Source organism: Antennarius striatus, chromosome 5 (assembly GCF_040054535.1).
Source record: "Antennarius striatus isolate MH-2024 chromosome 5, ASM4005453v1, whole genome shotgun sequence".
Classification (NCBI taxonomy): Eukaryota; Metazoa; Chordata; class Actinopteri; order Lophiiformes; family Antennariidae; genus Antennarius; species Antennarius striatus.
In genome coordinates, this window is record NC_090780.1 from 1139006 (window position 1) to 1191294 (window position 52289).

The 52289-nt window shown below is 45.3% G+C and overlaps 4 protein-coding genes across 18 annotated transcripts in view; 1 reads left to right on the top strand and 3 right to left on the bottom strand.

The window, feature by feature from the left end:
* rnf207a (ring finger protein 207a) overlaps nucleotides 1-16916 on the top strand; it is an 18677-nt gene extending 1761 nt beyond the window's left edge. For 2 of the 6 annotated variants that reach the window (XM_068314447.1, XM_068314450.1), the window contains 16 exons: nucleotides 4821-4950; nucleotides 5253-5397; nucleotides 6356-6437; nucleotides 6523-6598; nucleotides 6717-6842; nucleotides 7511-7557; nucleotides 8585-8657; nucleotides 9069-9137; nucleotides 9243-9311; nucleotides 10644-10750; nucleotides 13111-13288; nucleotides 13403-13588; nucleotides 13844-13895; nucleotides 15240-15357; nucleotides 15935-16027; nucleotides 16443-16916. In XM_068314447.1, coding sequence (XP_068170548.1) covers nucleotides 4821-4950; nucleotides 5253-5397; nucleotides 6356-6437; nucleotides 6523-6598; nucleotides 6717-6842; nucleotides 7511-7557; nucleotides 8585-8657; nucleotides 9069-9137; nucleotides 9243-9311; nucleotides 10644-10750; nucleotides 13111-13288; nucleotides 13403-13588; nucleotides 13844-13895; nucleotides 15240-15357; nucleotides 15935-16027; nucleotides 16443-16572 — 1681 coding nt within the window. In that variant the 3' untranslated portion in view covers nucleotides 16573-16916. Of the gene's footprint in view, nucleotides 1-3436; nucleotides 3553-4785; nucleotides 4951-5252; nucleotides 5398-6355; nucleotides 6438-6522; nucleotides 6599-6716; nucleotides 6843-7510; nucleotides 7558-8584; nucleotides 8658-9068; nucleotides 9138-9242; nucleotides 9312-10643; nucleotides 10751-13110; nucleotides 13289-13402; nucleotides 13589-13843; nucleotides 13896-15239; nucleotides 15358-15934; nucleotides 16028-16442 lie in introns of those variants that run through there. The other 4 variants (XM_068314449.1, XM_068314451.1, XM_068314452.1 and 1 more) reach the window with 3 other exon arrangements.
* Nucleotides 1845-3489, bottom strand: zpr1 (ZPR1 zinc finger). Its single transcript, XM_068314453.1, has one exon. It carries the CDS (start codon nucleotides 3430-3432, stop codon nucleotides 2101-2103), a length of 1332 nt encoding a protein of 443 aa, XP_068170554.1. The 5' UTR covers nucleotides 3433-3489; the 3' UTR covers nucleotides 1845-2100.
* Nucleotides 16917-21100: 4184 nt separating the features above from the next.
* On the bottom strand, nucleotides 21101-28578 carry agtrap (angiotensin II receptor-associated protein). Its single transcript, XM_068315387.1, has 5 exons — nucleotides 28455-28578; nucleotides 27712-27746; nucleotides 27491-27599; nucleotides 25810-26014; nucleotides 21101-21773 (listed from the first exon to the last, which is right to left on the bottom strand). Exons 1-5 carry the CDS (start codon nucleotides 28479-28481, stop codon nucleotides 21655-21657), a joined length of 495 nt encoding a protein of 164 aa, XP_068171488.1. The 5' UTR covers nucleotides 28482-28578; the 3' UTR covers nucleotides 21101-21654.
* A 7244-nt stretch (nucleotides 28579-35822) lies between these two features.
* On the bottom strand, nucleotides 35823-50653 carry draxina (dorsal inhibitory axon guidance protein a). 10 transcript variants are annotated; one of them, XM_068316073.1, is made up of 8 exons: nucleotides 49781-50141; nucleotides 49556-49701; nucleotides 43399-43867; nucleotides 42747-42952; nucleotides 39487-39607; nucleotides 38847-38930; nucleotides 38243-38332; nucleotides 35823-36712 (listed from the first exon to the last, which is right to left on the bottom strand). In XM_068316073.1, exons 1-8 carry the CDS (start codon nucleotides 49890-49892, stop codon nucleotides 36600-36602), a joined length of 1341 nt encoding a protein of 446 aa, XP_068172174.1. In that variant the 5' UTR covers nucleotides 49893-50141; the 3' UTR covers nucleotides 35823-36599. The 10 variants fall into 10 exon arrangements, 9 of the variants coding, with proteins under 9 accessions (XP_068172174.1, XP_068172179.1, XP_068172182.1 ...); XM_068316078.1 differs by lacking the exons at nucleotides 49556-49701; nucleotides 49781-50141 and adding an exon at nucleotides 50293-50653; XM_068316081.1 differs by lacking the exons at nucleotides 49556-49701; nucleotides 49781-50141 and adding an exon at nucleotides 50293-50653 and having other exon boundaries at nucleotides 43399-43919.
* Between the last annotated feature and the right edge of the window lie 1636 nt (nucleotides 50654-52289).

Sequence of the window (52289 nt, forward strand, 5' to 3'; positions counted from 1 at the left end):
AGTTTTAAACAAGCCTCCACATTTTTCTGCTTCAGGGGAGATTGTTGAAAAGCTGCTTTTCTGTGATGTCACAGAAACTTTGATGGACTGAAAAACTTCATTTTTAGCTGAACCGTCTCCCACAGACTCGAGTCCCTCAGAGGGATTCATTCCTTTGTAGGTGGTTCGGTGGTTTCTGAGAGCATCGGGTTCAGGTCCTGAGTGGCTGCAGCAGCTGGGGGTGGGGGTCATCCCAGTCTCTGATTTAGACCTTGGTCAGCCAGTAAACAAAGCATACTGGTATTCAGAAGCAGTGCCAGCAGCTTTGGGTGATCAGCGGTAGTCACATGACACACCTCTATTTCTCTACATGTTGTCATTCTCAGGTCTCCATTATGAACCTTCTCCCATCAAACCACACAGATGTAGGGAAACCTCCACAGCACGGATAAAAGTTCTTAAAAATATATACTTTTGTCAATTACAGCTTGAAATTTCCATTTTCCCTGTTTGTGGATTGAGAAAAAAATGCTGGTGAGTCAGAGTCCCTCGGTTTCCCCGTTATGTTACTGCAGCTGATCACCCCGTGACTCCTGGATCTGCTCCATCACGTTGGTGTCCTTACGTCCCGCGAAGCACTGATGTATGTTAATTGTCAATGAAACAAAAAACACATTACTCAGGCAGCCAAGGGGATGAAAATGAGATGATGACTTTTATACCTTTTTAATGCCCAGAACAATATTGCAGGTTGTCCTGAGTCTGTCTGCAACAGTACACCTCTAGCAGTGGTCAACTTAGATATGAAACAAAATGCTAAATACTCTATAGTTTAATATAGAATTCATTTCTGCAACCATTATGAAAGTAGGTCAGGGTAAAATTTTGACTTCAGGGTGTCGTGGGATGTTGCAGTCTCTGACTGCCTTATCAGTAGTTTAGTTAGTAGTAGCCAAAGATCTAGAAAACAACATTTCACTAACAGGTTTTCTTCCAGATCTACATCAGTGACGTCTGTGGATGCACCAAACTGACTCTGAGTTCAAGCCCTGTGGCAGCAGTGGATTAGTCCGTTTAAAAAATATTATCAAGAGTTGGATCTAATGGGAATGTTGGTATTATTTATCCGTGTTAAACACAAAGCTCCTGTTTTTGCCTCGATCCCACAACAGTAAATAAATTACTACATATAAAGAGGTTTTGGATCCAGATCCAAATCAAGATCCAGATCCACCACCTCCTACCTTTGTCTCCACCAAGATGAGTTGACACCAGACTTTGGCACCAATCTAGAAGTGGACAATACTACACATGCATTCCTAATGAAAGGCTGAGGTGGATAGTGTGAACAGGTGGGTCCACACTCACTGAGGTCCCTCCTGGCATCAGCAGGTCAGAGCGGACGGGGGCCTCATAACGGGGGGGTCTCTGTACATCAGGATGAGATGAATCCTGACTGACCCGAGCGTCTGGTACGTCCCCCGACATACCATCATGAAGATATTTAAGTTTACTCCTCAGTATCTGACCTAGTTTTTTATTACACCAAATAAGATGGAATTACTAAACATTTGAACAACTTTTTTTTGATTTTTGTGCTTATTTTTTGTTTTAAGTGGATTTTTCAGTTGATGGTTGGGTAAAAGAATCACCGTATCACCTAAATACTGTCATCTTGTGTAAATTGTCACATTAATCAATTACAAATATGATTTAGATTATTGGAATAATAAGATCAGTCTTTGTACAATCTAAATTCTTTCTAATTAATCTGATTAGTGCAGATACTTGAAACAGCATCCCCATCATCTAACCCAACCCACTCACTATTCAGGTGTGTAAAGTGAGCAGTCTGTCACTCAGTGTGTGGTCAACTAATTTTATTATGTGATAACACAGCGCCACCTTCTGGGATGTTACAAGAATGTAATAAAACAAGGATCCATGTTAAAGGACATCAGCGTCCACGGGTTTCACTGTTCATCTGTCTGGACAACTTAGAACGCACCTATTAGTAGACATCCATGAAACCCAGATTAACTTAGATTATGTCGAAATAGAACAAAAGAATCCCAACAGAAGTCCTCGGGGTGTCCCGACCCCATCGATCAGCTGATCGGTTCACTTGTCCTCCTGGTATCCCTCCGTCTTCATGTCGTTCAGGCCCAGGTCTTCGTTCTGCTCAAAGGAGCGGGTGTACGTCTCCACGGTCATCTCCGGGTCGGGTTCTGGGGCGTACACATTCTGGAGATAGCTGTTCCCCGCTGGGTCATCCAGAACCAGGTGGACGTCCATCTCCCCAGCCATGATCCTGTCCATCTTCTGTCCGAACGCCTTGATCTTCTCCACCCGCTCTGTGTTGCTACTGTCCCCCAAGCAGAAGGGGTTCCTGGACACCGTCAGGTCCTTGATGTCCGTCAGGAGCCCCTCCACGGTGGTGAACTTCCCGCTGATCGCCGCCATTCCCAGCTCAAAGTCCAGCTCGGGGATGAGGACGGAGCAGGTCTCCGACTTGAGCACGTCCCGGGTCATGTCGGAGGGGTTGGTGACGTGCAGGGTGATCTTGGTGCCCTGCTCCTCGGTGGCGCCGCCCGACTTCACCTCATTGGTCCGGTAGCCGCAGCCATCACAGTTGGTCGCCATGATGATGACTTCCTTGAAGTGAGGGATCTGGACCAGCTTCATGTTGGTGGAGGCCGGAGCGTTGCATTCTGGGCAGTTTACCTTGAAGGTCAAGACCTCGTTCCTCATGGCCTCTATGTCCGGGGCGGCCGGTTCTTCTACGGAGTCGTCCTCGGCCCTCAACCCCAGCTGGACGTCCTGTTCCGTGGTCCTCTTGAAGCGGGTCACGGTGAGGGCCTCGTCCTTCTGGGGGGCCACCGGGTTCTCCACGAAGCTGTTCCCGGACGGATCCTCGATCACCAGCGTGAACTCCTCCTCCACGTCCTTCAGCTTCTTCAGCTTCTGGATGAACTGGTTGATCTTGTCGGCCGTCTCCGGGTCCAGGGCCCGCCGGACCGGCTGGTCCTGCTCCAGACCCGTAACCGTACGATCCAGGAGGCCCTCGATGGTGGACAGCGCCCCCTTCTGGGTGAAGGCGGGAATCTCTAAATCCAACTCGGGGATCCTGGTGGTGGCGCTGTCCGATTTCACCACCTCCCGGTTCAGGTCGTCTTTGGTTCGGACTCTGAGGGTGTAGCACACGCCCTGGTCCTGGATCCGGCCGGCGGACTGGATCTCGGTGTCGGCCCAGCCGCAGTGCGGGCAGCTGAAGGAGCTGACGATCACCTCCCGGAAGAAGGGGATCCGGGTGAGCAGCAGGCGGGTGGTCCCGTCGCGGTGACAGTTCATGCAGAGGCTGTCGATCTCATCCGGCCTCCAGTGCTCGCTGTCCGCGCTGAGGTCGGTGAAGAGGCTCTCCCCCCGCAGGCTCTGCTCCGAGATCACCGACATGTCTCCGCTTCTGGAAGCTTCTGCACAGGAACCCACGTGCTGCTTCCGCCTTCTCTTCTTCGACGGCGGAGCTGCTGCTGTGTTCACTGCCGCCCCCTAGCGGGCACTGGGATTCACACGGTTTAAAAAGTTTATGTTTACATTATATTTATATTTATGTTTATATTAAGTTTATATTATGCTATATTAGGTATTATATATATATAATATAATGAGGGTTACCTGTCTGAATACGACTGCACTACATCGTCACTTTACTACACTTATGCTTATTAACGCTTTTTTTATTCTTATATTTTATGGTGTTTCCACTTTTTTATATTTTATATCTTGAATGGTGTTGGTACTTCTCTTTGTGTGCTTACTGAGCTGTGTGTAGTGTGATGGACATCACAATTTCCCTGGCGGAACCTCCGTAAGGGATTAATAAAGTTACCTACTACTGCTATTACAATATTATATTATATTATATTATATTATATTATATTATATTATATTATATTATATTATATTATATTATATTATATTATAGTATATTATATTATATTATATTATATTATATTATACTAATATTATATTATATTACTTACATTTTCTTTCATCTAAATTCACTTTCTGTCCTTTAACATTGAGTCATGCTTCTGCCTGTGTGTTTTCTGTGTGTTTCCATATTTTTGTCAGACAGAACACAGGAAGAGACGTCTTTATTTCTTGATAGCCACATTCAAATAGCATTATGTGAGGGTTTCTATTGCTCCATTGACTTATATATGACTTTTATTTTTGTTCATCTTAAAGCCCAGAAATGTCTGGAAGGAGTTCCTTCAAATTTAATTAATCTGACTCCAACATGAACCTATTATTACCATGACTTCACTGTGACCTCACAAAGCAAACAGAAAAACAAATGAATAAAAAGAAGAAGAAAGGACATAAAATGTGTCTAAAGGGTCAAAGGTGAATGTTACCATGACATCACAGTGTTCACTCTGGTTACTATTGAACACCATAACTCAGGATCAGAACGAGAGATAGAACTGAGATATTGAAAATGTGTAGATTTTCTGTGCTGTTGGGGTGAAGATGTGTGTGCAGTAGTTTCTTCACGTTCACAGTCAGCAATTGTTTGAACAAAGTGAATCACATGATTGATCAGGGTGCCATTTGTCCCAAAAAATTTAGTACAAACTGAAACATTTGATTTTCTGTACCGGCCATGATGTGAAGTAATGAAGATGTCCTAATAGAGCACATTTTTCATTCTAAGCAAGAGATGAGACTTATTCATGATATATGAAGAAATATTGTTATAAATATATTTTGTGTCCTCTATAAACCAACCCTTCTCACCAGTTGACTGGGACTCTGTCCGGCCGTGTTGTCTGTAGATACCCGTCTGTCATAAAGGGGAACACCCTCCCACCAGAGGACCCACTCCTCAAGTTCCTGGTGAACAACAGTGCAGACGCCGAGGAGACAGTGCAGTGTGCTAACTGTGACCAGGAGAGTTCCAAACAGGTATAAATGACACCGATCCGTTGGGATTGGTCTTTAGTTTGGTCATCACAACCCTGTTACGAATGTATGAAGATGACACAGGTGTTAGAAGTAAACTTATCCTTATTTGAACATGTCAAACAGGACCCCCTCAGTTACACGTTGGATGACAAACTTTTATTTTTATGTGGCTTTTAAGACGTTTTGTTGACACAATCTTCTGTTTTGCTCAAATTGAGAGTGTGATCAAGTGTGACCTGAAGGACTGTTAATCTGGTGTTAACACGTCTACACCCCATGAGTCTGTTTCTTTTTTTGTGCAGGACGGCGGGCTGATGTTCTACTGTAACACCTGCAGCCAGCCTCTTTGCAGTGCCTGTAAGGAGGTGACCCACAAGGCCAGAATGTTCTCTCACCACGAGATCGTGTCCCTGGCCAAAGGCACCAAAGCCAAACACAAGAAGTGCCGTGAGTCACTCCTCCGTATCAGACAGGGGGGACGCAGGTCGGCCAGGAGACGTGTCCACACGGCTGAGCTCTGCTCAGAACTCTAAAAATCAATCTAAGTACAACCAGGTGGTCCTCAAGATACAAACATTCATCTGTAGATATGAACAAAGGCACCACCATATCCGACTATGGTCCTGCAGTTCCCCTTTCTGCCACAACCCCCACAGAGGCAGCACTGCTGCGTTGGTGCAGCTCCAACACTCGCCCCCCCCCTGTCGTTGTTTGTTATTATCTCTGTTAGCGTAGAGATGGTGAACATCTCTCTGATGACAACTCTGACTCTGACAAACACTAACTCCTCCCTCCTCCTCCTCTTCCTACATCCTAAAGCTAAGCTACGTGCTAAAAGCTACAGTGGATCATCAACAGCTGACTCTGATTCTTGTTGTTGATGATCTTAAAACTAGTGGAGAGTTTCTTGAAGTGTTTCTTCTTCTTCTCCTCAAGTATTAAATTATAAGCATTAAAGTTTACCGTAAAGTAATCTGGATTAAAACGATCACATGATGCTTAAAGGTAGATATTGGAACCATATGTTCATATTTTATTATGATTACATGTTTTTATTCTGATTTACTGTACAGTAACATGATATTATGAGCTTTCAACAGTTTACTAGTGATTTTAAGAGTCCAGTCTTTGTGGTGGACAGACTTTAAGTCGAGTAAAATGACGTAAACTTGATTGTTATTTTTCTGTGTATTTTTTTAAATGAACATATAATCAGAAGGACTGAACACAAACATCCTCTACCTGTTTTTTATTTCATTCTGTGTTGTTTTAATGTCATGTAATTGTTTCTGGTCCGTCTGAGGGAACAGAACTTTAGTGTTTAGAGTAGTAATGACATTTAAATGACCTCAGATGAAGATTATAGATTAAAACGCTGCATCAGACGGTGTCTCCGTCTCCACAGCGCTCCACGAGGAGCCTTACATCCTGTTCTCCACCGAGAACAAGACCATGCTCTGCATCAAGTGCTTCAGAGACATGCAAGTGTGAGTCCACGTCGCACCAGAGACTCCTTCATCCTGCTCGTCTCCGGTCCTTCACGTTCACTGACCCACTGTTGGTGTTCCACAGGGAGAGTCGAGCTCACTGCATCGACATAGAAACGGCTTACGTTCAGGGATGTGAAATGCTGGACCACGCTGTGCTGGTGAGAGGAATGGAACCCACCCCACAAAGTTCCATAGCTGTTCCTCAAGCTGTAACGACACTTTCATTAGTATATAACCTCAGCTTCATTAGTATATAGCTTCTTCTTCCTCCTCCAGGTGGTGAAGGAGCTCCAGACTTCAGCTCGAGAGGCGATCGTCCTGCTGAGAGCCATGATAGGAGAAGTGTGTCTGAACGTGGAGGAAGAACAGAATGCAATCTGTTCTCTGTTCAACAGCCTGCAGGTCAGGTGATGATAGTCTGTCTTATTCTCTAAAGTATGTTAAAACAGGTTTTTCTTCACCAAACTAATATTAGCATGTACATTAGTAATGGTAGATTAGTTTTAAATAAGGCAATTGTGGCAAATATTTGTCTTTTAAAACTTTTTTTTTTAGATTAGATTAAGATTAACAATCGATGTAACCGTGTGGTAGACAGAACATTGGGACCCAATACTCACTATTGATCGGCTTCAATGCTAATCCTTGTTGGGTGTCTGACGACCCACTTTAACTCATCAGCGTGGACGTGTGCTAAAGCCAATAACGTAATCACAGTTCTGAACCGATAACGGAGAACATAATAATTTTTATATTAGCTGGTTTTCCAGCTAAAGTCTTTTGTGTGTCGTTTTCATCTCCGTCTCATGTTTGTATTAATATCCATGTAAAGCATCCGTGTATTTAGTATTATCTCTCTGACTTCATCTTCGTCGATGACTTCTCTATGTGTGCTGTTTGGCCACTGGGTGTCTCTGTTCGCTTGTCTAAGAGAATAATCTAATCTAATGAATAATCCAGGAGTGCTGACACCTCATTGAGGCACTCACACCATCACTGCCCACAATCTTTAGGATTATTAGAGAAAATGTTGAGGAATAAATGGTGTCTCCTCTCTTGTGGTCTGACAGGAGAAACTAGCAGAGAGGAAGAAGCTCCTGCTGAAGGCAGCTCAGAGGTAAATGTCCACAGTGTCCATGTCTCTGCTGTGTTCACCAGAGTTCAGTTCTCCTCCTGACACCAGGTCACCTGGTGGATCTGGTCCCCTGACCCCGCTCCATTGTCCTCCAGTGATGAAGAACTTTCTCCTGTGTGCCACTAATTATCATCACAAACACATTTTTCTCCTGGGTTATAACAACTGAATTATAGCCGTATGCTAGCAGCTAGCAGTTACAGTTGTTGGATCTGCTCCACCAAAACAAGATGGAGAACCTTCTCAGGAACCTTCTGGATCCACAGCACCAGGTGCTGGAGAAGAACCCATTTACATAGGACCTGCACACCTTTAACACCTGTTGCATCTTTAGCACCTTTAGCACTGTTAGCACCTGTAGCACCTTTAGCACTTTTAAGACTTTTAACACCTTTAGCAGTATTAGCACCTTTAGCACTTTTAGCCCCTTTAGCGCTTTTAATAACTACAACACTTTTACCACCCTTACCACATTTAGCACCTTTAACATCTTTAGCGCTTTTACCACCTTGAACACTTGTAGTACTTTTAGCACCTTTAGTACTTTTAGTACATTTAGCACTTTTAGCACCTGTAGCACCTGTAGCACCTGTAGCACCTGTAGCACCTGTAGCACCTGTAGCACCAGCCAGCTTCCTATCCTAACAGGTTTGTGTGTGTTAGCATGCTGTTTGCTCATCTTCCTGGTGGTATTCTGGTTGAGGGGGATCATGAAGTTTTCCATCCTGCTTGTTACCGATCCATATGTGCACACTGTAAAAAGTGAAGAAATGCAAATCATTACAGTCATTTTTATTATACATGAACTCACAAATATCCATAAAATAGAATAATTACTTCCCTCCCCTCCAGCAACAGTTAAGGTCTGATTAATCACCGTCTAAGTTGTGCAACCCAGTAAAATCAGGATGAGAGCAACTCTGACAAACCAGATCGTGTGTGTGTGTGTGTGTGTGTGTGTGTGTGTGTGTGTGTGTGTGTGTGTGTGTGTGTGTGTGTGTGTTTCCAGTCAACATGAGGAGAAGGAGAAAGCTCTGAAGGACCAGCTGTCTCACCTCACCGCCCTGCTCCCAACGCTCCAGGTAAGAGACACAGGAGTCACTGCAGACACAGGAGTCACTGCAGACACAGGAGTCACTGCAGACACAGGAGTCACTGCTGACACAGGAGTCACTGCTGACACAGGAGTCACTGCAGACACAGGAGTCACTGCAGAATTTCACTGTACCCTTTGTATGATGACAAATAAAGTTTGTTAATCTTAATCTAATCCTAAATTTTACCAAAAAGAACTGAAGAAAGTTCTCCCCTTTATCTATACATTGATGTACATTCTTACCAGGACAGAATCCTGTATGGACTATCATCTCATCTGAAATCTTAATCTGACTAATCCGTCCCTTTGTTAGACTAAAGTAGTGGAGTAAAAAGTACTTTACGCAGTAAAAGTATGGTATCCTGCTAAGTGTAATCTGGTTTGGTTGTTCTTTCAGGTCCACCTCATCACCTGCTCCTCGTTCCTCAGCTCCGCCAACAAGTTTGAGTTTCTGGACATGGGCTATGTGAGTCCAGCCACAGAGTTCAGGTCAACGTTACCGTGGTAACGGCTGAGTTCAGGGGATGCTGCACCGCGTCACCGACTCACACCCGTGTTCTTGCTCACGCAGCAGCTCATGGAGCGACTGAAGAGGATCGTGAAGCTTCCTCACCGCCTGAAGCCGGTGCAGAGCAGCAGGGTGAGCAGAACGTACGACGGGCTCACCCGTTCACACCTCCAGGTTCCAGTCCCTCAGGGGTTAAACGTGGATGGATGGATGGATGGATGGATGGATGGATGGATGGATGGCAGGTTTCCACTGATCAGGGGATTCCCACCGATCGACATTCAAACTGATCAATTCTGTCAATCGTTGATGACCTTACTTTTATTGGTCATCGAACATTATCTCAGTTTTACACATTTTTTTGAAAACCACAGTTCTGTTCAGCAGATTAGAGATTGTATGAAGTGGATTTCCACCAATCAGAACACTCGTAGCGTTTCACTTCACCAATAGACAGCGGTGTGTTTTTGGTGTCGTTTCAGTAGACAAAGTTCATACTGACACAGAATTATCCTTTCAATAGCAATTAAAAAGAAATTTAGCTGCTTTGAATTGGAAAAAGTAGCATCAGCAGATGGACAAAAATAGAAATTGAACACTAATAAAATGAAATCTTAGGATAAAGGAAAGAGTTGGTTTATGCTGAGATAAATGTTGACTCAAAAATGACATTTTCAGTGATTTGAATGACTTTTTTTTTGCTGCTTGGAACAAATGAACAGGTTTTTGTGCAGCTCAGACATTTTAGGTTAATTATGGGGGTTATTGCAATTATAAAAATTTTAAGGGTTAATATCCGCTGGCAATTTGAGTAATATTCATCCCATAGTACCAACACGACTTAACAAGACAAACAAACAAACAACTGAAGGGCAAAACATCTTTCAAGGGTGAACACAATGCTGTACTCCATTGATCATGAATAGAAACACAAAATGAGTCAGAGCTCGACTCACAGCGGGGGGGATTGGAAATATTAACTTTAATATTAGTAGACTTAGCTAACAGACTTCTTCAGATTTGGATTGGATAATAAATAACGATAATAATATAATACAGATAATAAGAATAAATTATAAAAAGGAATTATAATCTTTATTATCTTTATTATAATATTTTAATGAATTGTAATTACAAAAATTAGAATTTTTTATCTATATAAAAATATCTATGTAAATTTTATAATCTTTTATGTTTTTTACAATCTTTACTATAAATTAATTCTAATAAAAGTAATAATAGTCTTGTGGAGCCAGAACTTCCCTTCCCATCAGGATGGAGGTGAGTAGATACAATCCATCCAAACAGCATGAAATACATGAACCCAATGAAGCCTGTTAGAGGATGGAACTGAACAAAGTTCAAGTTAACACACACGTTCAGCTCAATCCTTGCTTTGTTATAAACATGATTATATCCATAACAGAGTATTTACGTTGATTACTTCTTTCTTCCTTCCTTCAGATTAACACAGACTACAGGAGTGAGTTTGCTCGTTGCCTGGAGTCCTTACTGTTCCTGGACCAGCGCTGTCCCCCTGTGGTGGATGAGTGTCCCAGTGTTTCAGCCAGGTGGGGTCGTCTCCTGCATGAACACTGAATTCACAAGCTGCTTCCACTTCCTGGTTGTTGTCACTTCCTGGACGCTCCTGGAAATTAAAACCCTGAGCAGCAGATTAACGCTCGTAGAAAAGTCCAACGCAGTCAGTGAGGGGAACGGAGGCGTCACGCCTGAACTAATGGTGTACTGTCTGTAGTGTCTGAACACACCTTGTTGTCTGGGGGGGGGGGGGGGTGTCCTACTTTAGGACAGTACCAGACCATGCAGTTAGATGGATGGTGGGGTAGATGCCTCCATGTTGTGCGCTGTGGCTCTGGGTTACCTTCATGTGAAGGCCGTCTTTAAACACCTGTTGTGACGGCTCAGAGAGAACACGCCTGCTGGTTTTTGTGTTCCCACCACACACCCTGACCCATTTATTTTTGCCCCATCAGTGTCCCCTAAATGTCACAGGTCTTTAAGCCCCCTCACTCATACCAGCGTACTAAAAACTCTGCAAGACGCAACCAGGGGGGAGACTGGTGCCCCCGCTGGCACTATTTTTATCATAAATTCACAGAGCTCTCCAGGATTTATCTGAAAACTGCTTTGTTCCAGGCCGTTTATGTCACGGCATTAACACGGGTGTGAGTGGGCGGGGCAGGACATGGGGCGGCGTGTTCTAGACAGGTCCTCAGTCACATCAACACGGGTTGAGAAGTAACAGCCTGCCAGAGCCCAGGTGAAGGTACGGTTATTTTATATCAGTTCCTGTCTGTTTGTAAAGACTCATGTGTTCATGACTGACCTGCTGTGTGACGCTGCTGTCAGAAGGAATGTCTTTATAGAAGTTTGGAGTGACCCTCATCAGCACTGACTTTGTGTTTATTGCCTTTATTGATTTAATAATGGCTGATTGGTAAAGTGCTTGGTGTGAACCTGAAGATGTGTAATGAAATGGGTGGAGTCACACCTGGATACCTGTAGATGAGCCTCAGCGTAGATGGTAGCTGGAGAATGTTCACGCTGGTGCACATGTTCACCAACCCGCTCCCAGGACTGACGTCCTCCAGAGACGTCTCAGCTTTGTCTTCTTGTAGACCTTTTAATAGAGGTGTGACAGTTAAAAATAGAGTGTTCATCTGGGATTCACTGGAAAGAGCTTTGAAGAGTCCTCCCTTAAAGGGATCCTATGACGAAAAACATTTCCTCTACATACGTGTGGCCGTCTGTTACCCTACCATCTCCTAGAATCTGGAATCCTATATCGATTGTTCAGCACACAAACTGGTCCAGAAACACTCTTCAGAATCAGCTAGTTTTGTGATTTAACAACAGGAGTGATTTGCATAGCTCCGCCCCATCTGCACAAGAACATTCCCCTCTTCCCGGATCAGGGCATGTTCATCTCCAGGGTGAAGTTTAGTAAGGTAGCGGTGTGTCGTACTGTCGTCACTCAGAGCCAAACATGGCTTTGCCTACGAGTATGACTGAGTATGGTGAAGTCAGCTTGTATTTGGCTAAATAATTACCTCTGCTTTGGTCCGTCTACTCTGCGATAGCGTTGAAAGCTAGTTTCATGTTGATGCCATTACGAGGGAGCTTGGTTGTTCCCACTAACACGTCTGCAAACCTGTCCAAATGACTGGAGACATTAGCTTCATTAGCTTCTGTTAGCAATGGGAGTCGACACAATAGGGTCCGAGAGGCTGTTTGTTAGCCGAATTGTTCGTAAGTCGTTATATATAAAATTTCAATCCATAATTCCAAGAAGGACTGAGATGAGGGAGATGAGTGTTGGGGGGGGTGCGTCTGGGGCGCTGGGTGGGGAAACCAGTCGGATGTGGTGCGTGTTTGAAAGTACGATCCTACGAACGTAATGCAGCGTTTCCGAACCTTTAGACACCAATCAGCGGTTGTTCACAGCTACCAATGTTTGTAGTTGGATGTTTGTATCTCCATGAACACCTGGTTCATCCACCGTAAGCATTAGCCCATGCTATCGTTAGCCACATGCTCTCCGTGAGAGGAGCACGTAACAGACTGAGCTCGTTATTATTGGATGGCCAGCCGAGAAAAACGGCGTGTTCTCGGTAGAGATCATTTCTGACCGCTGGTGTTCAGGACCACCAGCGGTGTGAAATGGATTAAAGAGTATAAAATGAGACTTTAACAAGTGTTGTCAGACTCTGGACGGTTCAGAAAAATCTGCTGACCGTGACCAAACCTCAAGTGTTGGGAATTATCAGAAAAGCTGCTCTGCATTTAAAAAGCTGCTCTGTGTGCCCTCTGAATACAGGGTACATGTTAATAATGTGTGGTCGTGCTGGTTCTGTGGTTCTGTGGCTCCTCTACCTAATGGGACTACGATTGTCCCCCCACCTCACCCCAGGCACCAGTCCCCTGTCTCCATGTCCTGCCGCTCCCCGTCTCTCAGTGAGATGCCCCAGGGCTCTGTGTTGGGGCGGAGGCCGACTTGTCACCGTAACATCTGCACCAAGGTGCTCCTCGCCGAGGGGACGGAGACCCCGTTCACGGAGCACTGCCGGAGCTACGAGGACACCTACAGGGTGAGCGCTGCGCTCCCTGGAAACCTAAACATCTCTAGAGGGTGGATGGGCTACACCTGGCAGCTGCACCACCTTCAGAACCCTGCGGTTTTAGAGACTGTTTGTATGTTGCAGACGTTTCAGGTGGAGATTCAAAACCTGAAGGACCAGGTCCAGGAGCTGCATCGAGACCTGACCAAGCACCACTCCATCATCAACACAGATAAGATGGGAGAGATCCTGAACAGGTCTCTGCACATAGACGACCAGATCGCCTCCCAGTGTTCCACGGTGGAAACCATGAGAGTCAGGTTTGAAGAGGTTGGTCCAGAGACGCCTTTGTGGCCGGACCTTCAGGGTGTATCGTCTGCTCTGCAGAGTTCTGGAAAGAGAAATGTTTAAATTGTCCTCCAATACCTCTGGCTGCATACCTCCCAGCCAGTTTTCACATAGTGTACTGTTTTAAATATAGACTACCACGAATCCAAATGGAGGGAAAAGAAATGTCAAGGTATCCCATGAGCGCTGTGGTCCGTGTGACATCGCATTTAATCACAATCAATGTTTTCCTCACAGGTTTGGGACGAGACATTTCAGCGCGTTGCTAATGAGCAGGAGATCTATGAAGGTGAATGTTCTCCGTGAAACACTTATCTGTGGTGTTCCAGCGTGCGCCGCTCGCCTCGTCCAACGCTACGAAGACTCTGGAGTGATGAAGGAGTGAGATCTGGGCATGGGGCAGAGTGGAAAAAACACACAAGCACTTACCAAGAAACTGTATCCCGACATTGATCCTTTGGCAAAGTGGTGCCTGAGAGACATACTATATTTATCCCAAACTGAGAAATAATTTTAAATTAATTAATAAATGAATTTAGTCCCAGTTTGGGATTAAAAAAAAAGGATATCTATCTATCTATCTGATGGTACACGTTCACCTCGGCTTACCTCGTCTGGAGTTACGTCGTTCTCGATTATACGTCGGGTTTCAAAAATGTACACTAAAAATAAAAATCAAGTTTGTCATTTAATCCACTTTACGTCTATCTGCCACAAATACTGTAATCAAATAATATAATGTATTATGCCATATTGGTAATATTATAGTATTAACTGGTAGCAACCAACTGGTTAATACTATGAGGAAGTAGAGGCTGAAGACAAGACGGTGAATTTTTTCCTATACAGTAATTATGGTAATAGGGTAATTTAAACGTTTCTGACCCCCCCCCCCCCATACTGATATTAGACCACTTTCTATCTGTATTACCTTCAACACACTCTGATAGACTGTTTAAAGCACTTTTGTGTCTCATGGAAGTCCGAGACTCACGGAACGTAGAACACTTCTGGATGATGTCAGCCAACAGAATGCGAGTACGGTGTCACATGACTACCTACCAAAAATCCTCTATGAGGTGAAATCAAGACTGTTGATGCGCAAATATGCAATGTAATTGTTTGTCAGCTAAAAATAGATTCATATAAACCAAATATTAAAATACATCCATTAATAAAGTTTGGTACAGAACTGGGAATGGTTAGCTACAGTTTAGCCTGGACGCCACTTACGTTGCGTCTCCTGGAACCAGTTGATGTCAGACGAGGTTTACCTCCACCGGGACTTTTGTTGTTTCTATAGTTTCCCGTTTCCATAGTTACAAGGTTGGACTTTCCAAAGCCGATCTCATTCAACATTTTTCCCACCTGAAAGAGCCGAGAGCAGGAGCGTTCTGCCAGTTGTCATGTTTAGGACTAGATGTTGGACTTGTGAAGGTCTCAGGTCATAGGTCACAGCTCTAGAATCAAACAGCTCTCATTTACTTAACAGTTAACTCACTGGTTCCACCACCACGTCTGAAACGCTCCAGGCAGTTTTCTACAGAACAAACTTCTCATGAGGAACATAATCTGACATGTGGACCTCCTCAGGACTTCTTCACACCTGTTTTTCTTCACGTTGTGATTCCAGCCCAGCTTCATGACCTGATGCAGCTGAAGCAGGAGAACTCCTACCTGACCACCATCACCAGACAGATCAGCCCTTACATCCTGTCCATCGCCAAAGTCAAAGAGCGACTGGAGCCCAGGTGGGGTGATCGCTCTGCATGATGTTCTTCTACATCTACATGCTGTCCTCCTGGACAGATGAGTGGATGGAAACTGTTGTTTCCTCCACAAGAGATGAGATTTTAATGTTTTAGTTGATTTTTCTACAGATGAGTATCTTCACTAAAGTCAGTGCAGCTTCCCACAATCCTCAGACTGAACCTACTGAGATCTAGAAAATAACACCTGTAATTTTTGTCAGCAAATTCCATGGAAAGGTCAAAACAAGAGCTGTTTTTAGGTTGTGTGCTCAGCCTCTCTTTTTCCCGTCGAAACTCATTGTTCTCCTGGGGGAACAAGAGGTTTTTATGGTCATAAACTCTTCTGCTACACTAAATCCTCACTGAACGGGGTCGCCAAAAACCTTCCCTGTTCATGCAGTACCACGTCAAAACGACACGCTGTTCCGTGTTGTTTCCACACGGAGAAGGTGAACGTATCCATTACAACCATGACTCTGAGCTGAGGACCAAAGACACGAGAAGATGGAAGAACTGAGAGAAGTTGAGGACTTTTCTTTAAACGCACAAAACACGTCTTTCCACATGTTTGTTACAGGTTCCACGAGTCTAAAGATCACCATGACGACCACAGGGAGACAGGAGTGGAAATCTATGAAGACAAACCGATGGTTAAAGACGGTCGCGACAGGTATGGCCAGCTGCTCTGTTATTGATCTGGTACTGACTACACCTGCCAGCAGCTCTGTTATTGATCTGGTACTGACTACACCTGCCAGCTGCTGCTAGTTTAGCTAAGTGTCAGCTAGAAACCCAACAACCAGGACCACATGTGGTTTAGTGTGGCTGTAGGTGATCACATGGAAGATCATTTGTTATCAGACCTATGAGAACTCTCGGTTATCACTGATGCTGTTTGGAAAGTGTTTGTGATCGTTATCTGTGGTAACAGTTACATATTGATCGCTCGTTGTTTGACCGTCCAGCGGACTCCTGCCGTCTTTAACAGACCCGATTGTTCGGTTCTGGTTGAAATGATCTTCCACTCATTAAAACCTGTTTGTTTGTCAGATTTGTGATCGATGCGTCTGGTTTTCATCCTGCAGTGACGACCAGACGTCCGTCCCCGACCCAGACAAGAGTAATCGGACGCTGATCCTCGACCCGGGGGAGGGTTCTGTCAGAACCGGCCGTCCAGCCAGGCAGAGTTCAGATGGAGACGTCCAACCACGATGACACGCCTTCATGAGCACCATGCCTCCTCCTCCTCCTCCTCCTCCTCCTCTATTTTTGTCCTGTTCATGAATTCTTTTTCTTCACATTCTGTTACAAACACGTTTTCACACCTGCTTGTGAACGGAGGCGTGACAGAGGTGTGTGAACGCGGCTGATCTGGGCGAACCGCTGCGTGAAGAAAAGTTTGGAGACCACTGGTTTGAAGCAGGCGTGTTGAAGTCACAGCTCAGCCACATCACCGGTCCATTTAACTGAGGAAAAATGATCTGTAATCTTTCCAAACGGAACTTTTCGTGTCAAAATATTGCAGCTACTTGATGTCATTAAAGATTCAATCTGTTTGACATCATCGTCTGAGTCTTCAGCTTCACAGGAAGTGTTTGCAGGAAGTGAACAGGTACCTTCCCTTCCTGAGGTGGGAGGAGCCCTGATCTCCACTCAGGTGAGGGCGCTAATGAGGAGTGAGACGGATGAGAAGGTCAGGGTCAGAGTTGAAGTGCGTTGGTTCCGTGGCGGTGCTGAACAGGACGCATCGGGGTCGCGGAGGAACAACCGCCCCCACAGCAGAGCAGCTTCATTAAAAATACATCCGTGGCAGCAGAAACAAATGGAGCGCCCCCCCTCTGCTGCTGTACTCCCTCCCCATGGTCATCCATCATCTGCACTCATGGAGCTACCAAGTCCACCTTCCCTGTTCATTATTCTTGGTCTCCGTTGGGCTGCCTCACCTCCTGCTGGAGGGGGAGGAACCCCGAGGTCATTCCACGCCAAGGAGAAAAGGACTCGTGTGAGAGGCGTCCAGAACACGTGTGGACGTTACGCTCACAAAGAGACGGATCTCGTTCCAACGATCACAACACTCCACTGACTTCACTGCAGATACCAGGATGAATGCGTTCAGAGGCGACTTCCTCCAAGGCCTCGCTTAAAGCAGACTATCCAACCCATCACTAAAAAAACATTACAGATAAAAGATAAAAGCTTAATGATTCGTGCAGAAAACTGGGTCGCTGAATAAATCCGAGTGCATGAAGATGAATACAATTAGAGCAAATAGAACCAATTTAGAAGACATAAATGATTCTGTAATGAGGGAGGAAAACAGTCAAGAGTCTAATTGTGCTGCATACAGAGCTGTAATTGGTTCAGCACATCCTACTGATTAAAGAGAGATTTATAGGTTAATATAATCTGATAAATTATTAAATATTAACTTGGATTCTTTGGAATAAGATGAGAACTCGAGGTGATCACAGTGTTTCAGCTACTAATGTTTAACTGAAATTCAAAGAGAATGAGAAGAATCTGGTTCTGCTGAGCCCTTCTAATGGTCCTCACAGTACAGGTTCACCTGGGCTGACGTCGTTTGGAGTTACAACGTTCCCGATGATACGTGTACGAAAAAAATACACAGAAAATTCATCAAGTTTACGTCACCGTACTTCACACCTGTCTGCCACAAATAGTGGAATCATAAAATCACAAGTAAACCGTTAAAAACATGTCACTGTACAATAAATCAGAATAGACATAACGTATTAGCCCATAGCAACCCCCGTGACCCACAATGAGGAAGAAGAGATGAAGACAAACCAGATGTTTTTGTGTACTATATTAAAATATAAAATTTATGTTGTACGCCGCGAGGCAAAAGCAAAGCCAGGACCCCGGATGCAGAGAACAAGAGAGGAAAGTTTATTCAGCTCAACGTAACAGAATCAGTTTCTAGAGAAAAGCTAAACTAACAAAGGAACCACAGAAAATCACCTCAGTCAGGGAAACACTGGTGGAGACCAAGAACAAGAGAATCGTGGCAGGAGACGCGCTCAGCAACGCGGCGACACGCAGAGGGCAGGACTTGGAAAGGAGAAAGGTGGCTGAATAGACCCCAGGTAACCAGCCCGATGAAAGTCAGGTGTGGAGACTAGGCTCCGCCCACGAGCCCCAAACACCTCCTGCCACGCTTTTTTTTAGCTTCATGTTCGGTCACGTTCACAAACGTCTCTTTTCTGCGACACAGGAAACATTTCGATAAATGTTCTCATTCCGTAAATGAGAAAAACCTCATGAAGTTTTAACGTGGAACATAAAGGTAACGTCAGGTGTTGTGGTGGTTATCTGGTCACCCCCCCCACACACACACAAGCTCTGTAGGGTGACTGGAATCAATATTAATGGTGTTATCACCAGTAACAGCTGCACCAAGAGGTGTGCAGAGGTCAAAGGTCGAGGGAGTGCTGTCAGTCCTGAATCGATGCCACAAATGAAAAGAGACCCGACCCCCCGGGCTCCTGAGCACCAGCATCCGTCAGGGGGGGTTGGTGGCGAGCTGGAGTCTTGTAGCCACGTTAGCATGACATGCTAGTGGCGCTAGAGCCTCGACACTCAGAATGGAGCTCCACACTACGACTGAGTGTGGATGGGATGGAAACACTTCATTTTGTGATCGTTTTCTGTTTAAACGTGATTTAAATGTTATCAGATTTCTGAGGCACTTCTTTACTGAGAATATCGTCTCCAGCGATCCAAGACCTGCTCACAGATGGAGGTTCATGACGGTGAACGCTCTGGTCTTAGATTGTATCTGTACTGCAATGCTTCATCATGCTTCAGTGTTCTCCATCAGGACTCAGAGGTGAAACGTGGACCCACACAGAGCAGCAGTGACAAGTTATAATATCAAAGAAACAATAAAGATGAACAGAACAGCTTTAGACACTCTAGATGTTACATATAAAAGTAAGAAACGACCGACATTTAGCAACAAGAACAACCGATCAAAAAGGTGTGTGCGTATGTTATTAATAATACAGTAAAAACTAAATTAATTTTAAAAAAAGAAAGCCAGGCTTTAAACTACATAAAAATAAGAGTGAAATCGTTGTCACCATGGAGACACAGGACAGGACTCAGATGTTGGTATTTCCAAACAATATGAATTCAGAATATTTTTTTCTGTGTATTTGTTACATTAATTTTTAAAAGGACAAGAAATACTTTTAAAAATTAATGTAACAAATACACAGAAAAAAATATTCTGAGTTCATATTGTTTGGAAATACCAACATCTAAGGACAAGAAATACTTAAATAATTTGTGACAGCTGGATGTTTGTGAAGAAAACATCGAGCTGTCTCTGAACTGGATCAACAATGAAATAATATGAACAGAAGGACCTGGACTGTCCTCGTGAAGACAGACGTAAGAGGCTTCAGCTGTCGGGGCTAAAAGGAGACTGGTGGAGAACCCAGAACCACCACAGACTAGCAGGCAGATCAAGAGTCTCAAAGGGTTTAACCAGACAGGCAGGGTTCTGGTACCGGGTAATCAGTCCAACAGGCAGACAAATCAGTCCAACAGGCAGACAAATCAGTCCAACAGGCAGACAAATCAGACAAACCACAGACGAACAGGCAGAATCCAGAAACCAGGTACGGTCAGGCACGGAGCAGTCAAACCCAGGCAGACAGGTCCGACGAGGGGTAGGCAACAGGTAGGGTCCAGAGAACAGGCAGAATACAGGCGGGAGAATCAGGCGAACACTAAACAATGTGTCAGAGAACTGGGGACTAAAGCAGGTGTGTGAAGGCTGGAGGCTGGCTGGGGAGTGGCTGCAGGTGTGTGGAGAGAAGTCAGGTGAAGAGAATGACCTGATTACTGGTGAGCCGGAGGAAGGCAGCGTCTGAAAAGACATGTTCTATAGTAGTAGTATAGTAATCCCTCGTTACTCACGACTAACGTGTTACAGGATCACCCACAAAAACAAACTTCCGCAATATAGCAATGAACTATTTATCTCATTATTTATGACAATGTAAACGTTTCTGACCCCCCCCCATACTGATATTAGACCACCTTCTATCTGTGTTACCTTTAAAACACCCTGATAGACTGTTTAAAGCACTTTAGTGTCTCACAGAAGTCTGAGACTCACAGAACGTAGAACACTTTTAGAATGAACAAAACCAGTAAAATAAAGTGGGATGCTTAACAGTCCAGAGACAGGACATCAGCTTCTGTCCCTGGAGGCAGAAGTTCCTGTCGGAGCCGACCTCTTTCTGTTCAGCTCCAGTTTCAGTTCTTCTTCTGGTGGGCTGGGGGGTGAGGGGGGTATTAGAGTTAGGGTTAGGTCTTTTAATCTCCCCTCTGCTCTTGATGTGGTCCTGGTGGCTTCAATCAGCACCGTCCTCCGGCTGGACCTGGATCCGGTGTGAAGCGTCCACACGTCTGAGGACGGGGCTCTCCACCGTCACACCGGCTCCACTAACTTCAACTACCACGTTCTAAATGAACAGTTCCTTTTCCTGTCAACGGAACATCGGGACATTTACAGGAAGTCATTCACAGCGATCTGAAGCTGACTGCTTCAAACAGAAACCCTCGGAAAAAGGAAGTATACAGGATTTGGTGCTTTTTGTCAATCAGAATGTCAACTCTGTCTGTAAATATACATACATATATATATATATATATATATATGATGACTGTGAGGAGGGGTAACTCAGTGTGTAATCACCACAGTAACCGCTTCACTTTCAAAATACCTTTATGCTTTTACACAACCTTCATGGTTACAGTGCAAAACTCTTCAAACCCTGCAGGGATCGGGCTCGACGGGTCGCGTTCTGAACGTCTTGATCAGTTAGGAGACAAACGCTGTCATTTCATTGGTCAATCACAGAGCGCAGAGTATCACAGTTCTTACTGGTGGGAAGGACTTGTGAACACTTTTTTTTGTCCTAAACTCTCCTTTCAGCAGTTCGGTCATAAATATGGCATGATGAATTTAATAGTTGGAGTTCATCACGTGTGTAACATTACAGTAATCTGGCAGACGTGTAACAGACACGCCCGCCTCATTAACGGCATGGCGCTACAGCATTGGGGTGCATTTCCTGCATTTATTTAGTAGTAATGAGACAGCTCAGCAGAAGTTGCCGAATGTTTGAAGGAGTTAGAATAAAAGTATTGATCTGCAGCTAGCGCTGCGACCTGCGGTAGGCTAGCACGTAGCAACGTGCGCTAAGCTCCAAACTGCCGCAAAAAGACCGAAGGGGGAAGCCCGCTCAGTCCACCCCGGCCTCAGTACGAACGCGGTCCTGGTTTGCTGTCCTGGGCCTGGTTGAAGGGGTTGGCCGGGTTGGGCTCCTGTGGGTCAATGGACTGGTAGGCTTCTCTGTTCCGTGAGACAGAGGGAAAACCTGCAGGAAACAAAAAGATACTCAGAACACACCCTGAACCCCTGATGTGAAGCTTTTATTCATAACCACGTCTGAAAGTCCGGTTCATAAAGGATGCTGCTGCAGAATACAAACAAGAAGAGTCTGGACAATAAGGTCTCTGGATTCTAAGACTGTTCAAGCTGCTGACCCGTCTCTCTGAGAACAGACCTAATCCTGCTTTAGGCTATCAGAACAGCACATGGATCAGCCAATCAGATCATAGACCCTCCTTCTCAACCCAACCCTTTAATTGGTTTGATTAAATGTGATTTCCATGAGAGAAGAACGAGTTGAGGTCATTTAGTTCACAGGTAACATCTCCTCTCTCTAGATTTAAGTGAACGAGGATGTTTAAAAAAAATGTAAAGATTAAAAAAAAAAAAATTCTCCATGAAAATAAAAAAAATATATTAAAAAACAAAACAAAAAACATATTACTTTTAATTTTTAAAAGTATAAATTACATTAATATTAACCAGTCACTTTATTACCATTCATCACTGCTCTGACTTTGATGTCTGGACGCAAACAGGAAACGATCACAAATGACTTTTCAGTGTAAAAATATGAACAATGCAGAAAGAAACGATACAACAGACATGAACACAAACACGCTTTACCGACAAACACAATCTGACAGGTATGACGCAGGAATATGAGCTAATGGAGTGACGATGATGGAGAGCTGTTGATTAATGTCAATGGTTAAAATCTGGAAAGAACAAGGACATGACGTCTTTTTCCTTCTGGATTTGTAATCTTACTTCCTACTTGGGAGAACATGGAAGAGGACGACCGGAGAAGACAAATGGTGAAAAGGGAGAAGCCAGGATCAATAGCGACGGCCAAATGCACTGTCAGCACTGTCCGTAGTGCATCGGCTGTCCACTGAAGTCTCTAAGTCTGAGAGGTCAAAGGTCAGCAGTGGGTGGAAGAAGAGAAGGAAAGAAAGAGGACAAACCAAATCACAACAGAGAAAACAGGAGACAATACGTTTCACACTAACACTGGTTAACCCAACAGCTGAAGACGTTCAGGGGCATCCATGCCACGCCCTGCTAAGCCCCGCCCTGTGTTACTGTTGGCTGGTCAGTGGAGCGAAAAGCTTCAGATTATGGTGAAGGTCACTGTCGTCATCCACAGGTTGCGTCCTTGGGAGGACCTGATCATGATGACCGATATGGCGCATAAGGACGTCAGCACTGCATCCCCCTAACTCCTGCCTAGCATTAGCATTTAACCTAGCACTGCTAACAGCCATAGGTGACTAGATGACAAGTGGTTAATGACATTGAGGTAGCAATGACGTTAATAGTTATGAAAACAGAGGTAAAATTTCAGACTTATTTTCTTATTGTGTCTTCAGTCCATTACTACAAGACTGAATCCTCAGACGAGGGACGGCCAACAGGTCCACACTTCATGGCCCCAAACACGAAGGCCACATATTTGATTGAAGTTTGTTATGGGAAGGCACCACTGTTGGCTCGCAACTACAGTAGGAAAGTATTCAGCCCCTGAATTGAAACCCTAACCCTAACCCTCTCCCTAATCCTAACCCTACCCCAACTCTAACCGTATTGCTAACTCTAACCCTAACCCTAATGCTAACTCTAACCCTAACTCTAACCCTAATGCTAACTCTAACCCTAACCCTAACCCTAACCCTCTCCCTAATCCTAACCCTACCCCAACTCTAACCGTATGCTAACCCTAACCCTAACCCTAATGCTAACTCTAACCCTAACTCTAACCCTAATGCTAACTCTAACCCTAACCCTAACCCCAACCCCTAATCATAACCTGAACGCTAATGCTAACACTAACTCAAACACAAACCATAACGCTGACTCTAACTCTATCCCTATCCTTAACCTTAACCATAGCCCTAATCCTAATCCTAACTCTACCCCAAAAACTAACTCTACCCCTACCCCAACTCTAACCATATCACTAACTCTAACCCTAAACCTAACCTTAACCTAACCCTAACCCCTAACTGTAACCCTAACCCTAACCCTAATGCTAATGCTAACCCTAACTCTAACCCTAACTCTACCCATAACCTCAACCGTAACTCCAACCCTAAACCTAACCCTAACCCCAACCCCTACATCTAACCCCAACCATAACCCTAATGCTAACGCTAACCCTAACTCAAATCCTAATTTCTCTCATTTCTACATTAGCTATAATAAATACATTTCCATTTCCATGTAGCCTTATTTTGGTATAGAAAATAAATAAATAAAAACAATACAGGGGCGGCACGGTGGCGCAGTGGTTAGCGCTGCTGCCTCACAACACGGCGGACCCTGGTTCGAGTCCCGCTCTGTGCGGAGTTCGCATGCTCTCCCCGTGTCTGCGTGGGTTCTCTCCGGGTTCTCCGGCTTCCTCCCACCTCCAAAAGCATGCGCTTCAGGTTGATTGGCCGGTCCCAAATTGACCGTAGGAATGAGTGTGTGTGTGAATGATTGTTTGTTTCTATGTGGCTACGCGGTACACTGGCGTCGTGCCCGGAGTGTCCCCCGCCTCACGCTCTGAGACTGCCAGGATAGGCACTGGCTACCCCGCGACCTGCGTTAGCGGATTAAGCGGGTTAGAAGATGATGATTGAAAAACAATACAGTTGGATAAGAGGAATTATTTAACAGTTATTCTGAGTAAATAGTAGCTCCAGTAACCAAACCTGTCGTACTCCTTTTGTTTCGCTGGTGCTGCTTTTGGAACCATATTTTATTTCAAACCTTGTGAGTTTGAAGCAATAAACCATAGAGGGAGAACATGTGTGGGTTCTTTAGCCTGACTTGATATTGTGTGCGACTACATCATGTCATGCTGAATTAGCATCATAAATATATTTCAGACAGTGTGTGTGAACTACGTCATGTGTTACCGAATTAGCATCGTAAATATATCTAACAACTCTTTCCTTTAGTTGAATGAATTCCAGGACCGAAAGAAAGATGGATTCCAGCCCCTGGTGACTGTTACATGTCCATCCTCCACCTCACAGCCTTTATTCTAAAAAGCCAAGGAAAATGAGAGCAAACCCAGACCACCCGGGGCAATTTGAGCCCCACCCTACAACCCCAGCAGCTGCAGCAACCGCTCCCTCTCCTGCACCTGATTGGCAGGTTCTCAGTGCAGCAGGGAACTATGTTAATGCCAGCTTTGTAATCAGACTGCAATTAAAATGCACCCTGTCTGACCTGATGTGCTCTACATTCATCAGTCACTGAGCAGCCAATCACAGTCTCAGGAGCGTCCCTGCTGTGTTAAGGTGGAATCACAGAGAGCAGATTCATCCATATTCAATGATCCTCCAGTTAATTGTTGGAATCAATACAAGAGAGATGTTCTTACTTCTCCTGGTGTGCAGGGTAAGAAATGACTGATAAGGGTCTCACTGTCACCTCTAAGTGAAAATGGCTTCAGAATGAGGCCCAGCAGACATCACAGCTCAGTGGGATCTCTGCTGTGAAGACTCTGAGCAGTGGGAACGAGTCCAACAATCAATGTCCACACATGGCTGGTCACTAAAGACGTCTGGCCCATTATCTATAATGTAGTCTGGAGAAGAGTTAATACAATTTAATTTTTTAACTCACGTTGCCTCTCCTAGAACCAGTTAACAACGTTAGACGAGGTTCACCTCTATTTTTGATTTTTGCTAACATGTGTTATCCGTTGTTACTGGTTTTTAAATAGCTGTTTGCTAATGTTTAATCATGTTCTAACTGTGCAGATAACTTTAGAACTGAAAACTTATCAGTTCCTCAACCTAAAGATCCTTTACATGTTCTATTCATGATAAAGACACAGATGACGTGAAGAAATGATTGGACACCAGCAGCTGTGGTCCTGACCTGTACAGGTTCTGTGCAGCTGGGAACCCATGTACTAGTCCTGGAATTCACGTTGATGTGTTTTGCATTATAATCATATGATACGCTCATTTCTTCAAACATCGGCAGATCATTGGCGATGTATTAAAGTCATGTGAAGCACTTACCAAAGTTCAGATTGTAATCTCCTCCACGCTCGCGGTACATCTGGTAGACGAAGAAGCAGGACACGGGTTTGAGCAGTAGGCTGAGGATGGCCATTCCTACGCTGAAACGGAACACATCCCGCTCATTCTGTAGATCACCCAGCTGGTAGAAGATCCCAAAATGGATGATGTCAGTCAACATGGTCACCGCCATCCCAATGAGAAACTACAAGAGGGAATAAGAGCGTGTTAACGGGCCAGACTCCATGTCAGTGGTCATGGGTTCAAGGATGTGTCTCAGGTCTGAAGGACTAAAGAGACAATCAAGGAGCTGGACCCAACCTGGGTGAACCTGCAACACACGTCTGACACACTGCTGTACGACAAGAAGAATCGTTTGTACATGAAGTCAACAAAAGCATAACTCGTTATTATTTTAACAGATTCTCACATATCTAAAGATTTTTTGTAAAGGCTCATTGTTCAGGACGCTCTCAGTGTGTCCTGAACTGACGTTTCACCTCTCGTCAAGAGTCTTCTCCAGTTCTGGTGGTGGTTGGTGTTGAGTCTTCTTCAGTTCTGGTGGTGGTTGGTGTTGAGTCTTCAGTTCTGGTGGTGGTTGGTGTTGAGTCTTCTTAAGTTCTGGTGGTGGTTGGTGTTGAGTCTTCAGTTCTGGTGGTGGTTGGTGTTGAGTCTTCTTAAGTTCTGGTGGTGGTTGGTGTTGAGTCTTCAGTTCTGGTGGTGGTTGGTGTTGAGTCTTCAGTTCTAGTGGTGGTTGGTGTTGAGTCTTCTTAAGTTCTGGTGGTGGTTGGTGTTGCCTCAGCATCTACCCTGTGAGGTGTGGTCAGTGCTATTCATGTTCCAACTACTAATGTCCAGACCCACCTGGCTCCTCAACGATGGTCATTGGCGTGTCCGTGGGCGTTGATAAATTGCAAGTTTGAAGGACCCTCTTGGATGAGAGGTAAAATGTCTTAGAGGAGCCTTTTTAAAGTCCAGTGGGTTGATAGCATGACCTGGATGAAGGAGAACCCACAGTGGCTCTCAGTGGATTTGCTGGACTGAACGTTTCAGAGCCTGTTGTTTCTGCTGACGTCAGACGGTGTCAGACTGCAGCTCCTCTAGTCAAACGGAACTCAACACACTCTCCCTCCGTTCAGACGGCAGGCATATCAGATTTCCTTCCATTCCTTCCTTTGCACTGTTTTTAGCAAGTGTCCAAATGCGATCTGGCTCTGTTAAGACTGGACCACATTATCGGGCGATCAGACAGGTTGCCGTAGCAACGATGTCAGGGTGTCGTTCATCTAACGAGATATGCGATCTCAACCTGGATGGGCTAAAAATCAGATATAGGCGACTGGTCTGAACAAGGCCTTGCTGCTCGTAGTTCGCATTCCACAAATCATGAGTTTTTTTACTTCATCCTTTGGTGCTGCTGATTGGAAACATGAGACACACGAGGGCAGGGTGGACTAACTAAACTGATTACACAGAGAAGCCGACACTGGCTGACTTTGTCTATGAAGCAATGGCTGCGTGCTGCATGCTGAATCTAAAGAACGTATCATAAAAAGGATGCTCCCAGATGGGCCCACATTCCACTGAGCAACAGGGGAGCACAGACATGCTAGTTAGCTCCTGTTAACCTCATGTAATGTACGATTTCAGCTTGCATGAAGCAAACAAGGCGGCGGCTCACCATGAGCACAGCATCGACGGAGTCCCTCTGTGCGATGGCCCAGACCCCAACGGCCAGAACACTGAAGTTCCCCCAGGTGAAGGAGGGCGGCAGCCACGCCATGCATCCCCTAAAGCAAACGAGTGTGTGTGAACACGACGTGAGCACCGAGGGTCGAGACCGGGTCGGAAAAGGGGGAGAAATTCCTCAGGTTTGTGAAAAATGAAAGAGCGAGGACTCACCAGATTGTTAGCAGCCAGTGGACCAGCACGATGGCCTGAGGCGGGAGTAGAACACATGTCAGCACAAACACACACACACACACACACACACACACACACACACACACACACACACACACACACACACACACACACACACACACACACACACACACACACACACACACACTGTTCTGTATGTTCTACAAAAACAGCATCAGAGGTTTTAGCTTCAGAACGGAGGCCACAGACCTGGATGCAAACACGTGATTGGTATCAATCTGACATGAGGAAGAGGAGTGTCTTCACTGCTCCACTCAGAACGAGGATGAAGAGTTTCACGAATCGTGACATCCTGTTGCTGAGCGTTCACATGACGTGTTTTAGTTCCAGGGGTGTGGATCTGGGTTCAAACCGCTCCTGAGTCTCAGAGGTCGGATTGAAGTCAGTGCTCCTTCGTTTTTAATCTGATAACGCCACACAGGTCACATGTTCGTAACCCGGCCAACGTGAAATCAGATGATCTTCTCTCAGCATCTTGTTTTTATCGATCTGTGTTGAAGCCCGTACAGCAGATCTCTGTTATTTCCTCTTTATTGATCAGCTGTCCATCACTGGAAACACAGAATGACCCTACACCTACACGGGTGGGGGTTAAACCTACAGCTTAAAGGACGTTCACTCAGTTCCCCAAAAACACCAGAGTAGGACCCAACAGAGGAGGGGTTCTCACCTCCAGCCTGCAGACAGGGAGAAGAGCTCACCTTCAGGTTGATGGCAGGGATCTCCATGACGATCAGGTCACTGCAGGTCTTCAGCTTGTGGAAGGAGCGACATGAAAGAATCCAGCAGGTCTCCTCTTCCTCAAACTTCTCTCCAGAACTCCTCCTCCTCCCCTCAGCTCGGCCTCTAAACAGAAACCATGTGACGGCCCCCTGACCGCCGACCATGTGACTCCCTCCTCACTGTTCCCTCTTCCTGCTGCTGCTCACTACAGAGGGAAGAAACCACGAGTAACCACACTAACCTAATCCTCATGAAGCGTGTAACCAGACAAGTCCAGGACCGGGTTAAATGTGGTCCTTCAAACATTAGATCTTTATCATCTAAGGCTCCTTTAGCTAATGATCTAATAACCGATCACATTGATTTTCTTGGACTAACAGAAACCTGGTTGAGTATGTTAGTCTTAGTGAAGCTTCTCCTCCCAGACACATCAACACTCACACAGCGCGTGATAGTGGACGAGGAGGTGGCGCGGCAGATATTTATAACTCTAATTTAGCAATTAACCCAAAACCTGAGTATAGCTACATTACTTTTGAGTCTTAGCATCAAATAAACTAATTGATTCTATTGAATTTGTAATTGTATATCGTCCTCCTGGATCAAATTCCTCTTTTTTGAAAGAATTTTCTGAATTTCTATCTAATTTGGCTGCTAAAGAAAGATAATGTTATAGTTATAGGAGATTTCAGTGTTCATTTCGACAGTGTGAATGATAGTTTCTGCGTTGGGTTTAAGTCTATGCTAGATTCTCTAGGCTTCTCACAGGTGAATCAGAATCAGAAAACAGTCTATGGCCAGGTACAGTAAAGTTGTTGGTGCTTACAAGGAAAAAAGTCCCAAGAGTAGCGGTGGATGGTCCTACCCATAAACACCACCACACCTTGATCTTATTCTTACCCACGGTGTAGATGTAGGGCACCTGACTATTTCCCCACAAAACGGCTTCTTGTCAGATCACTCCCGAGTTACTTTTGACTTTGCCCTAATTAACATTGAGCCACAGGATAAAACCTTCTCGACAAATCAATCTGTGATGCAGGATTAAATAAATTTAAAGAAAAAATCCGCTCAGCCTTGGAGTCCGTATGCTCCCTTTACCCCTATTCTAGTACTAGCCAGTGTGAGACACCCTGAAAAGAACTCTAGATGACATCGACCCGTTAAAAAGAAAAATCAAGAAACAGGGAAAGTCAGTCAGGTTTTAGAACAAACTACAGTACGGAGACGGTACCGCTAAAAGTCTCAAATGACCTGTTAACAGCGTCAGATGAAGGTCTTCTGTCTGTTGTAGTCTTGTTAGACCTGAGTGCAGCATTCCATACTGTTGACCATAATATTCTTTTAAGGAGATTGGAAGAGAAGGTTGGGATTAAAAACTCAGCACTAGACTGGTTTAGGTCATATCTATCAGACCGATTTCAGCTTGTCTATGTATGTAATAATAAATCTTCAGATCGAGGGACTCTCACCTGTGGAGTACCTCAAGGATCTGTTCTGGGGCCAATTCTGTTTAATCTCTATGTGTTACCATTGGAAAATATTATAAGGAAACATAACATACATTTTCACCGTTATGCTGACGATGTTCAATTATTTTGATCAATTTAAACAAATGAATCTGATTAGATAATTAAATTGGAATCCTTCCTCAGGGATATTAAATCCTGGATACTTCACAATTTCTTAATGTTAAACAGTAACAAACCTGAAGTCATTATTATTATTATTATTATTATTATTATTATTATTATTATTATTATTATTATTATTATTATTATTATTATTATTATTATTATTATTATTATTATTATTATTATTATTATTATTATTATTATTATTGGGCCGAAGCATCCGAGGATGCAGGATTTCTGGTGACCCGTCAGGCCTTTAAGAGTAGAACAGGAGGTAGAAGCTTCAGCTCTCTGGCCCCTTTACTCTGGAGCGACCTCCTGGCCTAAGGTTCCAGGTGGGGACCTCCTGTCCTGAATCTGTTACCACTCATTAGCAGAACATCACCTGGTGGGTCTGGGGCGTTTATTGGTCCAAAAAGTCTGACTGCTTCTGGCTTCAGGTGTTTCCAGAAAAGGTTTAACTGCATAAGTGTGACAGGAAGCCCCTGCTATACTGTTTCCTGTCTGTGGAACTAGACCCAGACGAAACTAGACCTGGTCCATTAGAAATCAGTTTCAATGACTACTTTTTGAGATACATATGAGTTGTTGTTGATATCATTTAAATGGATGAACCCAAACACCTCTTAGTCTGTGGTGGAATGAGTTCTGACACCTGAACATCAGTTCAAGTCAGTTAGGTCTACCTACCACTGTGAGGTAATGACTGAGCATCAGTGTGGTGTGTGTTAAATTATCCACTCTCATTGACACGTTTATCTTTTTCTAACTCCTCCCATCAGATGATTTATTCTCAGCCTCTGGAGCTGCAGGGACGGCTGAACGTGATTTACTTGTTTAGAAGTGGATGTAGATGGTTTTCTCTGTTGAACTTTAGAACGTCCTGATCTTGAAAAGTTGGGTTCAGATAGTAACTCTCTGGTGGAATCGTTTTAGAAAGTTCCTCTGTGTGTCTGGGTGTGTGTGTCTGTAATCGATCACTTCCCTATCTGCTGACCAGGACTCGGTACTCAGGACTCGCTGTCGGGGGAAGGATTAAAGTACATCTCAGCACATTTTATTCCCCAGTCATAAATCACATGGCACAATCACAGCCCCACCGAGCTGGCAGCTAGAGAAGAAAAATGAGTCCTACTTCCTCCATCTGATCAAATATGGATAAAGGCTTTTAATGGCCTGCTGTGATCGAAGCCCCGTTAGCGCTGCTGGTCGCACAAACGTGTCAGAAGCAACGAATGATTTAGAATATTTCATCACGTGGAGGTGAACCGCACCTTATTAGAGTCATAGATCCTGATGTCCTGCTTCATGGATCAAGGGAACAAAAGCAACTTCCTGAATCCACTGATTGACCCCCAGGCTGTACTTTGGTACAACTCTGAAGGATGTTTTACTTTTGCTTCCAGTCTATATATTGTGTTTTTTATTACACACTTATGTCAAACTCATGATACATCCGATTTAATTTATTAAGGAATAAATCGTAATTTTTCTAACGGAACTTTTCAGGTCTTCACAGTTCAAGAAATTATATAACCTTCCAAAATAAGAGTCAACATTTTATTAATTAAAAAACAACAACAACAGACCAATGTCTAGTTTAGGTTCTTGTCTCATAACCAAATGAGTTGTGTGTCTGGAAGGAAACATGCTGACTTCCTTTAAACGTTTATCAGCTTGAAAGATGCAGAATTCTCTTCTTAATAATGGCATTAAAAGTAAATAATGTGATAAATAACAATATTTAATTTTCTACAGAACAAATCATTTTACTCAAAGTTTTTTTTAAAACTATATTTTAACTTCAGAAGGATTGAAATGCAGGATTAGAGTTTGTAATGGAGATTAAAATATATATTACACTGTGTGTGTGTGTCTCTCTCTCTCTCTCTCTCTCTCTCTCTCTCTCTCTCTCTCTCTCTCTCTCTCTCTCTCTCTCTCTCTCTCTCTCTCTATATATATATATATATATATATATATATATATATATATATATTTTCTGCATTTCACGTTTTTTCAGTCAACGTGAAATGCAGAAAGGGGCGTGGTCTGGAATGCAGGAGGGCGTGGTCTGGAATGCAGGAGGGCGTGGGCGTGGCTTCGAACCCCAGACATGGCGGGCACTATCCAGTGAGGGTCCTTAGGCAAGACCCTTAATGCTATACGAGCCTACCTCAAACATGAGTGAACACAATAATGACAGAGTCATACCGGCTCGGACGTCGCCCGGGTTAACAAGGTCCGTGTCAGATGCTAGGGAACCAGGGCAATCTGATGAGAAATGGGCTACTGGAACAAGACACACATGACAAGGACGGAGAATACGGAGTTGTTGGAATGCTACTACACAAGTAATCCCAGAGAGAGGGGATATATGGGGCGAATGTGGGACCAATGGATGCTTCGAAACCCACAATCAAGGCTAACAAAGAAACAGCTGTTAGCCCAGTGTTCCAACATCCGTAACCGAAAACTGCTGTCACAACTAGAGATCGATGAAATACAACAACAATGCTACGGCAAGGGGGAGCCAGGACGCCAGGTCAGCGGGGGGATATCACCCCCCCCACAATCCGTGATTGGGTACCAAGCCCCAAGAGACATAGACAGCCTCAATACAAGAGCTGCTGACCTGCGAAGGAAGATCGTAACGCAAATGGAAACCTGGAGCCTCCGACAAATACCGAAGCTAAGTTGTCAAGTACCTTCAGAAGATCTGCTAGAAGATGTGAATGCTGCAATAAGAACCATCCCCACAGGGAACATAACTGAGACCAACAAGCTGATCCACAGTACAGCAACAGTAATCCTCGAGATGCTGGGATACAAGATCAACACAGGGCATAACAAACAATACCCTCCATGGAAGAGACGGTTAGAGGCCAAGATAAAGGCGACACGGAGAGAAGTCAGCCAGCTAGCCGAGCTACAGAAGGGGAACATGGTGAATAAAGGGGTACCCAGGAAATACAGCAAGCTCTCCATACCTGAAGCCCTCGAAACTGCCAAACAGAGACTAACAGCTCTGGCTACCCGACTGAAGCGATACACCAAGGAGATTGAGGCCAGGAGAATAAATAAGACCTTCTCCACTCAACCAGCAAAGGTGTTCTCTCAGTGGCAGGGAAATAGCATCCGGCCAGACCCACCAAGAGCTGAGGTGGAGAAATACTGGAAGGGCATATGGGAAAGAGTAGCATCACACAACACCGATGCCCAGTGGCTAGTGGACCTGAGGACTGACCACAGCTGCCTCCCAGAACAAGAACCAGTAACCATCTCAATGGCAGACATCCAAGAAAGAGTGTCAAAGATAAAGAGTTGGTCAGCACCGGGCCCCGATATGATCCATACATACTGGCTAAAGAAGCTGACAGCACTCCACGAGCGTCTAGCAGCACAGATGAACCAGCTGCTAAGCGATGGGACGCACCCAGAATGGCTAACGGAAGGCAGGACAGTCCTGATCATGAAAGACCCACAGAAGGGATCTACCACATCCAACTACCGGCCAATAACCTGTCTCAGTACAACATGGAAGCTCCTGTCAGGCATCATGGCCGCTAAGATGAGTAGGCACATGGATCAATACATGAGTGGGACACAGAAAGGAGTTGGTAGTAACACCAGGGGAGCCAAGCACCAGCTACTGGGGGACAGAGCAGTACACAGAGACTGTAAGAATAGGCAGACCAACTTGTGCACCGCCTGGATTGACTACCAGAAAGCCTACGACTCAATGCCACACACGTGGATACTGGAATGTCTGGAACTGTATAAGATCAACAGGACACTAAGAGCCTTCATCAAGAACTCAATGGGGAAGTGGAAGACAACCCTGGAGACTAACTCCAAGCCAATTGCCCAAGTTAACATCAAGTGCGGCATATACCAAGGGGATGCACTATCACCACTGCTGTTCTGCATAGGCCTGAACCCCCTCAGTCACATCATCACAAAGAGTGGCTACGGATACCGATTCCGAAGCGGGACAACAATCAGCCATCTCCTCTACATGGATGACATCAAGCTGTATGCCAGGAATGAGCGAGAAATTGACTCACTGATCCACACCACCAGGATCTACAGCGACAACATAGGGATGTCATTCGGATTAGACAAATGTGGCCGGATGGTATCAAGAAGAGGCAAGATGATCAGAACTGAAGGGGTCAACCTACCAGGGGGCAGGATAGAAGACATCAAGGACAGCTACAAATACCTTGGAATCCCACAGGCTAATGGCAACCATGAGGAGGCCGCAAGGAAGTCATCCACAGCCAAATACCTCCAGAGAGTAAGGCAAGTCCTGAGAAGTCAGCTGAATGGCAAGAACAAGGTCCGAGCCATCAACATGTATGCACTGCCGGTCATCAGATACCCCGCTGGGATCATAAGCTGGCCAAAGGAGGAGATAGAAGCCACAGATATCAAGACTAGAAAGCTCCTCACCATGCATGGAGGGTTTCACCCCAAGTCCAGCATCCTGAGGCTGTACACTAAGCGGAAAGAGGGAGGCCGAGGACTAGTGAGCATCAGGGCCACTGTCCAGGATGAGACATCAAAAATCCAAGAGTACATCAGGAAGATGGCCCCAACAGATGAACTGCTCAGTGAATGCCTTAGACAGCAGAAACCTGAGGAGGAAGAGGAGGAGGAGGAGGAGACAACATGGAGGGACAAGCCCCTACACGGCATGTACCACCGTCAGATAGAGGAAGTGGCTGATATCAAGAAGACCTACCAATGGCTGAACAAAGCTGGACTGACAGACAGCACAGAGGCACTGATCATGGCAGCACAAGAACAGGCCCTAAGTACAAGGGCAATAGAGGCCAATATCTACCACAGTAGATCTGACCCAAGGTGCAGGCTATGTAAAGAAGCCCCAGAGTCAGTCCAGCATGTGGTAGCAGGGTGTAAGATGCTCGCCAGCTCAGCATACATGGAAAGGCACAACCAAGTAGCTGTGATAGTGTACAGGAACATCTGTACCCGGTATGGACTAGAAGTACCCAAATCCCAATGGGACATACCACCAAAGGTGGTTCAGAACCACAAGGCTAAGATCCTGTGGGACTTCAGCTTCCAGACCGACAAACAGCTGCTGGCTAACAAACCGGACGTTGTGGTGATGGACAAAGAGCAGAAGAGAGCAGTGGTGATAGATGTGGCGATTCCAGCTGATGCCAACATCAGGAAGAAGGAACACGAAAAGATTGAGAAATATCAAGGGTTGAAAGAACAGCTGGAACAGATGTGGAAGGTTAAGGTTAATGTGGTCCCCGTGGTAGTAGGAGCACTTGGGGCAGTGACCCCCAAACTGGAAGAGTGGCTCCAGCAGATTCCTGGAACAACATCTGAAGCCTCAGTCCAGAAGAGCGCAGTCCTAGGAACAGCTAAGATACTGCGCAGAACCCTCAGACTCCCAGGCCTCTGGTAGAGGACCCGAGCTTGAGGATGACACACAGATACCACCCACAAGGGTGAGAGGGACATTTTTTAAATATATTTTTATATATATATATATATATATATATATATATATATATATATATATATATATATATATATATATATATATAATCCATGTATATATTAAAATATATATTATTACTTCACTGCTGTTAGGTTAAGTGTTCATGGACCCGAGTCAAGCTGAACCATCACACAAACATACTTTCAATATAAGAAAGGAGACAATTTCCTAGTATCGTTTTAATCATGGAGATAAAAATAGACAGAAGAACACAATACAGACACATGAGTTATCATTTAAGTTAAACACACATAGAAACATGTCAAAGAAATGTCCCGCAAGCATCAAAGTTGATCATTCTACCATTAAATACGTTTGAAAAGAAGTGAATCCAACAGGAAGTCATCATCAGTTTGAACACATTGATATTTACAGGACAGGACAGGCTGGGCTCACACAGTATTTACGAACGGAATGCGGATGAAGTCACACACAAACTATCGTGATGTTGATGCTGCAGCAGCAAACGCCTCTCATTTGGATTCAGAGCACATCTGTAAACATTATTGGACTCAGATCAGCAGAAACGAAGACGATCAGAAGCAGCAGCAACGAGGAAAAGCTTCTTTATTTCTGAAACTCACTAAATCTGCTTTAGTGTCAAATTAAACCAACAGATAACTTAATGTGAGGAGATATACAATTAAATGTGAACACATTTCACCTGTGGAAGTGTTACCAGTGGACTAATTCTTTGAGCCAATTCAATGCAAATAGGGTCTCTTTGGAAAGGTCAACTGAAGGTCGATTAAAACTCATGTATTGGTTTAAACTAAACTAAAGATGATTACTCAGATGAGAAGCTTGGAGTTTTCCAACATGCCAACATTCAAACAGGATATCCAGTTGTCTGTGGGATCACCTAGAAGAAGCATCATGTGATCAGTCACCAGTGTCATGTGACGCCTCAGCTGATCTTCTCTGACTCTGGTTCTCCTCAGTCCTCCTGGTCAGATGGTGATGAAGCCTCCCTGGTCAGCGCTGACCGACTCTGGTACCACACAGCGCCCCCGCCTCCGCGTCACGCGACGCTTCCGGTGGAAATTAGCAAAACATCGAAACCCTGAAAGATCGTAAAGGGACAGTTATCTGAACACTTTCTTCAGTAAACTACATTCTGGTGAAATCATGGACATCAACCACCACCAAGGACTTTGTGCCTGTGCTCCTAGGTGGTGCTCCATCCACATCCCATTGTTTCATCTCTTTTCATTGTTTGACCTGCTTCTCCCACACCTGTAACGACGCTTCAGACAGGTAAACCTCTTTGTAGTATGTGAAACCTTGTCATTCACCTTGACTGTGGGCGGGCTCTGAGTGCTCAGCGTCATGACTTCTGATTTGTTTTGGCTGACCGTCTGGCCAATCCGAGGTAAGATACAGTTACTGATACAACAAAGCAGTCAGAGACTGCTACATCCTGCGACTTACCCTGACCCACTTTCAGGGTAGGTCAGGGTACCCTGACCCACTTTCAGGGTAGGTCAGGGTACCCTGACCCACTTTCAGGGTAGGTCAGGGTACCCTGACCCACTTTCAGGGTACATCAGAGTACACTGATCCACTTTCAGGGTAGGTCAGGGTACCCTGACCCACTTTCAGGGTACATCAGAGTACACTGATCCACTTTCAGGGTAGGTCAGGGTACCCTGGAAGTAGTACCTGGCAAGGGCATAACTTAGACCTTTCAGGGTAGGTCAAAGCAATGCACTAGCTATGACCATAGATCAAAGCTAGTGCATAAGTAGATCAAAGCACTAGCCTTTTCCTAAGTGGTACTCCGAAGCACCAGCCTTGATCTATGGTCTTACTCACACTCACCTTCTCCCTCGTCTTTCTATCTTATCCGGTTCCCATGTGTAAAAAAGTTTAAATTTGACCTTGACGTAGTTTTCTCAAGGTCAAGGTCATCATCTCATCTTCATTTGCTGCCTGAGTAACGTGCTTTTGTTTCATCTTTCTACCTGAACGGTTGTGAAGACATTTGGTGGACGAACAAACGAACACTGATAATTACAACACATCACCGCTTCACGGGATGTAAAAACCCAGCGTGGAGGACATTACCACTCTGGAGCGACACGAGAATCTAGAGCTCATAGCCACAGCATGTCATTACATTAACACACAGCTCCACACTGAAGTCGTCACATCTAAAAGCATTAGATCTATGATCATTTGACCCAACTATCTCAACTGAATGGAAATGACAACCGGCACCTAGAATCTGGAATCACATTTGTATCATCGTTTGGTAGCTCTTTAAGAAAAACAGGATTTCACAAATTTCTTTATGATATAGAATAATATACAGTACCAGTTTCCTATTTTCGCTGGCAACCAATGTAACACGTCTGAGGAGGCCGATAGCGTTTGAGTCACTAAGAAGGTGTGGATGTTAAACACGTTTCTGGGACATGGCTACTAATTCAGGACACGTTACATGAGGAGGTTGATGCTACTCTCATGTCTGCCTGGTTAACGTGAAGCCTGACCTGGTTAGCTTGGTTTAGCATCCACGCTGGAAACAAGGTTGTTTTATTAAAGTTTAACCCCACAATGCATTGCAGCTTGATGTGGTCGACTCCCTCACCTTCTTCACACATGCAGTCATCGTAGCATTTGTTGTTGAGGCCTCGGTTGTGAGGTTTGCACTCATGTTGTCTCAGGTCACAGCAAGAACCTTCAACACACACATTATGGACATAATTAAACCAGTCCTCACATGAAACTGACAAATACAAACGCAGCGCTAGGAGTGTTGTCCTAAAGGAAGTTCATTACATATACGGACTGAAATCTCCTGACTCAGACTCAGATTAGACAAAAACTTTACTGATTGTATTGTCCTCCAAAAAATGAAAAAGCAAAGAACATTAAGAAGGATTGAGCCAAACAAAGTGGTGGTTGTTGTCCACCCATTGATCTGTGATTAGTTCAATCATAACCAGGAGCCTAGAGCTCGGTCCTAGTGCTCTGTAGTGTCTACGCTGCTACATAATCAATGAGCATGACCATAGGATGACAAGGAGTCATGCTTTATGCACCAGAATGGTGTTGGTACAATTGTCTCCCATGTGTGTCGTTAGCCTGCCCAACACACACACACACACACACACACACACACACACACACACACACACACACACACACACACACACACACACCTGCCCTCCCACAGCTGGACGTCCACGTACCTGGGAGACAGTCCAGGTGGTGATCACACGGCTCGATGGCGTCCGTCATGTTTCCACTGCTCAGGTTCTTACTCCGCCTCTTACCTGCAGCAGCAGAAACAGACTGTCTGATCCCGATGGACTGACCTGATATAAAGACACGCTCTTACGCTCCAGTCCGTTATGATCTGTTGAACCCAGTCATGTGGTGTGGTGTGACTTCTAGAGACAGTGTGTCTGTGGGAAATGACAGGGTATTCACTACAGGTGATTCAGATAGGAGGGGGCAGGTCACTGACCCTAAAGGGCCAGTAGATGGTCAAGACTGACCACCCTTCAGGAAACCAGGAGGTGAAACTTGTGAGTGCTGTAAAACGTTAATCTGTTGTTGGGATGGGCCTGAAGGGGTATAAAAGACCAAATGACTGTACCGTAGTCAAAGACACAGACACACTGTCAATACCGGTGTGTATTAAAGAGATCTGGTTCGTCGCACTGAGTTGGTAATAGTTCAGAGAATTAGCAACTCAACATCAAAAAAGGAAGAAGTTTCATGACAACAGTCAAGATTATGGTCAACAAAGATTGGAATCCATTGGGCAAATGATTGCCGATGAGTAATTTCATTTGAGTACTTTGACAATGAAACACAACTGTGAACCTTTCTTCTGGGAAGACGGCCAGGTGTCCGCGGGTTTCATGTCCTCGTAGTCCGTCCAGTCAAAGAGAGCCATGTCCAGAGTTGGCAGCACGTCTCCTTCTTCTTTTCCTTTTCCAGGCTTCTGAAAAATGGACACGTGAACATTTTGATCAGCTGTGACGACAGACAACACAATCAGGGTGATCACACGGTGGACATGCTGCGACAGGGAACACTAGCAGCTCCAAACATTCATGATGCCGTCTCAGAGACAACAGAGGACATTAAAACATCCCATAATAATAAAATCCTGTAGTACTGTAATGTAACTTTAACATCTCTACCTCTGCTGAATGAATTTCCTCCTGGGGGGTCTAGAGGCTAAGCCCAGCTTTACTCCACTGAGGTGAATGACGCGCTGATGTCACTTCCTGTTCATCAACAGACACGCCCCTTTATGTTTGATGTCTGTTTGATTTCATGAAGTTTCTCAGTTAATCCACCAATAGTTAACATCAACTAGTAAAACATTCAGAGTTCAGCGTTAGCCTCAGTTAATGCTTCCAGCAGAAACCTGACCAGCCAACATTGGTTCCTACATCATTTAGTTCCTACTGGAGGACAACATTGGTTCCTACATCATTTAGTTCCTACAGGAGGACAACATTGGTTCCTACATCATTTAGTTCCTACTGGAGGACAACATTGGTTCCTACATCATTTAGTTCCTACAGGAGGACAACATTGGTTCCTACATCATTTAGTTCCTACAGGAGGACAACATTGGTTCCTACATCATTTAGTTCCTACAGGAGGACAACATTGGTTCCTACATCATTTAGTTCCTACAGGAGGACAACATTGGTTCCTACATCATTTAGTTCCTACAGGAAGACAACATTGGTTCCTACATCATTTAGTTCCTACAGGAGGACAACATTGGTTCCTACATCATTTAGTTCCTACAGGAGGACAACATTGGTTCCTACATCATTTAGTTCCTACAGGAGGACAACATTGGTTCCTACATCATTTAGTTCCTACAGGAGGACAACATTGGTTCCTACATCATTTAGTTCCTACAGGAGGACAACATTGGTTCCTACATCATCAGATGTGGAGAAAAGAAGGAGGAAACGCTGCAGATGACGCCAACAGGAAAGACCAAAAGACCACAGGAAGTCTGACATCACAGCAAACTGTTCACTGAGTCTGAGATTTGATGAGTCATGTTAACATGACACGATTTGAGTCTATGGGTGTTAATGTTACGCTGCCCTGTGGGGGTTGTGGCAGAAAAAGGAACTACAGCTGTGAACATGGTGGCACACAACTGTCCATATCTATGAATGTTTGTCAGTCAGATGTATCTTGAGGACTAGTTGCATATGCATGTGAATGTTGGTTGTTGGTAACTTAGATGTAATATAATGTAAGTTTATTGAGTCTGCAATAAAAGCTTTAAATCGTCACCATCACCCTCACACGGGGGAAACCAACACTATGATTCAGTTAGAAGGACTTTTAATTATAACCTGCTGGATAGTTGGTCCCATCCATCAAGTATGGATCTGTTTCTTCATAGAAACAGATCCATACTTGTTTCCTTTCACCCTCAGGAAAAGGTTCCTATATGGAAATATCTATTAGCTGAACTTCAGGGGCTCCAGTTGTGTGTGGCCCCTCATTAAAGCATCAACACCAGATCGAACATTAATTAAGAAGCCTGAACATATGACCCGCTATGGGAGCAGGTCCAGCAGAGGCTTTTAACTTCTCAATATACCTGAATGAGCTGCAAAGACTGACAGGCAATCCCTCACAAGTCAGACAAGTCAGACGCCTCCTGCCTCTAATGGACAGCTCCATGCTGACAGTCTGACGGACACATCACTGCAGGAAAGAGTCGGGAAAGACTGGGCGATCACTTTCTTTTCAATAAAGCAGACAGAATTTTGTTTTTCTAACAAGCAACTTCTTCTAAATAATGACTCAGATAATCAATAGTGGAACAGAGCCGTTACCGGGGCGTCGAAGCACCTCGCAAACACAGCCGGTTTGATTGTCTTCTATAGAGAAGTTAACGAACCAAAGAGGTTACGCACGTCTACGAAGCATTTGAGTGGATGAGAACAACGGTTTTATTGAAATACAAAGACTCCTAATGACACAATGCTCAGATGCTGCTTTGGAAAAGACAAGAACACCGAAGAAGAGCCGAATGTGTCCCGGGATGAGGACATGTTCTACTACAAGAAGGTAGCACCGTCAGAGTTAGCATCTCATCCTCAAGTCAACAAACCAACAACAAACCAACAGCCAAGCTAACAACAAACCCAAAACAAACAACACGACACGAGTTTCATGACAGTTGTCTTCCGTGTCTTCGAACAGTTTGTCCCTAACATTCAGTCTGAACTCGTGTTTCTCGTCATTCTCCAACCTTCTTCTTGTTCTCCTCTCACAACCATGGAGGACTTCTAGCATTACAGAATCCTGCAGCTACAGCGCATCTATTACACCAAAGTGGCTGTATGAAATTACATATGTTCAATAGATTAGGAATAATTAGTTTTGTCTTCAAAGGGGATACTCTCACAGAAAATTAAAGTATTGTTCAGGGTGCTAACACTTCTAAAGGATCTAAAATAATCCACAATCTGAAGTAATCTGGGTTCACCGTCGGCTGAGCGAGGTCAGATGATTCATCCTTTGAATGCAGCAACAACCTTCTGGACTTCATTCATCTAACTCTTAAATAACGGTCCATCTGATCGGAGCTGCTCAACAACCCACTGCCAATCACGACCCGAGTGATCCTGAACGCGAGGCACGTACCCCACCAACGCCCCCCAAGCTGCTGGGTGTTTGTAACGGCAGCTGTGACCAACGCTAACGCTCCAGGCCCATCGTGTCTGCTGACATCAGGGGCCATCTGGTCTGAAAGGGACTCAGTAGTGATGGTTCCAAGACTGAAGCAGTTGATTAGTGAAAGCAGCCAGTGGAGCCGATGAAGCGCCGTGTGGGGGAACGTGTCGGGTGGCGGCGGCGGCGGCGGCCCACAAACCCACAGTCAAAGAGACACAAAGGAGACTGGGCTGGCATACATTTGATCTCTAATGAAAGGATGTTGTTCCTGGACACACACTCCACTACACACACACACACGCACACGCACACGCACACGCACACGCACACGCACACACACACGCACACACACACACACACACACACACACACACACAGCCTTGAATAAGCACTTGGAGTGCGGTTGGGGTTACCTGGGGTTTGGTGGAGGCCTGGGGCAGCGTTGGGGGATGCTCGTTCATCACCGTGGTAACCATGGAGGAACCAGAGCCAAAGATGCCTACGTTGGGGGAGGAGGGTGTGCTGGGTGGGGTCATGCTGAGTGAGGCGGAGGAGGAGGAGGGAGGACTCTTCAGCGAGTCTCTCCCCTTGAAGCTCAGCTGTGTCTCAGGAAGAAAGGCTGTCCAGAAGGAGAGAACAAATCAAACCGAAGTCCTCCAGCTGTCTGAAGACGCTCACACAGCCCTCACCTCTGACACCATGGTGGGGGACGGCTGGTTCCAGACAATTAGAAGCTTCACAAAAGTAAAACACACTTGAAATCTCTTCTACCTCATAATGGGAGCAAACAGGAGCTGAGTCTAAAGTGGAATAAGGAGCTCTCTAGTCCAGGGTTTTAGTTCAAATTCTAGATTCTAATGAAATGTTTTTTGATCACTGGTAAAAAGAGCAGCACCCAAATCTGTTCAGTTTTTCCTCACCTGTGCAGGACAGGTGTGGGGCTGCTGTTATTGGTTCAGTCTGAGTGACGGGTTCACATCAGAGTGTCACTTATAATTTACATTTCTGATTTACTCTAATCTGTATACTTTATGTACGTACGCCTGAATGGAGGAATCCACTCACCTTTCGCGTGCCGCCCCTTGTCGTGTCGACCCCCGTGTCTCCTGTGCTCAACGGGGGGCCCGTGACCCTTCCCGTGTCGGTGCCCCCTTCCTTTGCGAGCCCCTAGAAGGTGGTTTTCCTGTGACGAGCTCCTCAGACCCATCCGGTCTCTGGTCCTGCTGGGACCCATCTCCACCCTGACCGGGCTCAAACCCCCCCGGCCCGTCCCGTCGCCTTCAGCCCAGGTCAGGGGGTGGGCAGGCCTGTGGGACAGCAGCCCGGCTCCAGGTTGGATGCTGCGGGGGCCCCCGTGTGTGCTGTGGTGGTGTTCGCGCAGACCTGGCCGAGGGTGCTGGGGAGGGTTACTGCCCCCTGAGGTCTGAGCCTTTCTCCTCTTGCCATGGGGGGGTCCAAGCTCCACACCGAAGGTCAGGGTCAGGGTCAGGGTGGCAAACAGGAAGACCAGGAGGCTCCGTGAGAGAGACATTGTCTGGGGAGCAGAGCACCACGCTCTATCAGACGTCTATCAGATGTGATCTTTGCTTTAAGGGGTTAAACATATCAGAATTTTAAACATATGTCTCACACTTTGCCTTAAATTAAATATGTAAATGTTATATATGTAAATATGTCATATCTGACATGAGGTGACAACATTCTGCAGGTACAGTAATCCCTCGTTTATTCACTTCAAGATGCCCGAATACATTGCAAATTTTTCACAGGCAGTCAGGTGATACCGTACGTGCATTCTATTGGCTGACAGCATCCGGAAATGCGCTACATTCTGAGATTCACAGAATCCACCATGGGGTACACTCCAGACGTGTCCCCAGCGCATCACAGAAACACATGAAGGACAAACAACCTGTCTGACACCTGCAGACGATTAGATTTGGTGCCAGGAGGACACCAGAGAACCTGGAGAACACCCACACAGAGAACATAAAAACTCCCCACTGCAGGGAAACAATCCGGGAACCTTCTTGTTGCGAGACGACAGTGAGGACCAGAATCAGGACTCTAGCAGTCAGTCAGAACCTCCAACAGGAAGACCAGGACTGGGACTCTAGCAGTCAGTCAGAACTGAAGAAGACCTGGGGGGATCCCTGAATGAACCCAACACCTCATGTTGCTGCAGCAACAACTTCTTTTTGGAACGAGACCAATGGTAGTCAGGAGAGCAAATGGAAAATCAATGCGAGAGAGAAGGAGAAAGTATTGAGCTGCTGAATATTTGGGGGCGGGGGGGCTGAATCAGCTGAAGTGAGACCTTCAGAAGCATCACGTATGAAGGGTTTAGCCTGGATTACCTTCTGTGTGTTTAAACGTGAGGCGCTGGAGCCCCTCCCTGGACCAGGTCCTGTTCATTAAAACACGTGACACCACGTTGAACTGTAGGACAGAAGTCCAGAGAGGACAGCAGAGACTGGATGTTACGTTCTTCAGTTCAATGTACGGGTTTACCGTCGTTCTCCATTATACGTCTGTTTTCAAAAGAATTAACTGATAATTAAGAATCAAGTTAACATCATTTCACTCCACTTCACAACTACCCGTCACAAATACTGGAATCATAAAGTCACTAGTGAACCGTTAAAAAGCACATAATATCATGTTACTGTACAACAAATCAGAATAAAACACATAATATCACATTATTAGCCCGTGGAATCCTTTCCTGTGAGGTGCACAGACCTGATGGTCCACGACTGAAGGAGTCTGTTTCCGCTTTAACGATCACAAAACCTCACTCCTATTAAACCACACATCACATGGGCCACATCAATACTTTGTGTTTGTATAAATGAAACTAGTTAAAATGAGTTGATTGGTGAAAATCGACTCACTTTAAGGGAGCCTGGAAGGGATTTTCATCCGGTAGCAGTAGACGGACCAGACTAGCTGTAGACTGCATCTCATTTCCATCCCCTCGCCTCCCTGAATATAACGCGTTTTGTTTCGTCTTTCTATCTCATCCGGTTCCTGAAATGTGTGCAAAAATATCTCAGGATAGAAAACATCTCAGACCATTGATCAAAGCACTATCTTTGATCTATGGTCCTACTCACACTGGTCTTCTCCCTCCTCTTTCTGAGCATACAAAAGTTGAAATTTGACCTTCACCTAGTCTTCTCAAGGTCAAGGTCATCATCTCATCTCCCTCCCCTCTGCTGCCTGAGGGATGAGCTTCTAGTTTCTTCTTTCTATCTGAGCGGTTGTGAAGACGTTTGGTGGACAGACGGACGGACACACCAACACTGACATTACAACACATCACCGCTTCCTGGGGGGTAATTATTATAGAAGTATTCCTCAGCTAGACGCTTCGGTGTTGTGTTCCACTGATGTGGGGCATGAGGGCAGGACTAGCGGGTCTATCCACATCCTGTTTGAGCCAGCTGAACTCATGCAGGATTAAGACCCCAAACAAATCAGAACCGCCTGAGAATCAGCAGCGAGGGGGGGGAAGCCCAACCCCCACCCCCCCAAAAATAGTGATGTTGCTGGTATTAAAGGAAGACATGATGGCTCCACTGAAGGATACCCAACATGTCAACCACATCAAACCGACCAGGTGCAGCAGGAGGGCGTCTGACCGACTCGGCGCCGCTGCTCGTGTTTCTAACAGGTGGTCCTTTGAGACGAAACAGAATAATGGGACGCTCTGGGCGTCGCTCTGGGTCGAAGGGTGTCTCTTTTGATGAACAACTTCAGAGCAACAAAGCTTCCTCTTGGGGAGGGGGGCTATTCAGGGCTGGGCTTTGTGGGCGGGGCTCAGCGGGGCTGAATGAGCAGACCCTGTTTAGACTGGAACCAGTTCCAAACCACTTCTGTCAGGTAGAAACATGTTATTTCAGCCCAGATATCTGTTGAGTTTCCCCTGTAAGAACATGACATCATGTGTCTGTATAACAGTCCACGGTCTTGTTATTTAAGTCACAGTATGATGACAGCTTGTGGCTAACGACTGACTGGAGACACTGAACAGAGCCTTTAGATATCGAAGTTTGAACTGTACCAATCATCAGAGAATTTAAAAAAGGGACAGTTAGTTATGAGTTTATGAAAACATTTTTCAACCAGAGAACAAATTTAACTCTTAGATCAATACATGATTAAAGGTATACCCACGATTACATGTCTGATATGTTAGGCGATTCAACACATACGTGTGAATCAATCTGGCAGCGACCAGGCGGTGTGATTTGTATGAAGTCAAAGGTAATCTTGTAAGAGAACCGAAATGGGGCAGAATTAGTGGCCCGGTTGATGGAGCTCTGATGAGAACAGAGAACCCTCTGATGTCTGTGATCAATCAGTCAATCCCTGACGTACGGCAGCTCTTCAGTGCTAAAAACACACCAAACCGCCAGTCGCTCTGTTATCCAGACAGAAGGTGGCTGAGAGGAGCGGTGAGCTGAAACAGGAAGTGTTGCCGTGAGGACACACGTTTACCTGCTGGGACACCAGACCTCCAGATCCATCTGTTCCTGTTTTTCTGCCCCAACAGAGACCAGCAGGGCCATCAGGATGCGAGTCACAAAGACTCTCCAGACCTGCTCCTTTAATCTGAGCTGTCGGGTCAGGTAGAGGTGGCCTTCAGAGGTGGTCTTCACCTGGCCTCGTGTGGAGACTGGATGTTTGACGGTGTAGAAGATGACTCTACTGAAATGATTATCAATTCGGTGACTGTCTCGTCTTCAGCAACTTATCGGAGTCCTGGACAGGGGTTTACCCAGAGAACCCAGAGAGAACCCACGCAAACACAGGGCGAACATACAAACAACACAAACTACAAGTGGATTAGAACCACGGACCTTCTTACTGTGAGGCAACAGGGTTACCCACTGTGTAACCGCACTGTGACAACACAAACCTACTCCATGTATGACGATTAACAGAAACACAGCCCAACACCTCCACTGCCAGCTCAACCCGACCCTCCTTTGTAGAGGTCTTATTGGAGACAAAGCACCTGGTACCCCGTACAACTTGTCTTAGTGTGGCTCCTAAAGTCCACTGTCAACTCCACACTTTGGAGTGGGTTCAGCTGCAGTTGGTACTGACTCCACCAGTGGACCAGGTATTCCACCTCCCATCTGTAAGCAGACTCCTCACTGAACACGACAATGACAGTTTCCACAAACTTCAGGAGTTTCAGCAAAAGGGCCCACTGAGGTCTCGACATTTTTCCACAGAGATATGAGCAGTGAGAGGAGGACACGGGTAAAAGGGTGTTACTGGTGGGCCACTATCTCAACATGGAAAATGACTGGAAGAAAACATGTCCACTCGGGTCCAGTCGATATAGAGCACACTGCAGGACGCAGTGGAAATGTGTCTGTACAACCTGTTCCTGCCGCTGTCGTTCAACCAATCGTACCAACGGAGTGCTCTCAAGTATGTTCACTTCTGTCTGCACAAACAACTTATGAAAGTAAAACTTTAATTTTAGCTTCAAAATGCTTTTGCTTGAAAAACTGTCACGTAGTGTCACAAATAGTTAAAGACATTTCAGGACTGATGCTACACCAGGTTATCTCTTAAACGTCATTGTTTTGTTTCCACCCTTTATATAAAACACATGATGTTAGAAAAATATTGGCATGATTTTTTTTTTCAGTTTCACAGAACCCCATTCATTTTGTACCCGGCTGTGTGTGCCCCCTTTATACCTGGACATTCTGAGACTGGCCTACCCGCTCTTAGAATATCTCTGGTACAGTAGTCCCTCGAGACACGAGCTGCTCGACATACGAGCTATTTGAGGTATGAGCGGTCGCTTTGTCTATATTTGTGTTCAACATACAAGCAAAATCAGAGATACGAGCCGTGCTTCTGGATAGCACTGCTAGTTGGCGGATGGATACGACATCAGTGAGACCGGATCTCGTACTACTATTTAGGGGTACTCTTATCTCGAGGTACGACTATCTCGAGGTACTCATGTACTATCTCTAGACCAGTGGATTATTTGTCCTGCTTTCATCCTGATAGCAAAGTGAAGACAATTGTTGAACAAATCCTGTGTATTTTGAAGTTTTGCCACCAACCACTGCCGTGGCGTGATCACTACAGCATGTTCAAACATTTTGTTGGATCTGTGTGAAGACTGACTACACAACAGCGTCAAGTGAGTCCAGTCCAAGTGAGTGTAGATTTCATTCCAAACACAAAGTTAAAACATTTCTTTTTTCCTTCACAAGCTGCACGAGAACAAGCTGGAGAACATAACGTGCGTCATTAGACACAAACATAAATACATGCATTCCCATTAAGCTCCAAAGCGATGGCTTCTATCTCAGAGTAACAGGGCTAAATAAGCTCTCCTTTATTTCTCATCTCTGGTGGATGGGGTCCAGTTTGCACCAAATTACCGTAAATATCAGCTCAATAACAAGCGCTACAATTACAGCTCAGTTAAAGCCTCTGCATAACAAACACCTCTGCCTGGCTGCCGCTAACATCATAAAACTTCATTTCCTCAAGGACCCATACGACTGACTTCAGCGATATAAAAGTGCTTTGTCCCCAGAACGTCCTCCACAAACAATAAGCTGGCATTCACACGTTGACGAGGTGTTTCTGTCCCCAGAGACGATGTCAGAGAAGCCTTGAAGCAACACAGGGTGAGAACAAACACAACGCCAGCGCCATCAGGACGCCCATCTGTCAGCAAGTGAGCCACAACAGACAGCACCAAATGCTTCATGGGTAATTTGGTTGCAGGTCCAACAGATGTGGGGTGAGACCAGAGCGTTGCCGCTGACGCATGCTTATCTGATGTTAGAGGACGCTCCATCTGGAACCAGTGGGTACACACAAATACACCGTCACCGTGGCGACACCTCCAGACACCCATAAAGAGGCTCCAAAAAGGACAAAAAAACCATCAGGTGTCCCAAGGAGAGGGGGGAGGCAGAGGGAGACAAAAGGGAGGATTGGGGGGTTGAAAGGCCAGGAGAAAGTAGAGAGGAGAGACAAAGAGGAGGAGGTCAAAGGGGATGGACGACGGATTCTCATCTCAGTTTGTGGCAGATGAGGACACCAGGTCAGCAGAGCTCCGGCTCCCAAACCAAACAACAATCTGTCCTTCACACACAAACGTGGACACCTGGGTCCAGGTCTGGACGCTCCACATGGGGACACTTTGAGCGGCTGGACTCCTGCTTACTCGTGATGAGGTGAAGCGTGCTAACCGTTTGAATCGACCCTCGTCCGGTGGAAGGGAGCGCTGCCGGACGGGTCTCGATGACAGATGCGTCCACGCTTGGCGGTGGCGTTCAAGGGGAGTTCCACAGCGTGGGAGACGCTGGACTCCTGTTGGTGGAAACTCAACCTCAGAGTGAAGGAAACAAAGAGAGCGTCCAGAAAAAGCGCACAATGAAGACAAACTGACGTGAAGCGCTGGCGACTCGATATCCGTCCTTTCTCCAGATGATGTCCCTCTGGATGGTCTCCTGTCCTTGAGTCTGTCCACTCTGGACCTCAGCGCCTCTGATTCTCCTCATCCCACAGGATCTGTGATGTTCAGGTCATCTCAAATCCTGAATTCACTAAAGACCCTTTCTGGTACGGTGTTGTATTGATCGACACTGTTTCTGCATTTATTTCCAATCAGGAAAGCTGATTGGAAATCAATGAAGTTGGACACACTCTTCAGATGCGCGTCTTTACGCACAGCCAGAAATGTGACACGTAGAGACATAACTGTGTTATAATAAACCCAAAGTGTATTAATGACACCGGTTATAACCCGTTATAACTGCTGACCTGAGGCTAAGCTGATCTACTCTGTGTCGCTGGTAAAACAATCTCCCTCTCAGAGCCGGTAAGTCACGGAGACACAAACCCGGTGATGGGATGACGTCATCAGGACGGGTGAGAACGGGACCCGGAGCACCCACTCACGTCACGACACGGGGATCCTCCGGTAAATCCTCCCCGGGCTGTTCGGTCCGGTCTGCCGGTCTGCCGCCGCTCCGTGCGCCCCGGGATGTGCCGAGCACCGGCCCGCCCCCCGCCTCTAAAGGGGGGAGTCACCGCCAGACACGCTCCCGTGTGCGCGTGCACACTGGCTGCTCGGTTCCCTCACTAATTGGGGCTTTTCCCGGCCGGGGCACCACGGATGACGTCACGAGGCGTGAGTCTGGAACGGCCGCCTTCTGGTTCCGCTGGACTGAACAGTGACGTCATACCAATGCAACCTGTTCAGCCTCCGTCACGGTTTTAAACTCCACTGGTAAGAACTGGTTTTAAAGTTAGACTCTGACGGTCTGGTGACGCGTCTGGGACCCTGATCCGGTCTGTGATGGAGCATCAGGACCCCCCCCCCCCCGGAACTGTACTGCTGAGTGGAGTTACATCTAGTCTTGTGGTTTAGTCTAGTTAGTCTTAGTCTTGTGGTTTAGTCTAGTTAGTCTTAGTCTTGTGGTTTAGTCTAGTTAGTTTTAGTCTTGTGGTTTAGTCTAGTTAGTTTTAGTCTTGTGGTTTAGTCTAGTTAGTTTTAGTCTTGTGGTTTAGTCTAGTTAGTCTTAGTCTTGTGGTTTAGTCTAGTTAGTCTTAGTCTTGTGGTTTAGTCTAGTTAGTTTTAGTCTTATTGTTTAGTTTATTAGTTTTAGTTTTGTGGTTCACTTGAGTTAGTTTTAGCCCGATGGTTTAGTTGAGTTAGTGTTGTAGTTTAGTCTAGTTAGTTTTAGTTCTGTGGTTTAATTTAGTTAGCTTCAGCGTTGTGGTTTAGTCTAGTTAGTTTTAGTCTTGTGGTTCGGTCTAGTTATAGGCTTGTGGTTTAGTCTATTTACTTTTAGTGTTCTGGTTTAGTCTAGTTAGTCTTAGTCTTGTGGTTTAGTCTAGTTAGTCTTAGTCTTGTGGTTTAGTCTAGTTAGTCTTAGTCTTGTGGTTTAGTCTAGTTAGTCTTAGTCTTGTGGTTTAGTCTAGTTAGTCTTAGTCTTGTGGTTTAGTCTAGTTAGTCTTAGTCTTGTGGTTTAGTCTAGTTAGTCTTAGTCTTGTGGTTTAGTCTAGTTGGTCTTAGTCTTGTGGTCGAAGCCCATCCCAGCAGCCAGGGTCCTGGATTAGGTGCGGATCCTTTGAAGCTGTTGCAGCAGCAGATTAATTCCTCCAGATTTAAAACGAAGCTTCGTCTAAAACTCAACATCAGTTTTATGTCGTTTAAATAACAAAAGCCAAAACCGTTGGTTGTACTTAAAAACATTTCATCTGGATCTTTCTTCTCAGACAAACTGAGCGCTCCTGTTGCTGTAGTAGAGTTCAGATTATGTGCTCAGTTATTTGTAGAGATTACTGAATTGTTTGACATTTAGAATTTCAGTGTCCTTTGTTGTTTGTGTCCCCCCTTGAGGAGCTGTTTGTTAGCATCATTGTGAGCCATGAACATTTTACACTGATTTAGGCTGGGAGTGAACAATGCAGACACGTGTTGTCTGACAGGAAGAGGGTCTGCAGACGACGATAAGATTGTAAAGTTTAAATGTCTTCAGAAATGACGAGTGGCTCAGATTAGCTCACATTGTCAGTTCTTTGTGCAACTTCCTACAGGATTTACGCACTAAACATTTTATTCTCTACACAAAAACCATTTAATCCTTAATCTGTGTACCGACAGCTGCCTTGAACGCTGGTGTTCACACGGATCCTGCAGTGACACATGACAGCACTGGTTTTTAGTTTCCACTTCATGACAGCATTTCCACAGTGGGAGTTTTTGTCTTTTTAGCATTCTAATGTTCTGCTGTCACAATGTGTGAAAGTAGAATTAAAGAGTCCTCTGATCATGTGTTCAGCTGTGTGTTAGGAGCTATTTGTATGGATTAGCAGTCCTCCACATCTCATCAAGCAACACATTTATATTTCTTTATTCCACAATTTTCTTGATCAAACTCACAAATAAA

Coding starts and splice junctions, on each gene's coding strand:
- zpr1 (XM_068314453.1), bottom strand. CDS start 3,432: ATGTCGGTGATCTCGGAGCAGAGCCTGCGGGGGGAGAGCCTCTTCACC.
- agtrap (XM_068315387.1), bottom strand. CDS start 28,481: ATGGAGATCCCTGCCATCAACCTGAAG. Junction 27,600..27,711: donor CACTGGCTGCTAACAATCTG/GTGAGTCCTCGC, acceptor CGTTTGCTTTAG/GGGATGCATGGCGTGGCTGC. Junction 21,774..25,809: donor AGATTACAATCTGAACTTTG/GTAAGTGCTTCA, acceptor TGTTTCCTGCAG/GTTTTCCCTCTGTCTCACGG.
- draxina (XM_068316073.1), bottom strand. CDS start 49,892: ATGAGGAGAATCAGAGGCGCTGAGGTCCAGAGTGGACAGACTCAAGGA. Junction 39,608..42,746: donor AGGCCTCCACCAAACCCCAG/GTAACCCCAACC, acceptor TCCATTTTTCAG/AAGCCTGGAAAAGGAAAAGA. Junction 38,931..39,486: donor GCCGTCTTCCCAGAAGAAAG/GTTCACAGTTGT, acceptor CTGCTGCTGCAG/GTAAGAGGCGGAGTAAGAAC.